Source organism: Monocercomonoides exilis, assembly GCF_001643675.1.
Source record: "Monocercomonoides exilis strain PA203 chromosome Unknown scaffold14-1859848, whole genome shotgun sequence".
Taxonomy (NCBI): Eukaryota; Preaxostyla; order Oxymonadida; family Polymastigidae; genus Monocercomonoides; species Monocercomonoides exilis.
Window position 1 is genome coordinate 1,475,798 of NW_027150559.1, and position 50,740 is coordinate 1,526,537.

At 36.3% G+C, this 50,740-nt stretch overlaps 10 protein-coding genes across 10 annotated transcripts; 5 read left to right on the plus strand and 5 right to left on the minus strand.

The window, feature by feature from the left end:
* Nucleotides 1–3,225: 3,225 nt before the first annotated feature.
* MONOS_2758 (uncharacterized protein) lies at nt 3,226–3,543 on the plus strand (the record flags this gene model as incomplete). Its single annotated transcript, XM_067872704.1, has 1 exon — nt 3,226–3,543. One exon carries the CDS (start codon nt 3,226–3,228, stop codon nt 3,541–3,543), a length of 318 nt encoding a protein of 105 aa, XP_067730498.1.
* Nucleotides 3,544–7,477: 3,934 nt separating this feature from the next.
* Nucleotides 7,478–8,008, plus strand: MONOS_16229 (uncharacterized protein; the record flags this gene model as incomplete). The annotated part of the gene is made up of 2 exons (XM_067869141.1): nt 7,478–7,747; nt 7,835–8,008. The coding sequence occupies 2 exons, from the start codon at nt 7,478–7,480 to the stop codon at nt 8,006–8,008; spliced, it is 444 nt and encodes a 147-aa protein (XP_067730499.1).
* A 1,019-nt stretch (nt 8,009–9,027) lies between these two features.
* On the plus strand, nt 9,028–9,636 carry MONOS_16230 (uncharacterized protein; the record flags this gene model as incomplete). Its single annotated transcript, XM_067869143.1, has 3 exons — nt 9,028–9,212; nt 9,294–9,402; nt 9,484–9,636. The coding sequence occupies 3 exons, from the start codon at nt 9,028–9,030 to the stop codon at nt 9,634–9,636; spliced, it is 447 nt and encodes a 148-aa protein (XP_067730500.1).
* Nucleotides 9,637–11,405: 1,769 nt separating this feature from the next.
* MONOS_17379 (uncharacterized protein) lies at nt 11,406–12,465 on the plus strand (the record flags this gene model as incomplete). The annotated part of the gene is made up of 6 exons (XM_067870293.1): nt 11,406–11,578; nt 11,642–11,723; nt 11,798–11,960; nt 12,012–12,128; nt 12,174–12,275; nt 12,338–12,465. The coding sequence occupies 6 exons, from the start codon at nt 11,406–11,408 to the stop codon at nt 12,463–12,465; spliced, it is 765 nt and encodes a 254-aa protein (XP_067730501.1).
* Nucleotides 12,466–14,581: 2,116 nt separating this feature from the next.
* Nucleotides 14,582–22,919, plus strand: MONOS_16232fu16707 (uncharacterized protein; the record flags this gene model as incomplete). Its single annotated transcript, XM_067869144.1, has 1 exon — nt 14,582–22,919. The coding sequence occupies one exon, from the start codon at nt 14,582–14,584 to the stop codon at nt 22,481–22,483; it is 7,902 nt and encodes a 2,633-aa protein (XP_067730502.1). The 3' UTR covers nt 22,484–22,919.
* Nucleotides 22,920–23,906: 987 nt separating this feature from the next.
* On the minus strand, nt 23,907–27,216 carry MONOS_7367 (uncharacterized protein; the record flags this gene model as incomplete). The annotated part of the gene is made up of 1 exon (XM_067877685.1): nt 23,907–27,216. One exon carries the CDS (start codon nt 27,214–27,216, stop codon nt 23,989–23,991), a length of 3,228 nt encoding a protein of 1,075 aa, XP_067730503.1. The 3' UTR covers nt 23,907–23,988.
* Nucleotides 27,217–27,303: 87 nt separating this feature from the next.
* Nucleotides 27,304–36,286, minus strand: MONOS_7368 (uncharacterized protein; the record flags this gene model as incomplete). The annotated part of the gene is made up of 2 exons (XM_067877686.1): nt 27,304–35,312; nt 35,451–36,286. 2 exons carry the CDS (start codon nt 36,284–36,286, stop codon nt 27,323–27,325), a joined length of 8,826 nt encoding a protein of 2,941 aa, XP_067730504.1. The 3' UTR covers nt 27,304–27,322.
* A 2,866-nt stretch (nt 36,287–39,152) lies between these two features.
* Nucleotides 39,153–39,999, minus strand: MONOS_7369 (putative 40S ribosomal protein S18). Its single transcript, XM_067877687.1, has 4 exons — nt 39,953–39,999; nt 39,699–39,859; nt 39,412–39,600; nt 39,153–39,339 (listed from the first exon to the last, which is right to left on the minus strand). Exons 1-4 carry the CDS (start codon nt 39,953–39,955, stop codon nt 39,228–39,230), a joined length of 465 nt encoding a protein of 154 aa, XP_067730505.1. The 5' UTR covers nt 39,956–39,999; the 3' UTR covers nt 39,153–39,227.
* Nucleotides 40,000–40,084: 85 nt separating this feature from the next.
* On the minus strand, nt 40,085–42,564 carry MONOS_7370 (putative histidine phosphatase superfamily). The gene is made up of 7 exons (XM_067877689.1): nt 42,442–42,564; nt 42,350–42,378; nt 41,983–42,281; nt 41,741–41,911; nt 41,552–41,610; nt 40,657–41,457; nt 40,085–40,453 (listed from the first exon to the last, which is right to left on the minus strand). The coding sequence occupies exons 1-7, from the start codon at nt 42,518–42,520 to the stop codon at nt 40,407–40,409; spliced, it is 1,485 nt and encodes a 494-aa protein (XP_067730506.1). The 5' UTR covers nt 42,521–42,564; the 3' UTR covers nt 40,085–40,406.
* A 1,946-nt stretch (nt 42,565–44,510) lies between these two features.
* On the minus strand, nt 44,511–45,072 carry MONOS_7371 (uncharacterized protein; the record flags this gene model as incomplete). Its single annotated transcript, XM_067877690.1, has 2 exons — nt 44,511–44,549; nt 44,629–45,072. 2 exons carry the CDS (start codon nt 45,070–45,072, stop codon nt 44,511–44,513), a joined length of 483 nt encoding a protein of 160 aa, XP_067730507.1.
* Nucleotides 45,073–50,740: the final 5,668 nt, after the last annotated feature.

Consider the following 50,740-nt stretch of genomic DNA (forward strand, 5'->3'; position numbering starts at 1 on the left):
TGACAAAATAACTGACAAGATATTTGTGATTTATCAAAAAGGGTTATTAAGAATGATTTCCCAATTTTAAACAACAAAAATAATTAATTTGAAAATCGATTCATAACAATTCTTATTATTTTGAAAAAATATTAATTTTTAATAAAGATGATTGAGCTCACAACTAGTACATTTTTTTTTCCAAAAAATATTTGTTGAAGAATTTTTTCCCTCAATTCGTTATTGATTGAAAAAGACAATAAATGAGAAAAAGTCATAAAGACTGATATTTCAAATTCTATAAATTTTTTTTTTCAAATGTTCTTTGGTAAATTCAAAGAAGTTTTATCCATCATTCGTTAAATTTTATCACTTGTTAATTAAATAAAATTAATTAAGGAATAAAATTTTTTCTTTGTTAGATAAATGATTTGATAATTTGTCATGTCAAAGAAGAATTGCAATAATTATATAAATTAATCAATTAATAAATAATAAATCATAAATCTCATTGCATGACAAACTCTTTTCAAGTTTCATTTTCAACCAATTTTGATTTTTTCACAAAATATTAGAGAAGGAAAAAGAGAATATTTTTTTATTTTAAAATATATACAACAAGTATTTTGATAAAAAAAAAATAAACTTCACTCTTCCTTCCATCTTTATTTTCCACCTTTTATCAAGATCACCCTATTTCTAATTTTATATCATAATAAATAACATTATTTAGAATTTCTTTATATTCTTTCGTGACTAGCCCCATGCCCTTCACTCAGCTTTCACAACATCATCATAATACTATAAAAAACAATAAAAACCGTTCAAATCAAATCAGCTTTGTAGGCCTTTGCGACAGACCGACATTTTTTTCACAGCTCGACAAGTCGACCGACAAGACAATCCTCTATTTTTTTATTTTTTGATAAACGAAAAAACAACAAATCAAGATTCAATTTTTCTGTTTTTATTGAATCATTTTTTATTTTTATTTATTTATTTATTTATTTTTTTTATTTTCATAAGATTCCTATAAACAAATATTTAAATAATTGATATTGAAAGATTTCAATGGGTTATCGACAGATCTTTGTCGAGATCAGTCGAACGATAAAGATCAGTCGGTCGAAAAGATCTATCTGTCGAATGGATATGATTATTTTGAAAACATTTCTTTTTATTCAGAAATTGACTTTCATTACAATTTTGTTAAAAATGTCATTCATAACTTGAAAAAATTTTAAGTTCTTTTAAGAAATTGAGTGTTTGTTTGTCTGATATAATATATATGCCGTCCAAAACCACACTTTTGCATAACATTTCATCTTCTTTCCGATATTTTTGTAATAAATGATATAAATAAAAAACAGTTTTTGATTGCATTCCATAATAATTACATATTTTTTGTTTTGTGAACAAACATTAAATTTGTGGTCAAAAAGGGGGAACATGCACTTAAGGTTTAACAAAAATCATTGTTTTTGTTATTGAATTCGATAATTCAAGATAGAAATTTGACAGAATTGTTATATCCACTGATGAAGATTTCATACTATATGTGAAGATTTGCACATCATAATTCAAATTGCACAATGGAAAGAATCTCTTTCATATGAAAATAGAAAGAAGCTTCGAAAATTTGGAGATTCTATGATTCAATTATTATGCTGGAAAAAAGAAAAAGAAAAAGAAACTGCTCACGATTTTGAAGAAGAAAGCTGAATTAATATTGAAAACAAAAGGAAAAAATGAAGAATAACAGTTTGTTTGGTAATTATTTGTTCCTTTTATTCTCTTTTCATAATTCCATCTTTTTTTTTGCAATCAAATCTTATAATCTCTTTCACTTAAGCTTTTTCCAACATCTCCTCTTTTCCTCTTTCCAATACGACTTCTTCTCCTTCATCTTCTCTTTAAGCTTTTTTCTCTTCCTTCTCCTTCTCCTTCTTTTTCTTATTTCTCCTCCAACACCTCCATCACATCTAAGAACGTCACCTTGTTCTGCCACAATTTCTGGTCTTTATAGCAGCTACAGCAGCAAAATTTGCTCCTTCAAATTCAAAACTACCTCCTAAACATGCAATTGATTCATCAATCACAGAAGCAACAACGACAGCTCCATCATGAAACACAAACCTCTTCCTGAAGCATTTTCCTTAAACAGTACCACTCCCGGGATAAACATACAATCACATCCTTCTGCAGTTTCTTCCACATAAACACTAAATCTATCAATGTCGTCTACATAACATTCACAATATGCACATAAAATTGTGAGCCTACCTCTTATCAGTCCATTGTCAAATCACAATAAGACTTTTCCAGTGAGCGATACAAATTCACAAGTGACAGAACAAAAATAATTAGTCTCTGATTCTTTGTTGTCTCCGCAGTTGCACATTTGACAACAGCAGGAACAGCAACAAAAGGCAAATACTGACGCAACACGATTAAACACACAAATTCCTCCTCAGATGACTTCACCTCAAAACAGCAGTATTTTTGTATCCTCAGCTTCTTCAGCTTCTGCCTCTTCGCTTTCTCAAGCTTTATAGCACGTCACAACTATTTCAATTGCTGTAACGTATATCACTCCACACGATGTACTTATCTCTTAACCAACGTCTTCGATTTCACCTTCAGCTGATCCAGTTAACATCGATTCGAGGAATCTTCGGAAGAAGGACACAGTTGCCATTGGGTGGAAAGTGGTGTCGAAGTGGCTGCGAGACCTGTGGCAGTGGGCGGACCAGAATGTGCTGAAAGGATTGAGGAAGAAGCGGGAGAGCTGGAACTGGTAGCACATCAACAAGAAGAGAAAGGGCGACAGGCTGCGAAACACGAATGAGAGTGTGCGGTATTTGCGTGCGATGGACCAGGATGCACAGGACGAGGACATGAGAGACAGAGCAAAAAAATCCTTTGTTGAGATTCAAAATTTCGCAATGAACGAACACTTCGAAATGAACAAGAAGAATCTGGAGAGCGAGAGGAATAATTCTCAAATGGGAGGGGCTGGAGATGAAGATTTGCTTACAAAACTGATTGAAGAAGACGACAACAAAAAGAAAAAAGGAAAAATAGAATCGAAAGAAGAACAAGCAGAAGACTCCAAAGACGGAAAAGACGCAAAAAACAATAGATTGTGGCAGCTCGCAGCAGTGTGAGTGAACGAAGGAGATCGAATGGCTGAGTGAAAAGGGGAGATTCAGAAACAGCGAGAGAAAGAGAAGGAGAAACAGAGAGATGCAACAATGGAAGCGAAGCAGAAGTAATTGGAGACTGCAAAGAGAAGGGAAAGAAAACAAGTCCATTGAGAAGATTCAGAGGGAAGAGCAGAAGAGAATTGTTGATCATGAAAAGCAGAAGTTGATGAAGGAAGAGAAGAAACTTGCAAAGAAGCGGAAGAAGGAGGAGGCCGAGCAGAGCCTTATTCGATTTGAACAAAAAGAAGAAGAAGCGGAAAGGCTGCAGGACGAGAAGAAGTTTGACGAGATTCGCAACAAGCTGAAGAAAGAGTCAGCGGAGAAGGAGGAAAATGTGCAGCAGCGACTGCTGAATTAGAAGCAGCTGGAGGCGCTGGAGATAACAGCTGAGTTGATTACGAAGAGAGCAGAGATAAATGTGGTATTCAAGTTTGCGCACGTGCAGTTCTTTCAAATGTTGGGAGATGCACTGAAAAAAGAAGAGGACAAAATGTTCAGGGAGAAGGAGAGAATGAAGGAGATAAAAAATTGAGAAAGAGAGATGGAAAGGAAGATGAAGATGAAGATGAAGAGTTTAAGAGAAAGAAAGAGAACTGGTATCAAATAAGGAGGAAGTAAATGATGCAACTTTTTTAGGAGTGAATCTTTAGATACTCCAGCTTTGCTTCAATCCACTTTTGATTCTCAGTCAACTTTTCATAGGATTGAAGTTCTTTCTGTAACTTGCAATGTTCCTATTCTCTCTCCCATCACAGATTGCGCCCAAAAAACACATATGCACAAAATAATCAGTCAAAGTGTTCGATCTGTTCATCAATGGCAATCGCATTTCATCAATCTATATCAATTCTTCCAAGGTGTCCTCATTCTCAATGTACTGTGTCCATTTCATTGTTTTCAAAGGAGATGCTTCCATCAAATTTTGCAGTCTTAACACAAAATAATCAGCAATTATTGTATCTACCTTATTTTCTCACTCAAGTTGCTTCTTCTTCTTCAACAATTCTCTTCAAACATTCGACAAAGCTCTTTCAGGAGCAACATTTTCAATAAGCACATCATCAATATCATTTTCATTATTTCAGCTTTTGCCCCAACAATTATTACACCAACTCCAACAGACAGTAATGTTCCAGTCTTTTTCCTCTGCATCTCAGCCTTCTTTTTCTCCTGAAAGATCTGCATGGCCTGTTTAAAGCTAGCGGAAGTGGATGTCTGAATAAGAGTGAGTCACGTTCGGCAATGTGTAGGGCATCTAGTCTCTTTCTTTTGAGACTTACAACAGCGCTGACAAAGAGGACGGGAAGGAGTGAATGAAGAGCAACAGGATGATGCTCTGTGACGTTAACAACTCGTCTTATTCTACTGCTTCTTTAAATAACAGAAATACTATTTATCAATTTTTGCTTCAACTCATCAACGTTCAATTGCATATGTCATGTTTTGATTCAATTTTTTTGTTATGAACTGACTACAGTCTATTTACAGCGTTAAATGATGATAATTGAAAGATGCAGAAATACGTTAACAGACAGAATGAAATTAAAATAAATAGCATAGCTTCAATTTTTTTCACTTTATATAACTCAATTGTCTGAACTTATACCATGAATATTCCAAGATCTGACAATTGCTATCACACTTCAATTTCTTTTTTGTTTTTGGTTTGATAAAAATTTAAGTGTTTTTGTTTCATCTTCCATTGTTAAAAACAGTTTTATTTTCTAAATTTTGCTATTTTAATTATTAGCCCTCTAAGTTGTTGTTTAATCAACAAATAATTATCGAAAAAGTCAATTTTTATTGTTTGATCATGAAAAAATGGGATTTTTCAGTCAGAAAAAAATTCATACACAAGTTGAAAATTACAGATTAATATGATAAAAAAGAATCCTTTTTTCTCTCATCAAAAAAAAAAAAAAAAAAAAAAAAAAAAAAAAAAAACTGTGTTAAAAAATAACCATTATCTTCTTCATTTAATTTTTGAAAAAATATTTTAAAAATAAACATCAAATTATCCAAAACAATATTAAAACAATAATAATGATTTATGAAAAAAATGTTATATTCACAAATTTTCAACATTATTCCTTAAACACATTTAACGTTATCATCCACTTCGAATTATACAAATCTTTATAACTTTCAAAATAAATAAAACTTGATATTTCACTTTTTCTTAATAGAAAGTACTTATTTTGTAACTTATCTTCTGAACATTTTTAAAAGATTAAATTTTAATGTTTGAAAATACAACAATGAAAACTCGAATATTTTGAATTATCATCATAAAACAAATTCAATTGATTATTTATAACATATTATATCTAGATTTTATGGAAAAGACTTACGTAGTTATTTTTTTTTGTGAGTATTCATGCGGTTTAAATTATATTCAACAAATATTTTTTTAATAAATTTCTTAATTATTGGATGATTCACTTTATTTGAATATTGAAAATTTTGATAATTTAAATATTTTTTTATTATATATTTTGATAATCATTTTGTAATATTTTATATATATTATTATTTCAAATTTATTGAAGTTTTTTATTCATTTTCACTTTTTAATACTAAATTGAATTAAGGATTTTTTAAAATGAAATTGGTAGAATTTGTGTAAATATTATTAAATAATTTGATATTTGTGAAGATTTTTGTGTAAATTGATTTATATTGATGTTTTTATAATAATAATTAAATCTTAATATTTGAATCACATGCCTTTTGAAGTGAATATTTTTGGAGTGATGTGACGTTACAACAAAAATATTTTTATTCACTCATTTTTTCAAATTCCACTTTTGTCAAAATAATAAAAGTTATTAACAACAATAGTTAAATATTAATATTTTATTAAATAAGATTTAATGTGTTATTATGATTCTTATTTAAAATTTTTTTATCAATTATTATATATTAATGAATGAACAATGGGTTGTGTCGTGATCATTTTTTAATTGTATAAATACCACGGCATTCACATCACTGTCTGTCACCGACGTGATTTAAGTCAATAGTCTATTTTTTTAAATGTTTGTATTTTCAATTTGAAAAAATGTTAATATTAAAGTTTAAAACTTGTTAAAATTTTTGTATTTATCAATTGTGAATAATTTTTTATTTTTTGCAATTTTTCTAATATTTTTTCGAACCATTTCTATCATTAAAGCATGTTCTTCACATAGATATGGGCGATTTTTTATGGGATCATTATATTCGACTCTTCAAATGTGACAGATTGAATTGGTGAAAAAAAACAATTTATTTTAATAAAAATATTAATAATAATAATAAATGTGTATTTTTTTGAAAAGCTCCGAGACTTAAATTTTGTCCCACAAAAAATCAAAATTGATCATTTCGTTTCCATCATTCATTTTTGTTAATTCCACATTTGTATTTAATTCACATATCCTCGAATATAAAGTTTCAATAAGATCGATATTACATAAACTATCAACTAACTTTTCATTTTTAATTTAAAAAATTATCTATTAGTTGTTATTTGTGTCAAACTATTATTTTCATAAATATTGACCTTTTTTGTTTCTATAATTTGAATTGACATTTGGTTTTTTTAACTTTCATAAACATTTCTATATTTCAATGAGTTGATAAAACGAAAAAGTAAAAAGTCTCATATATTGTATTATTTTTTGAAAGTTAATGATAACGAAAATTCAAACGTTTTAATACTCATGGATGAAAAACTATATTCAAGAATTTGAACAAATTAATTGAATACATATGTTTTTATAAAATTTTAATATTATCTGCAATTAAAACATCAAAAGGCTTGAATTCAAAAACTCAAAATGATATTAATCATTTTTTGAATCAAATGATGAATCACATCTTTTGTGGAGAAAAATTTCTCTTTTGCTTTTTTCTAATTTTTTTCTTTTGACTTTTAAACATTGTAAGAAGAAATAAATATCTGCAAGTTCTCATCGTTAGAAAACGGGAAAATTGGAGGATGATTAACATTTCTGATCCTGATGCAAATGAAGTGTTCCTGTTATTGGAAGAGCTACCGATAGACGTTTTGGGGTATCTGAAAAATCTTCCAGAGGTTGATCCTTCACTGAAGTCTTCGCATCACTATGCGACTTTATAATTTTCTATATCCTCTTTTCTTCTTCAACTGGAGCATAACTCTATTTTGGCTCTTCAATCTAGATGTTGAGAAGAAAAGAGAAGAATATAACAGGGGAAATAAATGATCCGTATCTTCATCAGTGCCTTCGATTTTCCCATCGGATGCCTCGGCGGTGGTGGCGTCATAGATGTCGGCAGCAGCTATGAATGAAATCGAGATTCGACTGCGGATTTTGGTGCCTGAGGCGGCTAGGGTGTATGCACGGCACAAACAGATGTTACTGCAGAAGCTATCTGGTTATGTTGAAGCGCGGTGGGCAGTGCTGTTTGGGGGCATTGTGCGCACCTCTGATGTGGTGCTTTCGGTGATGTTTTCAATTACGCTTGTTGCTCCGCTTCCTTCAATTGATGAATATCTGTTGATGAAGTCGGGAAGCAAGAACATCTTTGTTGTGGAAGTGTGAATGTGTTCCCATCGATCTTCAAATCTGTTGAGCCCGTCGCTGCTTTTGTCTGCGACAGCGTGGCTGATGTCGCGATCACAGCTGTCGAGGAGAGTTGTGGTGATGAATAAGGTTAGAGGAAGTGATGCGGAGAGTGTTTGCAGTGTGAAAAGTGCTGGAAAAGTTGGGGAGATGGTGGTGGAGGCGGAAAGGTTGAAGATGGAGTATGTCAATCAGGTGATAAAAGCGATTGAGCTGGTTGTTCTAGAGGAGTGAGAAGAAGCAATAGAAGCAGAAGAAGGGGAAGAAGAAGGATAAGAGTGAGGAGGAGGAAAAGAAAAAAAGGAAAAAAAAACATTAAGTGGTGAAACAGGAGACGGATAAGAAGATTACGGAGTTCAACAAGAAGACGAAATATATTTAAAATGACAAGCTGCTTTTGAAGCTAACAAATTGCTAATGGAGGAGAACAGGAGAATGGCAATCTCATCCAGATGAGTGATTGGAAGATTCTTCAGCTGAGCGAGAAGTGCAATGAAGAGGTGAAGGAGCTGCAGGTCAGTCTGTTGCGATTATGAGAAGGTTGAACTGAGTGTTGTGGGGTTTTTTAATGAAAAGAAACTCATGATGCAACAGGGCGAGGTTGTAAGTGTGGATGGCAAGTGGAAGCTTGTGGGTTGGAGGTTACACTTCTCATATCTTCTTCGTTGGTTTCTCTGTGTGAGAAGTGAAGGTTCTGTTTTTCATTTCGTTAATTCTTCAGTCGCATCTATGTGAAAAATTCCAGGAGATGCTTTCAACGAGCATAGAAGATTGCAGAGCTGTGATGTTCGACCCAAACCCGAGCTGGAAGTGTGTTGATATGAAAGCGGGAAGCAGAGTGGGTGTTGTGGGAGAAGCAAGCAGGGGTGGAGCAGAAAACGTTGGCGATGGTGATGGAGGATGAGTTGATACAACTGTGAAGCAGAAGATGAACCAGATAAAGAATGAAACGAAGATTCTGAAAAAGCTGCTGAAAATGCACGCACAGACAACAAGAAAGCAGAAGGCGCTGTTCAAGGAGGTGATTGAGAATCAGAAGAAGAGTGAAGCTGTGCAGAAGGCGATGATTCACTGGGTTTAGCTGAACCTGAAGGATTTTGCGGAGGAACGGATGTTTGGAAAGTTTGTTCATGAATTGTTCACTAAAGATGAACTGTTGTTCTTCATGCACTGTGACACACTACTGCTTGAAGTGTGTTCCGTTACAGCAGCCGACGGAAGAGAGCGAAAATTTCCTGATAGAATCGTTCCAAATGTTCCGGAAGTGCTCCAACACGTTGTTTGAAGGGGCTTCTGAGAAGAAGATCAAGATATTTATTTGTGAGTTTGAGATGATGACGTCGGAGAAGGGAGAGGCCTACGCGTCAGTGTTTCTGCGGCTTCTGTTAAACTACTACCGGGCAGAGGCAGCAAAGCGGAAGAAGGCGATAACGGTGATGTGTGATGCCTTTGTTCTGGCGAGGCATTGACTTTTTCGTCTTCTTCTTCGTCAAAATTATAAGGTGCATCACAAATTCAGAGTTGGAGTCTCTTCTGCGTTCCCGCTGTCCGCAGATGCAACAGGTGCTGTCGCAACAATCCTTCTGAGATGCATCCCATCTGTCGAGGTGCTTTCTGCCATCGTTTACGTCTGTGCTGGATGCGTGCCAGCCTAACAACTTCATCGCGCTATTCCTGCGACTGCAAGACATGTTTGTTTCAACCGATAGACAAGTGTTTCTATCACCTTTATAGAACAGTGCAGCTGCGGAGACGGTGAAATGGCAACTGGTGCTGCTGAAGCCTGCACTGTACAACCTTTGTGGGTGCTTTCGGGGATATCTGCAGGGGCAGGGCTGAAGCTGTGCGCGAAGGCTGCATAGTAGGCGGTGGGAAAGAAAGAAGACGGTGAGCTTTGTTCAGGATAGTGCGGCTGCTGGTGAAGTTTGTGGGGATGCAGCGGAGGAGGAATGAGGTGGAAGGTGCGAACTGCTTTAGGGTGCTGCTGATGAACGGGAAGCGAGTGGTTTTGTTTCACAATCCGATTATACGGCAGAGCGAGGGAGGAGGAGAAGAGTCAGTGTCTTGACATGCAACAGCAGTATCTGCTTCTTCAGCGCAGCACAAACATATTCAGAATAGCAAAGAATTGGCAACCAACAATATGCGGCTGTTCTTTGAATGTGCATTTGCTGCTATCGATCCTTTGATTTCTAGGATGACATTTTCATTGGAGCTATCATCTTCTTTTCCTTTTTCAACCACTTCTATCTCCTGTTTCTTGTCGTATTCTTTTTCTTTCAAAAAACTTTTGAAAGAAACAAATTAATAATTAACACTGAGAATTCACCAATCTTCTTTCGACATATTTCTGAACAAAACGTTTGAAAAGATAAAGTCAAAGAAGGAGATGAAGAAGGTTACAGGAAGGTTATGGAGAAGGTGATGAAGGAGAAGGAGAAGAAAATGATGACGACGATGATTAAGGAATCTGTTTGAATTCTTATTGTTGAAAAGGAACAGAAGCACTTCTGCTTTGATACTCAAAATGAGGCTGACTCTCTACATTCAATGCATTTAAAACACATGATGGCGAAGATGGCGAAGAAGGAGAAGGAAAAGAAGACGGAGAAGAAACCATATAATTCGTTTGAAATATTGACTGAAATGGATTGTCCCTGGGAATGACGCTCGAAGAAATAAAAAACTTTCGTTTGGAATGGAAAAAAAGATAAATGAAATAAAATAATCGGTTTTGCTCGAATTGAAAAAATTCCTCAAAAGAATACATACACCCTCCCTATTGCAAATGCAGAGGATTGTTCAATCACTGATGCTGCCAATCTCCTTTTGCATTGTTTCCCAGTGCTCCTTTCTCCGTCTGCCTTTTTTCCCCACATAAATATCCTGCTTTTATGTTGTCATCCACTTTCTTTTTCATTAAAAAATATCTCTCTTCATTTTTTTCTTTACAAGAGCTGTCTAATTGTTGGCATTCTTCTTTTTATTCTCATCAAAATACTTTTCAATCGAATTCGTGTTCTTCTCCTTTCCCGACTGAATGCGAAAAACATGCAACTTCCATCTGCTAATTGTCTCTCGGCACAGCTTTCTTCTGATGTTCCATTTGAAAAGCAAAAAATTGATCATTCATAGAATTTTTCAGATTCTTGCACTCTGAGAAAGCTACAGATGAAAGTATCTTCACGGTGAATTGAACAATAAAAAATACAAACATCATAATTTTCAAATGCTATTTTGGAAAATAAATTTCCTTCAAAGCTGCTTTTTTTAAAAATTATCTCGTTCAATTCCATCGCCGCTGTTTCGCTGTCACTGACCTTTTTGCAGAGAAAAATATTATTTTCTGTCCCGCAGAAAATGTTCATTTTCTCTCCTCCTATCCCGTCCACATGGTTTCATGGAAAAAAAGATAACTGAACGATCAAATTTGCCACAGCATTTTTTCAAACATAATGAAAATTATTATAAAATCTATCGATTGCACGTTTTCAAATTCCAAAACAATCTAAAAAGCAATTCCCATACATATTTTTTTTCGATATTTAAAAATTGCAAGCACAAATAAAAAAAATTACTCATGAAAGATCAACGATGCAACGATTTTATGATCTCATAAAAAATTAGCCATATGGAGAGGACAAAAGATGCGCTTATTAATACAAAAACAATGGCAGGAGTTGAGAGGTTAATCAAAAGATATGAATGGTTGGAAGAAGTGGATTACGCATGTGCGAATGAGCGTTGTGTGGTGGGTGTTTTGCAGCAGGAAGGAGATGTTGAAAAGCACAGAGCAGCAGCAGGGTTGGTGGTGATATAGTCACAGTTATTATTGTTTTCAATGATATTTGATAATGTGAATGGGAGATTGAGGAGGAAAGAGGGATGCGTGCTGGTGGTTGAGGAGTGTGTGGTGAGCGGGGATGAGCTGAGACAGATCGATATGCAGGTATTCTAACAGAGGAGGGAGAGTGCGGAGGTGGGCAGCACAGCAGTGAGCGATATGTTTGGTCCGGGGAGCAGATGCGAGCAGAACCGGATGGAAACTGCAGGCGCAATTGGTATGTGTTTCTGCTCCGTGCTTTCGAACGTCAGCTGGACAAGCAGCGGGGTACAGGCGCGGCTGGAGTTTGTGGTGCGGGAGCTGGTGCAGTGCGGGCTGTACTTCCAGATAATTGTGCGGGGGGTAGATGGGGGCAAGTGGGTGAGGACATACAGTTTTGAGGGCACAATGCAGAACACGGAGCGGCGGGGGTTCGGGAGAATCGGGTGGGGGGGGGGGGGGGGGTGATTGAGGAGAGCGGGGCAGAGGAGGAGGTGCTGGCGCAGGTGGTGTATTTGAGCGAGGAGCTGGGTGTGGAGTAGCGGAGTGGCGGGGAAGGGGGAGTGTGGAGGGCAGGGGAGGAGACAGTGGAGGATGACGCAGGGGAAGGAAGAAAGCTCAACGAGACAGCCGCAATTTCACTGGAAAGAAGGAAGGTGTTGGCAGGGGGCGGAGCCTGTTTGAGCTGAATGGGAAGACGATGATACTGCATATTGAAGTGAGTACGGTGTGTGTGATAGTTGTGGCGATGTCTGTGGGGTTCCACGTGCGAAAGCGTCTGCAGAGGAAGCAGCAAGATCAGCGACTTGTGCATCCCAAGGAGATGGCAGATGAAAAGCAGAAGAGCAAAGTGTGGAGTGGATGCTGAGAAAACATTGACGGAATTGAATGAAGAACTGGAGAAGAAAGTGATGAGGAAGGACGGAGGTTCATGATGGAAAAAAAATGGAATGGAGGATGTGGAAAGGAAAGAGAGGATGGGAAGAGTGGGGTTGAGGAAGAGGAAGATAATTCTGAACATCAAGTTGGAGAATTGTTTGGAGTTGCGAATAAGAATGCAGTACGGATGCTGGAGCTGCTGCTGCACTGTGAGTAATTTTCAGAGAAAGTTGTGTTAGGTGTGCACAGGTGCCATCACATCCTGCGGAACGGGGAGTCCTGGATGCTGCTGATGAACTTGAACCCGTGAGCAGTGATTGTGAATGGACTGGATGTGGCGGTGAAGCAGGATAAGATCCAACGGCGAGGAGAGGTGCGGACGTCGGAGGAGTGGGAAATGCAGTCAAAGGCACATGAGATTTTCGCGAGAGAAGACTGTGGGAAAGAAAGGAGGAAAAGGGAGCTGAGGGAAATGGGAGAGGCAGTGCGGCTGGCGAAAAAGAAAAAGAAAAAGAATAAGAATTAGATAAAGATAAAATAAAGATAAAGATAAAGAAATAGAAAAAGAAATAGCAAAAGAAGATGAGAAGAGGAGGAGGTGAAAGAAAAAAGAGGAGAAGACGAAGTATTCAATGGAGAAAAAGAAGAAAAAGAATATGATAATGACGAAGATCATGAATGAAAAAAAAGGAAGAAAATCAGAACCATCAAATTGAATGGAAATAACGTGCAATAATTTTTTATTCTTACAAAGAAACATCACAAAAAGGAGAGGAACAACTTTCAAATGGGTGATTCTTTTTGAAAAGTCGCAAATGTTTAATTTTCAAATAAATCAAAAATTTCATATCTTGATCAAATTTCGGTTCCCGCTCGTACAACTTCACAGGAATGTGTTAAATAGCATTATCAAATTATATCTTCCACTTTGGTGAAGTTTCGTGAGTGCAAACAAAATTCTGATCAAGATATGAAATTTTTGATTTATTTGAAAATTTAACATTATCGACTTTTCAAAAAGAATTTTCCAAATGAAAATAAAGAAACAAATTAAGAATACAGAAAACAAAATAATTAATAATTTTTGAAATAATTTTTTTTTAACATGAAACATAAAAGAATTTCTTTTCATATTCATGGACAATATTTCATTGATTCAATTTTTCTTTTAAAAACTCGCAATATTTTTGTTTTTGTCAAAACATACTATTCTTAACAAAAAGGAATAAAATTTTTTTTGCAAATTTCAAGAATCATTATGGAAAATCATGAAAAATGTCTATTGAAGATAAAATTTTTTTAAACATAAATGCACACTGAAGTTTTATTCTTTTCAAATATGAATAATAATGAAAATGCAAAACTGAAAATAATACTTCAAAAACTTTAAACAAACAAATTGAGCAATCTTGTTGCACAATTGAAGTGAAAGTTATAACCTCTGTGAAAGTGTGAAAAAGAACTGAAATGAAATAATATTTTTTAAGGTTTGTAGTTTGACAATTGTGCAGAAATTTTTTTCGAAAATTATTAATTGTTGGTTAGTGTTTTATCCTTTTCAAAACATATTTCAAAAAATTGTTTGTTCCTATCAAAATAAAAATAAAAAATTAAAAAAAAAAAAAAAAAAAAAAAAAAAAAAAAAAAAACTGATGGGCACTGACTTTCGTGGACTCACATTTTCCAAGGTTACGCAGATGTTAAATTCTAGTGTATAAATAATTATTTTGTTTGAAATAATTATTATTTCGTTTGCAAATTTTCCATTTTGAATGCAAAACTTATCATGATGTTTGCAAAATTATAAATTTAATTTGAAAAAATTCTCATTTTGAATAATATTTGGTGTAATTAATAAATATATAAACAAATAATAAAAGTTTTTTGAAATTAACTTGATAACTGAAAAGAGAGTATATAAAAATTATTTTTATTTGTTTTGACATAATAACTTATTTTCAAAAGAAGACGTCAAAAAACCCTTAAATTATTTTCAAATGAAAATATGAACCCTTTATAAATATAACAATATTTACAAAAACATTGTTTTTCTTTTTTAACTTCATCAAATAAATTCTTCATTCAACAGACAAGTTAGAACAAAAATGATAATTGTTTTATTTCGATTGTGCATTTTGTTTCGAGGATTCTTTTTCAGTGAATGTTGTCATAACTGTTTTGATAGAAATGCAAAGAATGATTTTGATTACCAACATTCACCACAATCACATTCTTTTCGTTGTCAAAAAAAAGCGAACTATCTGGATTATCCACTAATTTTCGAATCATTTGATATTGATGGAAAGACTTGTGTGTGTCCATCAAATTTCAATCAATTATTTTGCCTTTTCAATTCCTCAATGGACTTTATTCATTTGAACTTGCAATCATGTTCAAAAACACATTCTCTATGTTGTGATTCGCTTTCATTAATGAATATCTTGAGTTGCAGCTTTTTAACATCATCTTCATCCTTGAGTCCAATCATCACATCATCAGGAAAAGTTGAAATGTCAGAAATAAATATCGTTCTTGTGGATCATTCACAAACAATTGGAAACTCGATTGTTCACAGCAACAACTTTGGATCGATTGTTATAGCTCACTCAACAGTTGAAAACGTTGTTTTGATGGAATTTGATGGGACAATGTTGTATTCTGGAAAGGTTTCGAACGTCAAGATGGATCACTGCAGATTTCAGAACATTTCATGCTCCAATCATCCAAGAGGCGATTATAATAACAAACCAACATCCGAACAAATTGATATTTCTTCTTCATTTTTCGAAAACTGTTTTCAGCCATATTACGGATCAATAGTGTCTCCATCCAGCATTTCTTTCATGACTAAAAACTTATCATTCAATTCATGCCAAAACAGCGTCATTTTTCCCAACGTATCATATGACGCCAGAGTGACTTTCAATGAAGGAAACATTTCATTTATTGATTGTTTCTTCAAATGCACATCACCCAATAGTTCTGGTGGTGCTTTGAGCCTTGTTGGTGAAGATATCATCTGCCTTGTTTTGAGATGCCATTTCAGTGAATGCTCTTGTGGAACGCCAGATATCAATTGTGATGGTGGATCAATGTACTCCACATTGTGCTGCAAAGTGGAAATTTTAAATACAAATTGCACAAATTCAAATGCGTCTTTCTGCTGTGGAGGAATCACTTCCAATTCAGATCAACAGTTTTTCATGAATAACTGCTATTTTTTCAATTGCCACTCTGAATTCTATGCAGCCATTTTGATCGAGTATCCTGATGGTTCTTTGGTTGATTCGACAGTGGTCTCAAGATGCAAGGCATCAAGAAATGCGGGAATGTGTTTTTATGCAGCAAATGGAAAAGGATATATTACTGATAGTTGTTTTGAAAATTGCGAATCAGGAGGATATGGGGCTTTAACATTCAGAATCATTTATGGAATCAATCACGGTGGAACAATAAAATTCTGCTTTTTCAATAGAAATGAGGCAGATGATTCTTCACTTGGAAGAGATATCACGCTCATGGAGAGCTGGATTGGTAAACTATCTGATTCAGACATTGTTGAATGTTATTCAACAAGCAGCTATCCTCGAGTGGTTGATGGCACAAACAACAAGGATTATTGGCTTCCAGATGCTGTTGTATCTCTCGAAAGCCTTGATAAGTTGTTTGTTTCCTGGCTGAGAGGAGCAGACGAATCTGGCTGTGGATATCGAGCCAGACCTTTCAAGACCATTGGATATGCTTGCGCTGAACGGTCAACTCAAAATGTGGTTGTTTTCAGTGGACATTACGAAGAAAGCAGCATTTCAATTTATTCATTCAAAATGGAATTCTTTGGCCACAGATGCGACAACTCTGTTGTTCGCTCCAAAGATGTGATTTCAGGAGAGTCTTTGATTTCAGTGGAAAATGGAGAACTTATCATTTCTTTGTTCACTCTCATTCACGATTCTTCAACCTCAGCCAGTGGCAGTCTTTTGTCTGTGGATGGAAATGGAATGGCAAAGTTAGAAGGATGTGAGATTCGAAGTGAGTCTGAAAGTCAGGCACACCCATTCAGTCGGTCTTTGATTGAAGCAAAAGGGGAATCGACATCAATAATCGACAATTGCTTATTCCAGCACATTTGTTTGGAGGATGATCCCTTGATTTCGATGGGATCTGTGAATAATGTTGCTTTTTCAAAATCAGTGTTCGATGGCGTTGTGCGAAAGTCAGGAAACGGTTCATTGCTTGAAGTGACAGTAGACGAGGGTGAGAAATTGATTCTTGTGGATTTCAGGATTCGGAACTGCTCTTGTTTCGAAGGAAATGGTGGTGCATTGATGGTGACGATGAAAGGTGGAAGTGAGGTTTCAATAGGCAACAAAAGCTCAAATGAATTCGGAAGTGGCTTCGAACATTGCAATGCAGAGAAAGGAGCAAGTGAAAGAGGCATTGGAGGAGGAATCGTGATGGACTGCACAGCTGGAGGGAAGGCTTTTGAATTTGGAAGCATCATCTTCACAGGGAATCAAGCAGTGTTTGGAAAGAATGTGTTTGTGGTTGCAGAGGGGCTTGAAGAGTTGTGTTCTCGCTCGAAGTTTGGCTTTATTCTTGATGAAAATTCACTGGATGAGCTGATGGGATTTGAGGAAAGCGAAATAGGTGCTGCAATTCCTCTTGTTCTGTTTTGGAAACCATTTCCTTTGGTCGTGACTGTGAGTGGATCAACTGGCTCTGATCATTTGAAATGCGGATTTGCTGGATCTCCGTGCAGATCATTGCAATATGCTGAAAAGACAAATTTCAGCTCTTTCACAAGAAAAATCAAAATTGTCCCACCTTTCACATTTGATTGTTCATCTGTTTTAGGAACAAGGGATTGTGAGATTTCTGTTGAAAGGAAGGGGACAGTGATTGAAGTTGTTGGGGATTCATCGTCGCCTGAGAATGGGTTTATTGAAACAAGAATAAATGCAACATTCTCAAACATATCGTTCTCTCTTCCATCCTCGTTACCTCAGAGCAAGCCATTTCTGTGCTGCACTTCACATTCGTTGAATATCCTCAATTGCTGTGTCGTTCCATCTGAAAGTGATGTTGTTATTGAATTCTGCTTCTGCTGTGTTGTCAATGGAACAATGAGCCTTGATCACTTCGAAGTTTCAGACATGTGTTTTGGAGGCTTTCCTTTCATTTATGTTTGTGGAGAGAATGCAAAAGGTTCACTTGATTCTGTTTTTCTGAGAAATGTCACAAGATATTCGAATGATGGACTGGTAGTTGCTGAGGAAAGAGGAACTATTTCTATCCAAAACTCAGAGTTTTCATTCTGTGCATTGGATAATTGCAGTGCCATTTTCAGCAAAAATGGAAATTTTGTGAATATCACAAACACTGATTTCTATTCAATAACTCGCCAGAAGCAAAATGGTGCTTGTCTTTGCATTTCGAGTGAAGACAACTCAGCAGCTGAATCAGTCAATGTTTCTAATTGTGAGTTTGTGAATTGTGGTGTTGAGTCAGAATCAAAGGGAGGAGGAGGAATTTATGTCTGTTCAGGTGATCAAATCTCATTTGCAGTCGAGCAATGCAGTTTCACTTCATGTAATGCACCGTGGTCTCAACAAGGCATCACAAAGGATGGAAGAGGTGGTGCACTGTTTCTTGATTTGTTTGGCAAGAATCCCTCATTCACAATCGTTGATCCCATATTTTCAGAGAATAAAGCACAGCATGGCAAAAACATGTTTCTGAAGTGCAACGATCTGAATTCCACTGTCACAAATGATAAGTTTGCTTTTCAATATGGACAGATGGCGAGTGATGAAACACTTTTTGTTGGAAGTGACACGAAGTTCTTGAATACTGATCTTTTCCGATTCCTCGTCAAATATGAAAATGGAACTGTGTTTGTATCTGAAGATGGGGATGATGTTTTGAGATGTGGAAGTTATGAAGATCCTTGTAAATCCTTTTGGAAAGGGATGAAGCAAATCAAGTCCGATTCTGATGAAAAGAAAATAACGCTGAAAGGAGAGTGTTCAATCAGTGACGAATTTGGTATTTCTGATTTGGCAGTTGAATCATCAACAAGCACAATTGATGAACCTGAGATGAGCACTTTGATGTTTGAGAATGTGTCTCCCGATAAAAATGTTCTGTTGAATGTTAATCACAAGGTGACAATTAATCACATTCGAATATCCACAAGCTCAGATTTTGTATGCCTGAATGATGCTCTCATTTCCTGCCTGAATGGGAACATCACAATACTGAGTTGTCAGTTCCACTCACTTGTGCCGCACATAAATCCTCTTTCAGTTGCATATGTCCATATTTTTGAGGGATTTTTGATGATTCAAGATTTGAAAGTGGACTCTATAAACATTGGACGAAGCATGATCAAGATTTCAAACAAAGTGAATGTTGGGATAATTGATATGACAGTTCAATCAGTGAATCTGACTGATGGAAGTCTGATCAATGTTGTTTCTATTCCCACAGATGAAAGAAATGAGGAGAAAAAACAGATTCAAATCAACTCTTCCTCTTTTCTTTCAGTGAACGGAAAGAATAATGAGAGCCGTGTTCTGAGTTGCTTTGACTCCACAAACACAAACATTTTCATAGGAACATCGAACTTTTCTGGATGCCTGTCACCAGAAACACAAAAAGGAGGATGCATTCTCATTGAACTGAGCAAGGGTGGAAATTTCCATTTTAAAGAATCCGTCGTTGAAATGAGTGGGTGCTCAACATCAAATGGAAGGGGAGGTGGGCTTTATCTGAGAACAAAACTCGCAGCGAAGCTCAGCATCCAGATTGAACCAATGAAGTTTGAAGCCAATACAGCCTTTGTTGGGAGAGACATATTCATTGAATGCAAAGATCTGAACACACAACTGAACGAGACAATGTTCAAAATGGATTTTGATCCAAGTGTTTTTGTTCATGTGAATGCTATGTATGGGATTGACAAAAACGAATACTCATCTGAACCTGTTAATCTTCTCGACTTCATTCTCATTTATCAGTCAGACACAGTTATTGTGAGCTCAGAACAGGGCAAAGGAGGGAAAGATACAAAGCAATGTGGAACAGCTGCTCTTCCTTGTGCCACTATAGGCTACTCCCTCATCCATTTGACTCACAAAGTGGATAGCAGGCTTCTTGTTGACTTGCAGAGTGTGATCGACTGCAAAATCGAACTCTGTGATGTGACCTTGATGTCACGAAAGAAAACAGCAGCTTCAGTTGAAATAGAAGAAATCACGGAAATGGAAAAGAGCTGCATTGTTAATTGTTCTGGATCTGTTGTTATGAAGCTGATTTCTTTCTGCTTCCCCACAGAAATGACAACAGTCCACTCCTCATTCTTGTATTCAGAGCATGCAGCTCTCTTTATTGAATATTGTAAATTCTCAGGAAAGACAAGCATAGATAAGTCCCACATTTCGTTTGCTCTCGTGGAGCTCGTTGATTCAGAATTGAGTATTTTTGATCTGTTGATTGAAAACATCTCTGTTGCTCACCCTTTTCTGATTTGCATTCACTCGTTTTGTGGGAATTTGTCTCTCTGCAAGGTCAGAGTTAATTCTGTTCAAGTCGAGAAGAATGTGGTTTTTGTTAAAGGGATAGAAAATGTTGACGCCGATTTGGCTGATGAATCTTTCGATTTTCTCCACTCAAAGTTCGAGAATATCAGCATTTCTGGTGAACAATCAACAGTGATCAATGTTGGCAAATGTGAACAAAAAATAAGTTGTGCAAATATATCTGTCGTTCACAAAAGTGTTGCAAACAAGAAAGGATGTGCTTTGACAATGAGTTCATGCCAAAACATTTCTCTGGATTCATGTTTGTTTGATGGAATTGCGGATGTTAACGATAAATGGGATGAATGTGATGAGTCGAATGCTGTGCAGGATGATGTCTGCAGATGGAACGGATCAATGGTGGAACTTGAAAACACATCAGCAACAGTGAAAGACACCATCGTATCAAACGCCTCAAATGGAGGGTTGTCTGTGAGAGGCGGAAGCGTTTTCATTGAAATGGTGTTGTTCACGAATAACAATCCAAGATTCACAAAATACCCATCGCTCAGAAGAAATATTCTCTGCTCGGATTCAGGAGTGTTGAATGTGATGAGTCTGAAAGGAGGAGATGGAGTTTTGCCAAACACTTCACTTTGGATGTTGAATGAAGGATGTGAATTGAGCGGGATTATTACCGAGAGATTGTCATCCTTCTTCATTCCAGAGTTGGAAATAGTCGAAATGGAAGAGATGGGAGCAGAACTTCTTCTGAGGTTCAAGGGAAAGCTGTTGCTTCCATGCAACGTATCGTTCAAGATTGTGAAACAAGTTGGTGATGAAGATGTTGTGGAAAGATATGAATTCAATGAAGAAGGATGTGTATCAGAAAATGAAGTGGATGGAAAAGTCCCCATTGAGACAATAAATAATGCAGGAGAAGAGACAGAAGTGAGTGTGAGTCTTCTGTTTGGAAAGAAAGAATCTCCTTCATCGACTGATTCATTTGTTCTGAAGAACAGAAGTGAAACAAAAGAAAAGGGAGATGACAGAATTGTTGAAGGAGGGAAAGAGGGAAAATCATTTTGGCCGATTATCGTGATTGTGCTTGTTGTGATATTGTTGATAATTCTAATCTCACTCGTGATATTCATTGTTCGGTGGAAGAAGGTGAAGGAAAGAAATGAAGAATTGCAAGAGATTGTGAATGACAACATCAGAAAAGATCCGAAGGCATTTGAGATGGTGACGATGGAGATGTCGCCTGAGGAGCAGTGGCGGAGAGCAGAGAGAGAAGCGGAGAAGAAGAACGATGAGAGGATGAAAAAGAGGGTGTATGAGACGAATATGGAACATTCTGAGTCATCAGAACACCTTCTTTCTGAGAGTGGTTCAACCGAATACATCTTGGGAAGAGATTCAGACAAGATCCCTCAATGGATGCTGGAGAAGGTTGAGGAAGAAGAGACAAGAAAGCAGACTCCATCGCCATCCATTTCATCTACTTCAACCACTTCAACAACTGATTCAGATTCAACATTTGTTCGTGGGGGGGATCTGTGTCCAACCACTTCATCCATGTCGAACTTGGTGGATGCAATGGCCTGTTCATCGCCACATGAGAAGCTGATTGTGGATTTGAGGGATTCACTGTTCATGCTGCTTCATGGGAGGAATGAGAAGAAAGAGATGGCGATTGGGAGTTTGAAGGAGAGGGAGATGACAGCTGCACAGATTCTGTTCTGGGTGGCGAATGGAGCACTCCATTCATTTGATGAAGAAAAAGAATTGCATTCGCTGGCCAATCTGAGTCCTCACATTGTGCTGTTCTCTGAGCACATGGTGATCTGCATTGCCCTCCACTCCGACTGCTCATCTTCAGATGATTCTGATTCATCATCCATCTGTTCGATGTCCATTGTTTCTTCATCCTCATCGAATGTTTCAGTGATGAGCGAGAGATTCACCGACTCACCACCACCTTCATCAGCGTTTGAGGATTGTGAAGACAACAGGAAGGAGTGTTTGAGGTGGAAGGCGCCTGAGCTGCTGGTGAACAAGAAGATGGGAGCAACAAAGGAGTCGGTGGCATTCTCGATTGGGATGATGCTGTGGGAGTGTCTGACACTGGATATCCCGTTTGGAGAATACGAGGCAGAGGTGGCAGGAGATAAGATATCGAAAGGGGAGAGGCCGAATGTTGAGAAGATCCGAGGGAGTGAACTGTATGAGGTTGTTTGGTCATCGATGGGAAAGGACTGGAACGATCGTCCGACACTGAGCGAGATGAAGCGGGAGTTTTATGGGCATTTCCCGGCAGGGGCTGTGATTGTGACGATGTCGGATGCGATCTGTGAAAGGGATGGGGGGAGCACGAGAGAGGGGGAAGGCAGCTTTGTGAGTGGGGAAGAAGGCTTTTCGACAGTTTTTGAGAACACATCAGAGGGGACAAAGAAGACAGAAAAGCAGGAGATGAAAGAGCAGTGAAAGTGAGAAGGAAAAGGAGAATGTGAAACAAAAAATTGAAAAGAAATAAGAGATCAAAGGAGAATGTGATATTTCTTTGCATGGAAGAATTTGTGAAAGAGTTTGTGAGATGTGTTCTGTAATTTGGTTGTGGTATTTTCTTTTTCAAAGAATAAGTGGATATTGATAATTTGTTGAGAAGAGGAGTTTGTTTTATTTGGGATGGAAGTGATTTGATGATCACAATCAGCTGCTCACAGGTCAAAGGATGATCGTTGCCGTTATTTGAAATCGAAATAATGGAAACATTTGTTTGAGGAGATGTGAGCAACTGACGGTTTTGTTCGTTTTGTTATTTTGGTTTGCAATTTGGATAAAATGTCAATTTGTTTTTGAATGTTTTTTTTTTTTTTTCCTTATTAAAATTCAATTAGAAAAACAAGTTTTGAAACTGAAATCGCAATAAATAATCCAAACACATATTTGTCCATATTGCATCTATCGATTTTAAAAATATTTTTGAATTGTGATGCATTTGAAATTAAATTCTTTTCCATTTTTTTGAAAAATTGAAAAACAATATATATTTGTATTAATTTTTGTTAAGAAAATTTTGAAGTATGATTTTGATTTTGCATTTTTTTCCTCAGATTAATAAATGAAAGTGTGTATTATTTAAGATTCAAATTCCAAGAGTTTTTCTCAATTAATTTTTGAATGATCTTGCTTACAATGATTGTTCAGAAATAATTTCTTACCATTTCAAGAAAATAAGTTTATATTCCTTAACTTGAAAAACTTGAAATCATCGATTCATGAAAGAAAAATATCCCATGTGTGAAAGGCGAATGAAATTGTTTTATAAATATACTAACTCAGCTGAAAAATCAGATTTTTCGAAATATAATTTTTCAATTTTTTAACAAATGCATCACAATTCAAAAATATTTTTAAAATCGATAGATGCAATATGGACAAATATGTGTTTGGATTATTTATTGCGATTTCAGTTTCAAAACTTGTTTTTCTAATTGAATTTTAATAAGGAAAAAAAAAAAAAAACATTCAAAAACAAATTGACATTTTATCCAAATTGCAAACCAAAATAACAAAACGAACAAAACCGTCAGTTGCTCACATCTCCTCAAACAAATGTTTCCATTATTTCGATTTCAAATAACGGCAACGATCATCCTTTGACCTGTGAGCAGCTGATTGTGATCATCAAATCACTTCCATCCCAAATAAAACAAACTCCTCTTCTCAACAAATTATCAATATCCACTTATTCTTTGAAAAAGAAAATACCACAACCAAATTACAGAACACATCTCACAAACTCTTTCACAAATTCTTCCATGCAAAGAAATATCACATTCTCCTTTGATCTCTTATTTCTTTTCAATTTTTTGTTTCACATTCTCCTTTTCCTTCTCACTTTCACTGCTCTTTCATCTCCTGCTTTTCTGTCTTCTTTGTCCCCTCTGATGTGTTCTCAAAAACTGTCGAAAAGCCTTCTTCCCCACTCACAAAGCTGCCTTCCCCCTCTCTCGTGCTCCCCCATCCCTTTCACAGATCGCATCCGACATCGTCACAATCACAGCCCCTGCCGGGAAATGCCCATAAAACTCCCGCTTCATCTCGCTCAGTGTCGGACGATCGTTCCAGTCCTTTCCCATCGATGACCAAACAACCTCATACAGTTCACTCCCTCGGATCTTCTCAACATTCGGCCTCTCCCCTTTCGATATCTTATCTCCTGCCACCTCTGCCTCGTATTCTCCAAACGGGATATCCAGTGTCAGACACTCCCACAGCATCATCCCAATCGAGAATGCCACCGACTCCTTTGTTGCTCCCATCTTCTTGTTCACCAGCAGCTCAGGCGCCTTCCACCTCAAACACTCCTTCCTGTTGTCTTCACAATCCTCAAACGCTGATGAAGGTGGTGGTGAGTCGGTGAATCTCTCGCTCATCACTGAAACATTCGATGAGGATGAAGAAACAATGGACATCGAACAGATGGATGATGAATCAGAATCATCTGAAGATGAGCAGTCGGAGTGGAGGGCAATGCAGATCACCATGTGCTCAGAGAACAGCACAATGTGAGGACTCAGATTGGCCAGCGAATGCAATTCTTTTTCTTCATCAAATGAATGGAGTGCTCCATTCGCCACCCAGAACAGAATCTGTGCAGCTGTCATCTCCCTCTCCTTCAAACTCCCAATCGCCATCTCTTTCTTCTCATTCCTCCCATGAAGCAGCATGAACAGTGAATCCCTCAAATCCACAATCAGCTTCTCATGTGGCGATGAACAGGCCATTGCATCCACCAAGTTCGACATGGATGAAGTGGTTGGACACAGATCCCCCCCACGAACAAATGTTGAATCTGAATCAGTTGTTGAAGTGGTTGAAGTAGATGAAATGGATGGCGATGGAGTCTGCTTTCTTGTCTCTTCTTCCTCAACCTTCTCCAGCATCCATTGAGGGATCTTGTCTGAATCTCTTCCCAAGATGTATTCGGTTGAACCACTCTCAGAAAGAAGGTGTTCTGATGACTCAGAATGTTCCATATTCGTCTCATACACCCTCTTTTTCATCCTCTCATCGTTCTTCTTCTCCGCTTCTCTCTCTGCTCTCCGCCACTGCTCCTCAGGCGACATCTCCATCGTCACCATCTCAAATGCCTTCGGATCTTTTCTGATGTTGTCATTCACAATCTCTTGCAATTCTTCATTTCTTTCCTTCACCTTCTTCCACCGAACAATGAATATCACGAGTGAGATTAGAATTATCAACAATATCACAACAAGCACAATCACGATAATCGGCCAAAATGATTTTCCCTCTTTCCCTCCTTCAACAATTCTGTCATCTCCCTTTTCTTTTGTTTCACTTCTGTTCTTCAGAACAAATGAATCAGTCGATGAAGGAGATTCTTTCTTTCCAAACAGAAGACTCACACTCACTTCTGTCTCTTCTCCTGCATTATTTATTGTCTCAATGGGGACTTTTCCATCCACTTCATTTTCTGATACACATCCTTCTTCATTGAATTCATATCTTTCCACAACATCTTCATCACCAACTTGTTTCACAATCTTGAACGATACGTTGCATGGAAGCAACAGCTTTCCCTTGAACCTCAGAAGAAGTTCTGCTCCCATCTCTTCCATTTCGACTATTTCCAACTCTGGAATGAAGAAGGATGACAATCTCTCGGTAATAATCCCGCTCAATTCACATCCTTCATTCAACATCCAAAGTGAAGTGTTTGGCAAAACTCCATCTCCTCCTTTCAGACTCATCACATTCAACACTCCAGAATTAGAACAGATGATATTTCTTCTGAGTGATGGATATTTTTCAATAGATGGATTATTGTTGTCAAACTTGCCATCTTCAATCTCTACACTTCCTCCACTTATTGCAAGTCCACCTTCTGGTGTGTTTGTTATTGTTGTATCTTTCATTTTCATATTGCAACTTATTGCTTCCAAAGTTGATCCATTCCACTTGCATATCTCATTCTCGTTGTAATTTTCATTCAAAATTCTTTCCTTCATAAATTCTCTTTCATTCGTGTTACCATCAAAAAGGCAGCTCTCAATCACTGTATTTGCACTCTCCTTCACAGAAATGCATTTTCCTTTTCCTTCTCTATTTGTGACAAGAACATTTCTCAATGAACAATTCGTTAGCTGCACCATCTTTTTCATTTTCAAACATGATATCAACGATTCCCTATTATCAGTTGAAGTTATATTTGTTGCACTCATTTTTTCTATAGTCAACTGCTCTCCTTCAACTGTATTAACAAGGTTTGTCCCCATCGCGAGATCGAAAAAGTCACACGAAATCAAGTAAAGGATCGCAGATTGTGACATACAGACAGCTGAATTAGAAAGCGAAAGATCTGACACCACACAGCTTTCAAGCAAGCATTCACCTCTCTCAATTCGCACTATGCAAAATGGAATATTCGCTTGCACTTGATCTCCCATTCCCTCTGTGACTTTGGTGCCGAATGTGCAGTTTGTCACTTCCAGCAATCCTCCTTCAGGGAAAAGAAGAAAAGAATGTGATGAAACAAACCCAGATTCAAACACAAATTTCAGTCTTGAAATTGACACAGCTCCTGTTGTTTCTATCAGAGCCTCTCTGGAACATTTGATTGAAGAGCACACTTCCACATTGCACATTTCTCTCCCTCGAGAACTGATACCCATCTCTTCCAGCCGCAATTCCCCGTTGATCACACTTGCTCCATCTGCAAACACAAGGCTCATGAACTCTGATGTCAGGTGCATCAGCCCATAATCAATTGAATAGCAAGGAAGAGTGTACGTGCCACACTGGCGCTCATTCGACCCATTCATGCTCGACACAATAATCGTATCGCTCTGATGGATTGTGATGAAATCGATCAAGTTTGTATCTCCAGTGTGCTCAGTCACATCAGCCCCATATATCGCATTCAGCTGAACATAATACTTCTCTCTCAGATCGAAATGAAATTGCGTTTCATTAATCTGGCTCGTGATGTTGTAGCACTCAACAAAAATATCATTCCCTACGCCTGCTGTGTTTGCACCCCAATTCATCTTCTCAAACACAAAATTCAGCCTTCCTGTTTCTCTGCTCCTAAAATACACTCCTCCTCCTTTCCCGCTCTGGCTGCAACAGCACCGACTTATCGTCGACCTCGAAATGCGAAATGCCCCAGACCCACTTAACACAAATAGCATCACTCCGCCTTTCTCACTTGCTTCTGCTTTGTTGTCCTCAAACAAACTGTCCTCAATCCTCAGCTCAATTCCACTCTCTCCTTTCATCTCACACACACTTGCTCCATCATCGTTTCTTTTCATCCACAAAAGAGCAATTCTCAATCAAAATGCTGCTCATTTCTTTCCCATAGTTTGTGCATATTTGCTCCTCAGTTTCCTTCACTGTGAAAACACATCCTTCGGTTTCATTCAGAGATGAGCAATGAACACTCTCCATGGTACAAGCAACACCGACTTCATTGATCACAAAAACACTGCTCCCAACACTGCTGGAGTCCATCAACAAATCTTTCACAACCAGTTCTCCTGCATTCATCTCCACAAACACGCATCTGCTTGGAGTGATTTGCTGAGCATCTGAGCGAAATGAGCATCCAGTCATTTCCAACTTCCCAGCTCTATTTGCAACTGCAGTTCTACAAACACAATCAATTCCAGTTCTCAAGTGAAGTGCAATGTCTGTGAACGAAAGTGTTTTCTGATTCACCAAATAGCAATCCAGTCCATCTTCAACTGCATTCTCCAAAAACAGCACAGCCTTTTCATTTTCTTCACCCATTGTCCCAGCTTTTTCAAACTTGAAGCTGGACACATTGAATGAATCTTGAATGATGGTTGATCCTTCAATCTGAATTGTTTTCATTTCTTCTCCGTCTTTCATGTTTTTCATTCCTTTCCAAAGTGTTCTGCATGGCTCTTCCTTGCTTCCACATCGGGCCACATCAAATCCATTCGATGAGATAAATATCTCAAATGAGCTGTATGGAACGAGGAACATAAACAAATCTTTGTCTGAATGAATGTTGTCGCTCCCAACAAACAGCAATCCGTCTTCCTTCATCCTCTCATAATCAAACCTGAATGAATCCGCCCTCACTGTGCTGTTCAAATCAGCTGCCAAAATAAACACATTCTTTCCTATTTCTGCTCTGTTCTTGTCAAACTTCACACCAACATCCAGAAGCAAAGGCATGCTGTTGCTGCTGCTGCAATTCTGGCAATTCAAAAACAAAAACCCTCCTCTACCGCGATCAGCTGATAGCGAGCAGACTGATGCATTAATATCCTTGACCGCAACATATTCTTCTTCTTTCAATATCACATTCATCACACCCCCTTCATTGCCTCTGGTATTCTCTATTTGAGAGAAGTTGCAACGCTCAAGCTCCAGCGAAGATGAAACCACAAACGGAGAAATAGAAAACAGGCAACATTGCAGTGAGCACCCTATCATCGAGCATGTCCCATTCGTTGTTTTCACAAGCGAGAATTCAACCACGTCTGCCACCATCACGATAAAAGTGCAATTCTCAAATCGAAGCTTTCCGCTCGACAAGATAAGTGACACCAATTTCGCCTCAAATGATGAAGGAATTTCAAGCTTCAGCGAAAGCAAACTGAGTGAATTGCTCGAAGCAATCACTGAAGTCATGCCACTTCCAGTTGTTGAGCTGGCAAAGTGAATGAGCTTCCATTTCACCTCTTCCTCTTCATTCACATGACCATCAAAAGCCACCTCTTCATCAAACATGAAGCAATCTTCAACTCTGCTTTCATCCATCACAACCAGTCTCCTTTCAGTTCCCTCTTCATTCCCACCAATATGGTTAATCCCACTCCACACAGAACAACAAGGAAAAATCTCGCTTCCACACCCAGCTGCATCATATCCCTCTGAAGACACAAACACTTCCTCCGCCTTTCTTTCAATAAGAAACAACCGAAGATCCACACTTTCTTCAAACCGATCTTGATCCCTTCCTTTCATATCAACAAACACTCCTTCTTCATCCTCATACTCAAATCCAAACCTCGCACTTGTCACCGTTTCGTTCAGTTTCTTGCATGAGACAAACAAATCCTTCCCTTCAAACGCTTTGTTGCCTTTGAATTGCACTTCTGAAAATCTGATGTTGTTCTCGCTTTCATCCAACACATCCAAATACACTCCTCCTCCTCTTCCTTCATTTTCATCTGCTGCACATTTCATAAAAGATACAGCTTCAACTTTGATTTGATCATTCATTCCCAATTCGCATCTGATGCATCCACCTCGCATGCTTTCAGTTTGAACATCCTCAAAAGAGCTCTCTTCATTGATGCTCAATTTGGCTCCTTTTTTCGATTCCAAGAATGAACCCAACCCCACAATGCATTTCGTAACTGTTGAATTTTGCAAGGACACATCAGATCCTGCTTCATTCATAACAAGTCCAACACCGTTTGTGTGCATATCATCGATTGTGCAGTTTTCAAAAGCTGTGCTTCCACCGCTGCACGTTGCAATCCCACTTCCTGCAAAATGCACTCCTTTCATCACAGCCCTGTCAAAATGAACGAATCCTCCTTTCGCAGCAACAATCCATTTCCCACATTCATTTTGCGCACTTCCACAGCCAGAAAATGAACAATCAACAAAAGTGCATTGCCCCACCCTCACTTCCACAACTGACTGTTTTTCTGCTGGATTTATCGGTGCTCGCGGAAGAACAAACTCAAGAATTGAAAAAATTAAATATGTCAATGCTTCACCCGCTGTTTGCTCAAATTTTCCTTCCTCCCCAACAACCATTTTCTGTGCCTCATCATTCCCTTGCATCGTCAGTGATTTTCCATTTCTATTGATTATCCCATTCACTTCTGCCTCCCCTTCCAGCTGCATGATCGCATGCTCATCCTTCATCCGAGAAAACCCCACATCAACTGACAAGCAAGGGTTTTCCTTCAATCCACAGTTCTGCCCGTCGTTCCCTGTTCCATCCACAAACATATACGATCCCAAAGATGGGAACAAATAGCTTATGATAGACCCTTCCTTGCTTGCATCAGAAAGCTCTTCAACCCACATCAGCTTCTGAACTGTCGCGTTCGTGGCTGTCCCATACCACAATGTCGGAAGAAGCATCAGCCACGGTGACTCACACACCAGATACACATCATCTCCCTTTTCTGCCACGCTGTTTCTGAACTCATTGTTTTTCATCGAATATGTGATGTTCGTGCTCTCAAACCTCACATACAGCCCTCCTCCCTTTCCACTTCCAGATGGCACAGCGCACTTGTCCATCTTATTGCACTCAAACATAAACTTCCCTCCTTCTCTCACAATCATCACCATTCCTCCTCCCATCGAACCATCTGCCTCACAACCACACTTCTCAAAAGTGCAGTTTGTAATCTCAATGCATTCTCCATTTTTCACATTCCCATTCATCACCCCTCCATTTCCATTACTCCTCGTTATCTCCAAAAATGTGTTGTTCTTCATCGTCAGGCTCATTCCACATCCCTCCTCTCCATTTCCAATCACAATCATATTCCCATCAGGAAATTCTGTCTCTTTCAGCATTGAGTTTGCAATCACTACTTCCTTCCCCTGCTTCAATTCCACCACACTCCCTCCTCCTTCCCTTGTAGTATTCCTAATTGTCACTTCATCAATCAGACCTTCCACACCAACACCATCAATCACAATCATCCCTTTTTCAAGTGTGAGAAAGTTGAAATATTCACATCTCACCATCTCAATCTTTCCTCCTTTGCAATAAACACATGTAACTTCAACTATCCCTTCTTCGGCTGAAAATGAGCATCCTTCAATTCTCAAAACATTGCCACTGCACAGAAACACACTTTCCTTTGTCGAGTCTGCAAACCTTGAAACAACAAATGCCAAATTGTTAAACTTCACGTTTTGCATTGTTTCAATCATGCTTTCCTTTTCACTCTCTCCTTCACCTGATTCATTCACAACAACTTGCTGCATCTGCATCTCTCCGTCAATCATCATTGCCTGTGAATCAACAACAATTTCCTCTTCAATTGAGAAAGAAGACATGAGACGCAGTACTGCCAATGATGTTCCAAACAAGGCTTTCCCTGCATATTTCAGTGTGCTGCACGGAAAATCAAAATACCCACATTTTGCGTGATCCATTCCTCCATCTCTCCCATGAACATATCCAATTGTGGGCTTTTCGCGAAACAGCACCACAAGCGGAATCAGCTGTCCGATATTTCCATTTTCCATTCCCATCAACTCTTGCAAACCCGGATTCTTGTCAACTACAATCTCAAACGAAAAATTGAACGATGATTCATTCACAAGCTCTGACAAGCTCTCACACTCTATCATCACATTTTTGCCTCCAAAGCTTGCTGAATTAGCTGCCTCTTCCGTTCCAAAAGTCAACTTCGTCATAACAAAATCTCTTCCCCCTTCTTCACACCTCAGCATAGCTCCTCCTCCATATCCTCCAACTGATCCTTCACCAATGGCTGAACACTTCCCAAAATATGTCTCACACTCCGAACTTCCCAGCCGCATCACTCCTGTTCCTTTCAGCACCACACTTATTCCTCCCCCGCATCCCTTTGATGTTCCACAGCCTTCAATCTCAACATCATAAACACTCATCCTGCACTCATCACCAATCACTCCATTCACAACACTTCCATTCCCTTCCAATTCATTCACCCCCTGAAATGAGCTGTTTGCAATCGAAAGATCCCTTCCTTCTCTGTCACAAATGAATCCGCAATTTTTGTTTCCACAGCTTTGTGCTGTCACATTAGCCAGTGAAAGTGAATTCTCGGAGGTGTACTCAATTAGACCATTTGCATCCATCATCTGCGCATCACTGATAAAGACACTGTTCATCAATGTTTTTCCATTTCCTTTCAAGCGCAGGATGGGAGCTGATGCAAACTGCACAGCTTTTATCCTCAACCCTGCAACAGAAAGACTTCCACTTTGAAGGTGAATGAACAAATAATTGCACTGAATCACAGAAGGCTCACATTCAATTACACAATTTTCAATTTGCAGCTCTCCACCAGCTCCTGATACTTGAAATACACTTGTTTGAACAGATGAAAGCGATCCAGGAAGAACAAGCACAAACAGCTCAAACTTGACTCTCGAAAATACTTCAATCACACATTCACTTTCAGTCTCATTCCCCTTCATTTCCATCCTCGTTCTTGTTGTAACCCCACAAAACTCGTATCCTTCACTTTCGTTCAGTATCACATTCTCTGAAAATGAATACGTTTCTCCAAATCGCACTTTTCTTTCTTTCCCAAACACTCTCTTCAATGCGCAATCAACTGTTTGGCATCTGAACTCTTCAAATCCACACGCAACAACATCCACTCCACTGTTGCTCATGAACATCGACTCAGGATCGTCTGCAAGGTAATATTTCAATGGAATGATCAAATCTCCCCACTTTGAGTCAATCCCCATCGCCAACGAGCTGAGATCAGAAATGTGAATTGGAAATTGAATCTGTTCTTTTCTCACGCTTGTTGCCAAATCTGGAGATTGCGCAAATAGATCGGCTCCATGCTCTGCCTCGTTTAATCTGAAACCAAGTGTTTCTGACAGCTCAAATCTTGCCTCAGAATCCAAAAGATGAAGAAGCATCCCTCCTCCTCGCCCATTCGCTCCGCTTTCTGAGGGTGCACTGCATTCTTCAAATGTAGTCGATGAAACATACAGCTCGCTCGCCTTTCCCAACACCGCACACATTCCTCCTCCTCCATTTCCATTTCCACCCACTCTGCATCCTTTCAACGAGCAGTTCTCAACATCAACAACAAATCTGCTTGCCTCATCTGTTTGAAAAGAAACGCAAGCACCATTCCCAGATGATCTCGTGATGTTATCAAATGATGTGTTCTTCAGCTTCAACAACGAACACGCCTCAATGTGAATCATTCCACTCTTCTCCAAAGCACAATTCCCAAACGAGCAATTCTGGATTGCTGCTGAACTGCTTGTGGTCATTCTGATCACTCCTCCACTCCCGCTTACTCTCACATTGTTCATCGTTAATTGATCAATTGTGCATTTCGCACTTCCATCCACAAGCACCATGAAACTTTCAAACAACACCTCTCTCTCATCACCACATCTCAGCCTCAGCATCTGCATATACCCACCGCTCGCTCTGGAAAATGCATACCCAATCTCATTAGCATTGCCAATCCCATCAATTGCACAGTCAATAATTCTCATGTCTCCTCCCAATGAATATACAAATGTGGAACGCCCTGAAATCGATTGCCCCAGCTCAAAGGTGATGTTTGTGAGTGTTGTCGTCACATTGTTTTTCACCAACCAGTCGTGCCCTTTTGGCTCTGTTGTCTCCACTCGCAATCCAATAGCTTTGTCACTCGAATCCATCTCATATAACTGCTCGCTCAAAATTATTTCCTCCTCAAATCCAAATATACCCGCAAGCCTCACAACTCGTTTCGAGTTGGGAAACCGATACTCAGCAGCTTTTTCAATTGTATTGCACGGGTAATCAGCAAAACCGCACAGTCTGAAATCATTTCCATTTGCTTTCCCACTCACATGTGCAGGTGATTGAAAAGTTCGCAGAAACAAGGCAAGTGGAATGATCATCTCAGGATTATCTCTTTCAATTCCGCTCAACTCACTGAAGTCTGTCGCATTAATCCCAATTTGGGGATGAAATCCAATTGAAGTGCTGTTGATCACAGCTGATAAAACCTGTGCTTCCACAAACACATTCTTTCCCTTCCAAGCATCACATTCATCAAAGAAGCAAAGCTCAATCCTGAAACTGCATTCGTTGCTCAGGCAAGTCAGATGCATCGCCCCTCCTTTTCCTTTCTTTGATTCATCAGCAGGTGATGAACATGACTCAAACCCGACATTTGAATTGTCTCCAATTCGCAATTCGCTTCCTGTTTGCATCGAAAAATGCATTCCTCCTCCATTGCCATTTGCACAAGAGCAGCTTTTCAGCGTTGTGTTTGATAAGCCAAAAGAGCTTCCAGCATCCAATGAACTGGAGAAAACAGACCCACTTCCAGTGGTTCTTGTGATATTCTCAAAGGTCACATTCACTATTCTTGGAGAACTTCTCGAAGACAGTTCAACTTCACTGAAGATTGGCGCTGAAAGAACCATATTCCGAATCTCCACATTTCTCAGTGAAATGCAATTCATATTCAACACAAACGGTGATGAATCAATTTCGCTCCCTCCTGACTCAGATCCTGGGGATAAAATGAGAACATCAGACAAAGAAAGCACTCCTGCGGAAGAGCTCACCACAAAAAGTCGTGGAGATGGATGTGCTGTTGAATCATGTTGGATTTGAATTGCTGTTATCATCAAACTCCCACTCGACACGCTGAATAAAACTGAAGAGGCTTCCAACGATTGTGTTCGAACAATTGAGTTAAGATGGCTTTCCCCAGAAACTTCAATGTGCTTTTCTCCACAGTCAATCGAAACAAGCGGAACAAACATGGAAGTCAACAGCTTCACTCCTTGAACTGTGGCATATCCTGAATTGCTCACAGCTCTTTCAATCGTTTTGCAAGGCTTGTCTTCCGATTTCCCACAAAGCAACTCAGCATCACTTCCGTTGCTGGAAACATAACGCTTCAACAACCCCTTTCCAAGCCAGAAATCATAATCTGTTTGACTGCCATTAAACCAAACTCTTTGGCATTCTGTGGTTGTGAAGGATAATTCAAATGGAAAGTCAATCAAATTTGGATAAACAACGTAAACATCATGTCCATTTCCATTTCCTGCAGTGTTTCCATCAAAAACGCAATATTTCATAAAAATAAAATGTTCACCAATTTGCATGCTTTTGTACTGATATAATTGAAATGCCCCACCATCATTTCCAGCTGTATTCCCCTGAAATGCAGATTCTTTCAACAGAAACGAAGTGTCAATTTCGTATTCCACTAATAAGGCTCCTGCGGAAGATCCTGCTTTGTTCTTAAAAAATGTGCATTTATCAACTAAAAATGGATCAACTTTCATTCCATCTCTACCAAAAATCATCACTAACCTCATAGCACCTGCATAATGGTCGCTAGAGTTGCAATTATCAAAAAGGCATCCAGAGATCAATATAAAACCCTCTGAAAAATTATGACATTGAAGAGCACCAACTCCGTTTGAAGTTGAATAGCAACAAGAAAAATTAGAATCTTGGACAGTCAATCCGCAAGCAGCTTCTGCATATACAGCACCAATATGAGGAGCTGTGCAACTTCACGTATACATGTTGATAGTTGTTTATAAACAAACAAAATGAAGAAATATCATCAAATGAATAAAAAGAAATGGAAAAAATTAAAGAATGAAATTATAAATCTTTATCATTTGTTAAATTATATAAAAAGCATACGAAATAAACTCACATCTTCTTACAGTTAATTTAACTTTCAAATGTGACACATAAATTCCTCCACCATAATCGAAAGAAATGCATCCATCAAATGTGTCATCTTCAAATGTTTCTGATTGGGTCAGAACTTGGTGCCCAGATTCTCCTGAATAGTATGCATTAGCATTTGCATTGCTTTTGCATCGTTGATATGTGTTGTTGGATGAGCACAATGTTGTGCCTTCAGTGTTTATTGATCGAATAACACCTCCATAAAACACATCGCAAACTTCGCAGAACGAGCATCCTGAAATCGAATTCAAACTCTCTGAAATAGAAGAAGGAATTCTGATTGTTTGTGCTGAAGCGATCGAAATGTTGCAAAATGAAGATCTTGCCAAATCCACGTTTTCTTTTCCTGATGAAGAAAGAAATGGAGAAGATAGCAGTTGCAGAGACGAAAAAGCAGAATTCGATATACTCACTCTGTTTGATGTTTCGTATGTTAAAAACGCTTCAACCGAATGGGAAGCTATCAATGAAGGAATGCATTGTTCAGTGGAAGATGTTGTGAGTGAAATGTTCTCACAACACAAGCAACCACCAGTTTGCGCGAATGGAGGAATGCATCTTTTTGCTGAATGTTTCATCGAGCAATAGCTCAAAGACACAGAAGATTCGTTGATGAAAAACACTGAATTTTTCTCTCTTACACAAATCTCAACATTCCATGCTGAAAAAGTGGAATTCATAATGTGCATGCTCACATCAATTCGAGTTGAACTCCCGCAGCATTGACTCTCTCTCCCATCATTTTTCTCCACATCTCCTGGTGGATTGTCGTTATTGTGCAGCATCTGCAAAGAATTTGGGGGAATAAAAAGAAGCAAATTTGATGTTTCCCTTGCTTCCTCACTCTCCTTTGGTCTGAAATTATCCATCAAACCTCCACATGTCGCCATTTTGGTAATAAAAGGCAGAAGCACAGCAAACAGATAATTTGATGCTTTCATTTCCAAGAAAGCTCTCTTCAAAATCTTGAATAATTCTGATCATGCCCATAACTGCAATTGCGATGTTTTTTCTCCCTTTCTTGCTTCAACATCAGATTTTGTTGCTTCTCTCTTCAAAAAAGGCAAAAAGGATAAAATGTTGTCTTTATGAAGAAAAAATATTTGAAGAATTCAATTATAAAAAAAAATTGAGTGAATATATAATAGATAAAAAGAAAAGAAAAGAAAAATATTTCCATTGCAAACCATTTTAATCCACATGAAATGTATTTTGAAAGGATGAGAAATGATCCCAAATCGAAATGATATTGAATAGATTTTGCAAACAAATGCTGGAAAAAACATGGAGGAATTGAATTCCATCATAAGAAGCAAACTCTTCAGAAAAAGGAGAGATCATGAGCGTTGAATCGAATAAACAGGGGAAATGTGAGTTGAAAATGAAGATGCGCTTCGATTTTGCAAAAGATACCCAAAGCTGTAAAAAGGCATTGTTGATCGTTCGAAGAAGATGATGGGTGAGAAAATTGTGCCTCTTCCACTCCAATCTGAAAAAATGATCTTCTGAAATCACTTTCCTTCAAAATTCCTTTCCATTTATTTTTCAACTTTCAACAGACATTTTCTTGTTTGACTCAGTATTTTTCTTCTTCTTTTCTTTTTCTGTTTCACTGTTTCCTTTTTCCTTTTTCCTTTCTTCATCAAAAAATAGTTCTTTTGCTACACAAGCATTCTCATCATCATTTGGTTGCAATGTCTTCGAACTTCAACATTTTTGACTCAATGCCTGCATGTTCTGCTCCTTCCTTCTCTTCCTCTTTCGAAATAAACAGCATCCACTCATTCCAAAAAAAATATTTTTTTTTTAAATCTCTTTATCTTGATAAAGTGGTGCATTCTCCTTGAATCTTTTTGATGGAGGTGTTCAGAGCATTTTTCTTGCTGAATCTTCCACATCTTAACTGCTGGGAAGCTGCTGAAAATCGATGTTCAAACTGAAGGCTAAAGAAATGAAAATGTGAGAGGAAACTCACCAAAAGCAGAAAAAGCAGTCCAAGAAATTGAATCTCTTCAATGCATCAGCACGAGCCAATAAGAATGCACAACGACAACATCAAATGCTATTGTCATTTATTCTATTTCTTGGGAAGATAAAATATTCCATCATGAAAAAGAGAAGGCAATAATGAATAAAATGCGGGGAAACAGAATACTGAATAAATATTTGAATAATAACTCAAAATGAAGTTCAATACAAACCTCACAAGCACCACAAGCAAACAGTTTCTTGCAAATGATATTCTTTATTCAGTGTTCTAAATGCTTTCACCAATGTTGCAATTGAACGGAAATTCAACTTTGCTGTTGCCTTTAGCTTGGCCAACCCTTTCTTATTTTTCTGATATTCTTTTTTATTGTTTCATTCCGTTTTAAGTCCATTTCTTTCATCAATTTCTTTGATCTTCTTGGAGTCCAATCTGCCTTTATGCTTTTTTCCTCATTCGTCAAACAGCTCCCTTTGTTAAATGTTCTTTTAATCAGATCAAAGATTTCTTTGCTTTGCTTTTCCTTTCGCTTTTCCATTCAAATCATTAACCAATTTCTAAGTTTCTCCACTGGACTTGTTTTATTCTCTTTTGCATCATTCACAATTCTTTTGGAGACATTCCATTCAATTCCCTTTTTCTGTCCAACTTTGCAGCAAGCCTTCTTCGCGAATGACTTTGAGGCGAAATTTGACTTTTCTTCTGGAAAAGAATTTATGGAAAATGAATTAGAAGAAAACCATTTGCATTCACCAAAACAGAAAATAAGAAATTGAAAAATAGCAATTAGCAACAAACTTTGATTTCTCAGCCACCAAAGGAAAATGGTAATTAGAGAAAAAAAATGGTTGTTGTCTGATGAAAATCAATGCTTCAAGTGATATGTTCAAAGAAGATGGAACGAATCAATAAAACTGAAGTCCTGTGATGAAATAGATTAAAAAGAATGCTGGTGTAAAGGTAATCCCAAGTGTGCATCTGGATGCATAAGTGCAGAAAACTGATGAAATTCAAGATTCTGAGTTTTGAAGCTTTGATGGATGAGGCTTTCAGAGGAATTCAAAAGAATAATGAGCATTTCGTGAAGTCCACTGCTCTTTTGTTGAAAAAACAAATGAGCTTTCAAATGGAACGATATTGGCGATTACGCATCCTTCAATTGAATCACAGACATTTTCCATTTTCCTCATTTAAGTTTGCACTTTTCTTTCTTTTGAACGCATAACCCGAAGCAAATGTACTATTTTCCTTTTCCTGAGTGTGAGAGATGTTTGATTTTTTGTGTGTATTACCGCGCTGAATGATCAACTTGTTGCTGACATCAAAATCCTTTTCAGCAAAAAAATGCAAATTTTGAGTTTTAAGACTCTGTCAGATTTGAAAATGTGTTTTCAATGACTTGTGGTCAATTGCATCCCAGTTTTGAATTTGCCAATAAAGATGATAACGAAAAAAACGGAATAATTTATAAAATTGGTAAAAGATATCTTTCTACTCGACATTGTTCACCGAAACAAAGTCCATTTATGCAAATTGGGATGGCGACTCCATTTTCATGTATAGCAGATTCACTTCCGCTTTAATGGCAAAGATTTTGGTAATTAATTCTGAATGAATTCTTTCATTTTATTATGGGTGGATAACTTTTAAACATTTTTACGATATTTAAAAAAAAAATTATTCCTATTTGTTATTTGTGTTTCTGAAATAAAAACAAATTCAAATAAAAATTAAAAAAGTTATGCAGTCTTCTTCTTTGAGACACCGATTGTGTGTCCATGACGGCCTGTTGTCTTCGTGTGCTGTCCACGTACGCGGATTCCTCTCATGTGACGCAGACCACGATGAGCTCTGTTAAAATGAATATAAGTCAAATTGCATATAATCAAAGCAAAAATGATTTGTAAGAAAATCGAAGCAAACCTGATTTTCTTGAGACGTTCAATTGCATCACGAATATGAATATCAACTTGTTGTGAAGTGGCGTGTGATGAAGTTCCGTCCTTTATATCTCTTCGATGGTTCAGGAAGTATTCAGGTATTTTGTGATCGAGTGGATTCTCTATAACCTTAATGAGACGATCGATTTCACTTTGAGTCAGTTGACCTGCTCTGAAAAATCAACGTTTTAAGAAATGAATGGTTTTTAAAATAGGATATTAACAAAATTTGAAAAAAAAAATAAAAAAACTTAAAATTGAAAACAAAACCTTTTGGTTGTGTCAACATTTGCGCGTTTGCACACAAGGGTGGAAAAACGACGGCCAATGCCTTTAATTGCGGTTAGTGCATAAACAACATTCTCTGTTCCGTTGATGTTGGTATTAAACACACGAAGAATGTGCTGGAAGTTCTCTGGGGCAACAAGTGTCTACATCACATATTTAGTTCGCAAAAAAGAATAGATTATTTGCAAATAAGAGGCTTTTTGATTTGAGTTGTTTTGTTACCAAAAAAAGCAAACCATGGTTTGTTTATTGATCGATAAATGTCTTTGAGGGATTATTTTTTAGTGATCCCTTTTTTTCTAAAATTCTTAAATTCACAAATTTATGTGAAAAAAGTTATTATTTTGTTTTAAAAAAAGAAGATAAACTTAAAATAAAAACAATTATTTTGGATGCTCTGCTACTCATGGAATGCTTTGTCAAAACTGGAAACAGTAAAAAAATAATTCTTAAAACTAGAAATTTCAGACATCAAGAAGATTGAAAAAAATATAAAAATAACTCAAATGCTGCTTTATATTGCTAAAAACGTAAGAATCAAAAGAAAGAATAATTTGCCTCAACTAATTGTGGAAGATCGTAAGAGATGTGTTTTATCAATGAATTGGTGAGTTGATAAATTAATTGTCTTTTATTGTTTTTCTTTTTGTTTTTCTTTTGTTTTGTTTCCGCACAAAATCGAAATGAAATTTATGATGGGGGATTTGCAACAGAATTCGGTAATGGGACATAATTTCCTGATGATTTGAAAATAATTATTGAATCAAAGAAAGAAAGAGATAGAGATAGAGAAAGAGAGAGAAAGAGAGAGAAAGAGAGAGAAAGAGAGAGAAAGAGAGAGAAAGAGAGAGAAAGAGAAAGAAAGAAAGAAGCCAAAAAGAAAAAGAAAAAAAAAATTAATTATCACCCAACAAAAAACCCTCGCTCCAAAACAGCACACTATTTGATTTCACTCTCTTTCTCCACACAAAACAGACGTAGACAGACAAGATGATGCAAGCCACACAGCACACTCCAAGCACAGCAATGAATGTGTACATGATCGACGGCTGTGGATTCGGAAACTTGACATAACTCGTCGGAACTGGAGGGTTCTTCATGCCACACACAACGGCTCTGTTCAGCTCGTATTCTGAGTCGTATTTCGTGTCTGACAGCGGAGAAACAGGCGTTTCGCTGTGTGAAAACGACTTCACATTCACTTCTGTGCTGCCTGCCTCGTTCGACACAAACATTCCTCGCCATTTGTCTTGGAACGTTTTCAATGAGCAGTTCACTTCTGAACAACCCGTCGGCACAAATTCTTTCCACAGCTCTTCGTTCCTCGCTTTCTCCTCGCTCGTCTGATAGTAAAATTTGACTGTTGCTTGCGCTTTCTTCTCTTCTGCTGTGCCTGAGTCAGGTGCATGCAGCTCAATGATGACAGCCGAGGCATAGTAAGGATAAGGTGACGGGAGCGTCAGACGCGCCGGCTCGTCGTTTGAGGCAGAGGAAAGCGAAAGACGCGCCTTCACAGCAGAATCCGTGGGGAAAGGGTCGCCAGGGTACAAAGCAGCTAAGAGAGAAGACAAAGTTGTGTCGTGTGCGGAGTAGAGACGGAACTTCTTCGCTTTCGAAGAGCCAGCGCTGTCCAGTGAGCTTAGATCGTTGTTCATGTTTTTGGAGAAGAGTTCGTAGAACAACATTCCATTGGCTGCTTTAAACCATTTTGAATCGTCAACGTTAAAATAATGCTTTCGAACTGGGGCATAAAATTATAAAAAAAACAGGAGCAAGAAACAATTAATACATCTTTTTTATTAAAAAAAAACACGTCAATAAAAATCTAATCACACTTTCTTTCATTCCTTTAACCAATTTCAATCCAAGTTCCAATTCTTCATTGGTTAATCGCCTATGAACATAACGTTAAAGTTTTTTTTTTTTTTTTTTTTTTTTTTTTTTTTTTTTTTTTTTTTTTTTTTTTTTTCAATATGTTCAGAAATAAAAATAAAATAAGCTTTTAACAAAAAGCAAAAGCAGACTTATATATCCCTTGGATAATCATTGCGTCGAGAACATTTTCCATTGTGGAAATATCACAAGTCACATTCATCTTCTTAGAAAGTGAATCAAAAGTTGGTTGAAGGACATTTTTTAATGTTGCAGCGCTTGATGAGTCAAGATATTTCTGGAATGAATTTTTGCATATCGGACTTTTCGATTATTCAAAAAACAGGAAGATAAAAATTCAAGAACATTTCTGCTAAGTTATCAAAGAACATACCAAACATGAAATCCGAGGAGAAGAAGTTCTTCCTCTTTTGCCTCAACCTCTATCGGTATTGCACGAACACTGCTCTCAGTTTCCTCCATTGGATAGAGGCCAGCAAGAAGAGACCATGCGGAAAGCAAGCATCGATTGTAATCAGATGAACGTCCGTAAAATTCTGATGGCTTGTATTGAGAAGAAAGAGAAAGAAGGTTCCCTTCCACGTAGTGCTTTCTTAGTGCTTCTCCCAAAGCTTTTTGTTGTTTCAGGCCTCTTGGTGTTATCTCTCCAGGTAAACCAGGATTTTCATATCCCTAAAAAATATGTTTTAAGAAAAAATTGCGTCAACAATTTGTCAACGTATTAAAAGAAATGCACATGCATTAACTAAAATGTTAGGACCACGATCACCTGTGTAGTAATAATTGAAAATATTTTTGTTTAAAAAAGTAACATTCTCAAACATTCACAAACCGTGTCTTGTTAAAACTGTCACAGAGAGTAGTTCAGAAAGAATGCAATGGAAGAAAAATAAAAATAAGAGTGATTTCATTGTCCTTAAGCTGAAATCACAATAAATATAACAATATTGATCTTAGCCCAATCTTAATAGAATCTTCAAATTTTTAATGTTTGTGCAAATTAATTTTATCTCAGAAACTTAAGTGTATCATCTCAAATAGAGGAAAAATCAGAAAACTGATGCAACTTTTTGTATTTTTTCGAATGAATGAAACAAAAGAATAAATAAATTCTCTGAACAATATTCTTTCGAAAAACCTACACCAACAATTTTTTTTTTTACCAAAGTGTATTTTATTCTCTTAAAAATTAAGCCTTTGTGACTTAGAATGAAATTTTGTTTCAAGTCAGTCAGTGACTTATAGATAATTGAACAAAATATTATGATCATTCCGGTACCATAACATAGAGAGAAAAAATATAAAGAAAATTTCTCTGCGCTTATATGATGATATTAATTCAAAATTGGCATTATATCATATTCAATTATTACTTTTTTGTATTTTTGACTTCTAAGAACAGTTGATTTCTAGCCATTTTGTACAAACTGACAATTTGTTTTTTTTTCATTGTTTTCATTTCATCCGTTTGATAATTCATTCTGATTTTTTAAATGCTTTCTTTCTTTTTAACAAACTTCTTTGTTGTGTAACATTAGAAAAAACTGCTAATCTTGGAATACTTTTTTTTATGATATTTAAGATTGAGAAAAAAATTTAACATTTCATTGCTCATATTTATTGAACAACATTCAAAATGAACAACATATGGAATAATAAAAAAGTTTTTAATTTTCAAATTAAATGTTTCATCCATTTTTCCCAGAAATGCACTTTCATAAACAATTCAAAATAGCACTTCCATCTTTTTCGATGTATTCCAGCTGTCTGTTTGCAGTCTTCCATTGCTTGCTTTGGTGCTGGATGTGAGTCAGCGTAAATACTTCTTCAAAATGTACTTGAGCCAACCGGATGAACACAATGTGGCTGATTGGAAGGTGCTTTACATGTTGTTTGATTCCAGAGCGATTTGATAAGACAGCGAGTTGGCGCTGGATGAAGCGGTGAGCTAGAAATTTTCGGAGGTATCGTATGTGGAGTTGTACAGGGGAATTGAGGTTGGACTAAAGTTGAGAGTGGATGCTGTGAAATCGCAAGTTGAGAAGAAAAAAAGTGTCGGATGCAATGTTCTGGATAGTACAACTGCTAATGTGGCAATAAGGGCTGCATATGAATTGGAATTAAGTGGAAGATGCGATATGAATTGCGCTGCCACTTGAGGATAACGCGTGTGTGCAATTTTGTTTTGCGACAGATTAACAGATGAAGAGGGAGAAAAGGCCAATGCCTTGTCAAGCTTCATCAAGATCTTCTTTTCTTCTTCTTCTTCTTCATCTTTTGCTTCTCCAAATATTTTCAATCATTATCCAAATAATCTTTTTTCCTCTTCCTCTTCCTCCTCTTCTTCCTCTTCTTCCTCTTCTTCCTCTTCTTCCTCTTCTTTTGCATTTTCCTCTTCAGAAATAATGATTGAAGTGGATTGTTCAACGAAGATAGTTTTATTGTCATTTCTTTTTATTGTGTTCATTTCATAATTGTTCATATGAAAGAGATAATGCATTTTTATCCCTTGTTTATTGAGATATATTTGAAGGTTTCAAAAAATGAAATGTGTCAAAAAAAACTTAGCTGAACAAAATTGCAAAAAATGAATAAAGAAAAACTATATTAAAAGCAATGCATTGAGATTGTTGAATGAAAGAGAGTGTCTGTTGTCTCCAGTGATTCTTTTCATCCTCGAGAAAATTCGTTCACAGCTTGCTTCGCTGCATGGTGATGAAACAATAGAAAAACAAATATTCGAATATATGGTGTGATCGAAACTTTTCTTAGATAAGTTAATGTAATAGATTTGAGCATTATCTTCAATAACAGAACTTGGCGATGCACTCAGCTCACTTTGGTATATCTTCATACATAATTCTTTCAGCCTATGATCTTCTTGAAATAAAACTGAATTTATTAATATTTCAGACCTTCGCTCCATCCGATTGTTCCAATCTGACGTGATACAAGAAGATATATTGATGCACATTTCGTCTTCTTTGTCAGTCGAATGTGGAGAGATGATATCAAAAACTTTGCTTTCAAAAAGCAATTCAACTTCATCCTCTTCCGATTCAATTTCAACACCTAAAGATTCATTCGTATCTGAAAATGAATCAGATGATCTTGATGATGATGTAAAAAAAGATGATGAACAAGACGAAGATGATGGTGGAGACGAAGACGATGAAGATGATGAAGATGAAGATGGAGATCTTGTCACTGAATCAAAAATATTAGCTGTTTGAAAATCAGGATCTTTCATATCTTTTTCTGCCATTAAAATTCCAAGAGGATCTTCTTCTAAATCATCCGAATCGTTTTCATATTCCTCTTTTGTCTTTAATTCTTCTGGCTGTGGTGCTTCACCTTTTTCGACAGTATCTGCAATTCGAAGGAGTTTGATGATTTCTGCACAGACGTCATCAAGTTTCTTTTCTTCATGCATATCATCAAAGCAATTGAAATACTGAGACATTGTGAAAAAGCTGACCTGTTCATCTCTAACAGATGAATGAAATCTTTCCAAAGCAAGATTGAAACTATCATTTGATAAATAGAAATTATGTGTCATAGAAAATGGAGAGAAAGTATTAATTGGAAAAGGAGAAGAAATATCACTAAGTTGATTTTTATCCAAACTGGAAGAAGAACAATTGGATAAATTTGATTGCAATGAAGATGAAAAAGATGAATTTGTCGAGTTAAAAAAATCTGAGTGTGATGAAATATCCCTTGGTTGTGAAAACGAGGAAGATCTAATTCGAACGAATCTATTGTCTTCATTAATTTGACCTTGTTTATCAATAGTTTTTACCGAATTTGAATGCTCACTGATTGAATTGAGAAGATGTGCTGTTCCTCCTTTTGAATCCAACTTTTCTATCACGTGTTTTGCTTCAATAAATGAATTTGTAAATTCATTTCTAATGAACTTTTGCATTCCACCTGGTGTTAAAACGTGTGCCAGTGATATCATTTCACCTGTTTTTCCAAATAAAAAATGGTTATGCATCAGAACAAGAATATTAGTAATTGCATTTTGCCAATTTGAAGATCTGAATCTTTGGAAGCATTTAATTCCATATAATATTCCAATTGTTTGAAGGATCATGGGGAAAATTTCACCAAGTTTTGTGTGATCGTTTTCCAAAAAAAGTTGCAGCCTATGAATAGGAAATAACAGTAATTCCATCAATACTGAATTTAACACTTTATCTGTAGAAATCAAAGAATGTTTTAAAATATCCTCGCTGTTTTTCCTTATAAATGAGCAAATTGGGTACAAACAAAGCCATCTCGTTTGAACAAATGAAGGACATTTTTGCTTTAGTAACTTCCTGATTGCCGAAGAATGGGCAAATTTTGCAAAAAATGTCAGATCATTCAATATTTGTCTAAGAAAATCAATTTTTGTGAAAGCTTTTGTAATAACTAAATTTAAAAGATGGTTAGAACAATAAATAAAAAATGGAGCAACTTTAATTTTTGATAGCAAAGATTCTTCATATTCTTCAAGTGATGTAGTGAAGTTTTCCAGAGCTTTTTTCTGAGGTTTTAAACCATCTGAACAGAAACACCTAACACTTGCATGTAATGACTCCAATTCTTTTATTATGATCCAGGCTAATTTTCTATAATGACTAGCATTGAAACAAGGAGGATAAACTTTCCAAAAAAAAGTTGTAGTTTCTAGTGACAGAGGAGCAATTGTAACAACTGTGCATTTTTGTCCTCCAACTATTCCACCATCCATCATGACACAAATGCATTTTCCGTATAATTCTTTCGCCCTCTTTTCTTTTGCGATTTCACTTTGAGAAATAATTAAGCTGCTTAATTTTCTACTTGTTAAATATGGGAATATTTTTGTTGGATGTTTGTCTGGATTTTCTTGAGAAATTTTAATTAAGGCAGTAATGAAATTGTTAAATTCTTTCGACGATGCAGAAGCTATGGAAATGTTGCAATGACTAACAATTTGCGCAAACAGAAATTCCAAATTACTGCTTGTGTAGTTTACTGAATTGTCAAATTTTTTGGTTGGATCATCACGATTATTAATAACAGAAGAAAATTGCTTGAAACTTGTGATATTTTGTGTTAATAAAATTGAGCAATGATGATTTTTGATTCCAGCATAATTCTTCCTTCCACTGACACCGCAAACTGCATCTCCTCTTGCATTTGGACAAAGGAATTGTTTGTGATATTCCCTAACTGGCGATCCGCATTCGTTTGATGGGATGTAAGATATCCATAATTTTTCGTTAACAACTTCCAACGTGACTTTTGTTAAAAACTCTTTTGCTTTAATAGGATGTTTGTAGACTTTGAATAATTTTTATTGCGAATCAAAATAAAAGATATTTACAAGCAAACCTGCTCCTTTTTCATTTCGTTCCACCAGAGCGAGATTCAAAAAGTTGCATCCGTATTTTTTTAATTCATCGAGTTTTCTCAAATAACTCATAGCCTTATAAAAAAATGTTATCCAAAAAATGCAAGATGAAAAACAATAAAACTATTTTCGAATCTATTAGTGCATCTTGAAACTCTTTGATTAGTGAATCTTTGTTTAAAATGATGGGCCCTGACATGACTTTTTTGACTGAGACACAAAAAGATCAACAAGTCACTGACTTGGAAATTCCCTAATTGTTGATCTGGTCATTTCCCATCATTAACAAAATATTCAAATTGATTTTTTTTTTGAAGTTATGATTTGAACATTTGAAATTCATGAAAATGATATGAGTGAATAAATTTCCTAACTGAATGAAAAATATTCCAAATTGAAAAATATTGTTTTGACTTAAAAAAATGAAAAAGTCAGTCAGAATCGTAATTTTTATCATTGAAAGTCAGTAAGTCACAAAGGCTTATTAAAAATGAATGAAAATTCGGATTTAAAGGAATTGTGATTTATATTCTTATATTTGCTCTATTGAAAATGTTTTTTCACAATTTCGAGAAATTGTTCAAAAACAAAAATATTCCACAAAAATACGAAATGAAACATTTCCTGAGTAGAATTCTGATAAATACCTTGAAAATGTCAGAAGATGATGGAAATTTAATAAATTTTTTGAAAGAAATAGTGTTTCAAAAAAACTTGTCTATTGTGTTCAATTTATAGTTGGGTGCAAAACCCGTACTTGTGCAAAAACCCGCACACTTGACATTTTCTTTCGAAATACTCTTCCACATTCATATATGTTAAAGTGCTTCGCATTTTGATGAAACCTATAACTTTTTTTTTGTCCAATTTTTAGAATTTCGATAGAAATATTTAAAACAATAATTTTTGATCTTTTTTGATCTGTTGATCACAGTTTTTTATTTTTGAATTTTTTATTGAAATAGGAAATATTGGATAAATAAAAGTCACTGGTGGCATCAAAATGCCAAACGCTATCAAAAATATGAAAGTGGATGAGTATTTCGTTAGAAAATGTTAAGTATGCGGGTTTTTGCACAAGTGCGGGTTTATGCACACACCATAATATTTTCGAATAAAACTCTTTCACCGAAAAGAAATTCTCCGCAAATAACTCAAAATCGAAAAAAAATTTTTTTTATTCAAAATTTTCATTCAAGAAAAACATTTGGAAAAAATATTCGTACAAAAAATGAAAAATATGTGTGTTTATTTTTGTAATCAATTTTTTAATTCACAATTTTCGGTTCAAGAATTCCCAATGTACATTGATCCATAATCAATGAAGAATGAAACGGCTGAATAAAAACATCTTCTTTTTTTCAGCCAATTCATTAATTCCTTAAGCTGTCGTAATAATTATGCATTTGAATATTAAACATCTTCACAATGGGACAGAAAATTTTCATTTAAGAAAAATTCAATGATTTGTTCCAAACTTTTTCGGCAATCATATGATTATTATTCAAACATCATCGTGCAACATTAAATACAAAAACATAAAAAACCGAAAAAATTCTTTGAAAGAACTGTGTGAAACAAAATTTATTAAATATATAAAATTTTGTCCCTATGACAAACAGCGTTAGAAAAATCTGCACACGAAAAAAAGTCAGGATTTCATAAGAACTGACTCATATTAGTGAAAAATTAATTGAAAATATTTCATTAAGACAAAAAACTTTGAATTTTTGTTATTTTGAATGACTTATATATTTTTTTTGAAATTGACAACAAAAAACGAGAATTTTGTATTTATTGAAATCAATAAATATTGTCATTATAGCTTCTATTTGTTTTAATTCGATTGATTTTTGTCAATAATTTGATAATTTTCATGAATGATAAATTAACCTTCAATTATTTCTTTTTGAAATAAAACAATTTTTTAATGAAGATCAGGAAATTTCAACAAAACAATTATTTTTCTTTTAAAATTATTGCATTTGCCAAAATCATACACAAGAATTTATAATGAAAAAAATGAAAATGTGTTCGAAGTTTGGAGATATCTCAGATTATTCAAAAATGGTAAGTCTACATATCTGAATCTGAATTTTGGAAAATATAAGAATAATTAGAATGTTTTTCATTTTTTTTATCTTGGATATAATATTTTCGATTTCTAATGATAATTATTATGTGAAAATTATGCAAATGAAATTGATCAAAATACTTATTAAACTTCATAACAAATGTTTAACTTATTCAAGAGAATTAAGGTATTATGAAACAAAAGCAAATTATGTTGCATAACAAAAGAAAAATAAAATCGACATTTATTAAACATGCTGCAATAATACATCATTGATGTGAAACAAATCCGAGGAAATGAAATGAAAAAAGATTTCTCTTTTTACTAATGATTCCAAAGAAGAAGAAAAAAAAAACATGAGAGAGAGAGAGAGAGAGAGAGAGACAGAGCCAGAGAAGAAAAAATGAGATAGATAATACACTGATCTGAATAATATTCAAAGACAGTTGAAACAACAACAAAGTCTTCACTCTTCTGAGACAGTTTTCACATGAAAATATTCAAATTCATTCAAGAAAAAATAATTCTATTTTGTTAAAAAACATTTTGAAAGAAATATAATAAGGTTTTTGGTTTTCTTATTTTTGAAATTTCAAGACTCAAAACATATCGAATTTATCTTTGTTATAATTTTTTCTTGGCTCAGAAATCAGGATGAATAAGAGAGTGGTTTCTTTTCGTTTGATGAGTCAATAGAAAAATATTGAACAAAAAAGTTCTGCAATTATATAATACCAAATTATCATATTTGCAAGTTTTCCAAAAGAATAACATATAAATCAGTTATTTGATATTTAATAGACAGATGTACAAAAACATTCTCGTGATTATTTTAGGAATCAAAATCTCAAAGTCCATTATTGCTTTTAAACTATTTCATTTGGAATATTTATTTTTGAATACAGATAAGTGACACTTCCAATTGAAAATAACCAAGCTTTTCATAAACAACAATCACTGGCTTTTGAGACATTTGAAATTTTTATTTCCATTTAAAACGTAAATAAAAATTTCAATGACAACAAATATTCTTTTAAACCGATACGCCGAAAAAAGTCATGACTATATGAAAAGTTTCCCATTTTTTCAGTGGATTGATAAGAAATTCAATAGTTTCGGAATGATAGGATAAATGGATAAAAAATTTGGATAAAATATTGAAATGTGAAATAAGAAAAGAAAGTGAAGATAAAAAAACGCAAAAAGAGTTCTATGATCAGAGTATTTGGCAAGATGCTTCTTTAGGGGAACCTATTTATTTTTTCATTTATTTTGTTTTGAAATATTTAACTTTGATATTATCAAAACACCTGAAATAAAGTTTACAAAAATGTTAATGATCATGTTATTGTTTTTAATGAATTTTTGAATATGAAATGAACCATTAAATGGAAAAGTGATCAAAAAAAGTCAATTTCGGAAATTTCACTGAATAATCTTCTTTCCATTCTGAAGCCGATCCACCATCCCTTACTTCATATTGAGATGTTTCTGAAGAAGACGAAGTTGAATCATCGTCAACATTAATATTCGGCAAAATATCATCTATATCTGAAATATCATCTTCGCTTTTTTCATATTTTCTTTTTTTCTCTTTTTTCTTTTCATTTATCAATATATTTTCTCCGATTTCCATTTCCGTTTCATCTGTTTCATCAGTATCATCATCAT

Coding starts and splice junctions, on each gene's coding strand:
- MONOS_7369 (XM_067877687.1), bottom strand. Junction 39,601..39,698: donor AATGTTGACACAACCAAAAG/GTTTTGTTTTCA, acceptor TTGATTTTTCAG/AGCAGGTCAACTGACTCAAA. Junction 39,340..39,411: donor GAACGTCTCAAGAAAATCAG/GTTTGCTTCGAT, acceptor TCATTTTAACAG/AGCTCATCGTGGTCTGCGTC.
- MONOS_7370 (XM_067877689.1), bottom strand. CDS start 42,520: ATGAAATCACTCTTATTTTTATTTTTCTTCCATTGCATTCTTTCTGAA. Junction 41,912..41,982: donor CTCCTCGGATTTCATGTTTG/GTATGTTCTTTG, acceptor ATAATCGAAAAG/TCCGATATGCAAAAATTCAT. Junction 41,611..41,740: donor ATTATCCAAGGGATATATAA/GTCTGCTTTTGC, acceptor TTATGTTCATAG/GCGATTAACCAATGAAGAAT.